The sequence below is a fragment of the Rutilus rutilus genome (assembly GCF_951802725.1).
Source record: "Rutilus rutilus genome assembly, chromosome: 13".
Lineage (NCBI taxonomy): Eukaryota > Metazoa > Chordata > Actinopteri > Cypriniformes > Leuciscidae > Rutilus > Rutilus rutilus.
The window spans coordinates 23,876,983-23,949,071 of NC_140218.1; the positions used below are offsets into that span (position 1 = coordinate 23,876,983).

Sequence of the window (72,089 nt, forward strand, 5' to 3'; positions counted from 1 at the left end):
GGTCGGTCAAAAGTGACAGCAATTGAGGGACTCAGTAGCAAGGATGAAGCAATGTGGTGTGACGTGATATGAGCTGGAAAACTCTTTTTGTAAGAGGACAGGACGAGATAGACTTTGCCTCTTAGGGCTCGTTCACATAGAACACCTTTTTGCTTTGAAAAACGTGAGACGCGAGCAGTGGAATGGGAAATAATGCAAGGTCTCAAGACTTGTTTTTTAAAAGCTGAACTGATTTTAATCTGAGCGTCCCGTTTTTAGAACGCCGTGTCATGAGCGAGACGCTGCAAAAGACGCAAGACCTGAGCGCGTGTTTGCATTGAAAAACAACGGTAAAGTAGTGCAGTGGAATGGAAAAATGCGTTCTGTGTGAACATGATTGCATGATTGGACAAGAGGTGTAGAAGATGTGAGATTCTGCAGTTTCACCCTCAGCATTGTGTTTGGGTAAATGACATGGGACAATTTTTCTTGTCCAGATATATTAATTTATATATTATTACCAAGAATAAACATGAGTACGTGTTTTTTAGGATTCATTGATGAATAAAGTTTGAAAGAACAGCATTTATTTGAAATGGGAAACTTTTATATCATTATAAATGTCTTTACTGCCACTTTTGATCAATTTAATGCATCCTTCCTGAATAAAAGTATTAATTTCTTTAAAAACAAAAATCTTACTAAGCCCTGACTTTTGAAACGTAGTGTATATTTGTTTTGGCATAAAGAAAAAAAAAAAAGAATGAAGAAAAGTAGTTAAGAAAAATAGTCTCATTAAATGAAATGCTTGAAAAGAGAATGCTATTAAGTAGTTTATAATAATCTTTATTGTTATTATTTCTTTAAAACAATTAACCGAACTATGAAATATTTTTGTCGACCAAATCAAAGTACAGAAAACATGCAGAAAAACCATAAAACAGGAAATGATATCATAGAGAGGACCCCCTGCAGACCCCCATTACTGTGTGGCAAGGCCAATAATTCTCTTAGAATACCAGATAATTGTAACTTTTTTATGACAACGGTAGTTCAGATTGTAAATTTTTTATTTTTACAGTCTCTATATTTAAATCTGTCTTGAAAATGTTTTTTTTTTCTTCAAACCATACAAAACCAAAATGAGTTCATTTCTAATAACTAGATTTTTCCTTTTCTTTTTTTTAAAGACACTTTTATTTGTCATTGACCCGATTGTGTAGGATTCATTGTGCTCTATTTCTTCTGTGCAACCACATTCCTATTCATCGCCTGTGGGAACACCAGCAAAGGACAAAATGCAATGCTTTATTAACGGATGGCATGTGCTCACACTTGCTCTCTCTCCTCGATTGAGCAGCAACCAATTAAAGCTGATAGGCTTCTGCGGTTGTATACGCAGGAGCTGTCCACTCAGCAGCGGTGCTGAACGGACTGTGGGAGGCTCCTGCTGTCCGTGGTACTATCCAGTGCTGGCTAAAATGGCCATTGACAATCACTCTAAAAACTCATCCCATCCATCATCCATCACATATTTGCCCTTGGCTTATCACTACTCCTCAAATCTTCATCCCCTCCAGCTCCTTCCATCTTCCTCACTCTTTTCATCAAGTCCCTCTCATCCATTCTCAGACACCACTTGTCAGTGAGATGTGCTATGTGGTAAGATGAGTGTGTCCATGTGTGTGTGTAAGGCCCACAGGGTATCTATCCCTCCATTGAGAGATCAGAGCAGGTGCCAGATGCCTGGAGCTCATAAAAAAGAACATCATGCTTTTCAGCTCACCTTCAGCTCCTCGGTGCCCACACACATCCGGTTAACTCACTTACTGCCGACAACACCTGCACACTACACCACAGTTACAGGATTCTTGTCTCACAAGTCACGTGGCGTGAGCTCTTCTTAGGGCTGCTTTATGTTGTTCATAATGCTGTTTGACAGAGGTCTCGAGTTCATGAACACTGCATTCTTATGCCTCAGAAGGTATAGAATAAACCAGAGCGACTTGAGGACAAGTGACAATTTATCATTTGTCACTGAGTTCAGCAGAGTGGAGCTGAAGAACCGCATTACACTTTTCTCTCCGACAAGATATTAAAACGTGTTAAATTATTTAACCGTGCCCTCCTGACCTAAACACGCTCAGTCAGACACGACGTGCAGATGTGAGATGTTTAATCAGACTTTTCATCACACCCGGCTGGCTTTAGAAACTGGCGTATCAGAAACTCTTACACCATTTGAAATTCACCTGTCGTCCACCGACTTTCCTTAATGAATATAAAAATGCGAATCCATTTAGAGGACTAGATTCAGATGGATGACGTTGACAAGGATGACGAGATACAATGCAAATACCTGGCATACCAACAAAAAAAAAAACTCTCTAATTGAGCGTATTCACAGCAAGGACGTGTGGAGGAAAGAGCAAAGTGATTTTTTTTCCTGCTGTCATTAGTTATCTCTTCAGGGCAGGTAGGAGAAGTCACTGATGGGAGAACCGGCTGAGAGACCGACTGTATTAGAAGCGAGATAGTGTATCTGGCAGGTTCACTGTGAAATGTAACTGTCAGCCATTAGAAAGAATCAGAGGAGAGAGATTTGTGCTCATGAGATAATGAGTTTCAATCTAATTCCATTGCATACAGAAATATTCTCATACGACTGACGTTTAATTCTCCCTCTGGCGGCGGAGGTATTGACATACGCATTTCCTTTGATTTCCCTTTTGTTAAAATCCACATCAATCACACCCCAAAAGGTGTAAATATTTAAAAGTTTCAAGGCGCTCATTATGAAAAGCCTGCTTTATCAGCACTATAGCACATTTCTGTTTCTCTCTCTCTCTCTCTCTCTCTCTCTCTCTCTCTCACACACAATGCCACTAGTTCTCTAGTTTCCTCTGGGATTTGTCTTACATGGTCCCCTGGTTTTGCTGAAATGTCTTTATTTCAGTGTTACCCAAAGAATAACATCTTGATTCTGAATTCCCTTGGCAATATGCTTCATCTCTCTAAACACACCTCATAGATTGAGGGTAACCAGGGAATCAGGAGAGATGCTGATGCTGGACTATTTCACCAGGTTTATCTTCCTAAAATCACTAAAGTGCTTCTCTCAGAATAAAGCTTCATAAAAATATCACGAGCAATTCAAAAGTCCAGAGATTTTAGAACATACAGAAGTTTAGATTTAAAAAAAATATAGTTAGTTATAGTTAGTTCATTCTAATAAAGCTTTTTTGAAATGCAATTTAATCCATATGTTTGGTAAAAGGCACAAAAAGGCAAACATTTTCCTATAATTCCTGATAAACACCTCATACAGCGTTGATGACACAACCCCAAACAAAAACACACACCTTGTGTGTGATATCAAACCGATGCTATAGCACATACACTCACCTAAAGGATTATTAGGAACGCCTGTTCAATTTCTCATTAATGCAATTATCTAATCAACCAATCACATGGCAGTTGCTTCAATGCATTTAGGGGTGTGGTCCTGGTCAAGACAATCTCCTGAACTCCAAACTGAATGTCAGAATGGGAAAGAAAGGTGATTTAAGCAATTTTGAGCGTGGCATGGTTGTTGGTGCCAGACGGGCCGGTCTGAGTATTTCACAATCTGCTCAGTTACTGGGATTTTCACGCACAACCATTTCTAGGGTTTACAAAGAATGGTGTGAAAAGGGAAAAACACCCAGTATGCGGCAGTCCTGTGGGCGAAAATGCCTTGTTGAAGCTAGAGGTCAGAGGAGAATGGGCCGACTGATTCAAGCTGATAGAAGAGCAACTTTGACTGAAATAACCACTCGTTACAACCGAGGTATGCAGCAAAGCATTTGTGAAGCCACAACACGCACAACCTTGAGGCGGATGGGCTACAACAGCAGAAGACCCCACCGGGTACCACTCATCTCCACTACAAATAGGAAAAAGAGGCTACAATTTGCACGAGCTCACCAAAATTGGACAGTTGAAGACTGGAAAAATGTTGCCTGGTCTGATGAGTCTCGATTTCTGTTGAGACATTCAGATGGTAGAGTCAGAATTTGGCGTAAACAGAATGAGAACATGGATCCATCATGCCTTGTTACCACTGTGCAGGCTGGTGGTGGTGGTGTAATGGTGTGGGGGATGTTTTCTTGGCACACTTTAGGCCCCTTAGTGCCAATTGGGCATAGTTTAAATGCCACGGCCTACCTGAGCATTGTTTCTGACCATGTCCATCCCTTTATGACCACCATGTACCCATCCTCTAATGGCTACTTCCAGCAGGATAATGCACCACGTCACAAAGCTCGAATCATTTCAAATTGGTTTCTTGAACATGACAATGAGTTCACTGTACTAAAATGGCCCCCACAGTCACCAGATCTCAACCCAATAGAGCATATTTGGGATGTGGTGGAACGGGAGCTTCGTGCCCTGGATGTGCATCCCACAAATCTCCATCAACTGCAAGATGCTAGAGAATGCTTTCAGCACCTTGTTGAATCAATGCCACGTAGAATTAAGGCAGTTCTGAAGGTGAAAGGGGGTCAAACACAGTATTAGTATGGTGTTCCTAATAATCCTTTAGGTGAGTGTAGATCCATAATGGAATTTTTAGCAAGAGAGCAATTTAGCAATTGCTACATGAGATCCTTAAAAATTCACTTTAAGAAAGTATTCCCTAAAATTCTGCTCAAACCTCCACATACAGGCCAAACTACACACAGATGTGAAAAATGTAAAACACTACTCTCGTGTCTTTTGCTTGTTCGGTGTTCAGAGTGCACAGGAGTTTGTCATAGCACTCACACGTACATGTATGTGCATAAATACACTGTACAGTATGTACACACAAGGCATGTTGCACAATTGATGAACTTTACAGTTATTGAACTGAACTGAATCAACACTGAACAAACTTGACCTGAATAATAATGACAATATTGGCTTTACAGTAGAATTTGAGTTTGTTACTATTGTGAAGCTGCTTTGAAACAATCTGTATTTTATAAAGTGCTACAGAAATAAAGGTGACTTCACTTGTATATTCAGTAGGCTATATATTTAAAATTAGCAAGGCTAAAAATGTAAGTGTGGCATTTAAATGGCAGTGTTTTCTAAATGTAACACAAGAGCTGTTAGTTTTGAATGACATGTCCAACGCAGAAGAGTAAATGAAGAAGAGGTTTCAAAGAAAACCACACAAATATGCTCATGTCCATGAGTTTAGCTTTAAACCAAATAACAGCACTGCAGGCTTAAAAGCTATACTGGAAATGTACACTAAAAATATTGCAAGTTTAAAGGTAAAAGACTGTAAAAATGCTATGATAAAAACATGTTAATTGGTTTTATGGTAACTTTCCTTACTCTATACGGTGAAAAATTGTAATATAGATCTAATGGGACATTTCATGTAATTTTACAATAAAATACTGAATTTACAGTAAATTTCACTGATTTTGACAGATTTTATAGTGTAAGTGAACTGGCTAAATGAATTTGCACCACAAAAAAAGAAAGAAAAGAAAACAAAAGCAGCAGCCTGGTGCAAGTTTTGCCTTCAAAGGCAAATTCTGTACACAAGTGTTAATGTACTTGGTTTAAATGTTTAGTGAGTTAGAGCTGTTTAAAATAATTAAATGTTCCAGGGAATAATGAATTATTCAGATTCTGAAAGGAGTTGAACATTCCTTGGTGGTAACTAAGCACCCAAACTATTTAAGAGACAGCTCTAAAACCCACTTCACAATTACATCTGGTTTGGATGTAGTTGTACAAGGGCTTGAAAGGGAGAGAGTAACATTAAGACTTAGCACAAAATGAGCTTGTACTTGTCCAAAATCCGAACTCAAACTTTACAAGAAAAGCAAAGAAAACTCCAGTTGGCAGAGAGTGGCTGAAGGTCTAAGTTCAGACAGCTTCAGGAGTCCTGGTTTAGCAGATCTACTCCCTAAAGTGAGAGGGTGTATAGAGCTGTTGCTCTTGAGCAGACAAACTCCACTCAGAGAAGCACTGCTTCTTTTTTTGTGTAGATACCTGTTATACAGAAGGACTGCAATAACTAGTGTTTAGTGGGAGGGATATCAGGTTCACAGCAGCCAGCAGGTGGAAGAGAGCCGGCCAGGAAGGGAGTCAGTAGGAAGGCTGAGTGGGATTTCTCCAAGGTAGTGATGGTTTCCAGCAATTTCACAACACATAACCATGGTCTGAAGGTCTGCTTTACAAACATATAAAGGAGCATCAAATCCCATTACAGGCAACCCAAGGTGGTAAAGCTTAAGGTACTGTAAGTAAGTTCTCTTTTAAAGCAACTTGGAGCTTATTCGATCCATAGTTGCTAAAACATCATTTTGATGTAATTTGTTGATTTGTAATTTAACATTTTATTGGCAATATATATAGGCTATATATATGTGCATACATACTGTATAAAATGTATAACATTTTATGTGAAATATAATTACATAGAAATGTATGCAAGTTTTCATAAATACAAAAAAAAATCTTTCAGACACCGTCATGTTTGTCACTGTTACAGGACAAATACCATCCAATTTTGTGCATGCTTTCATATATTTATTAAAGATAATTTAAGATGTCTTTCAAATAAATGAGGCCACATCCAAAACAACTCTTTATTTCTAATCTCAAAGTTCAACTGATTTTGAACATTATTGACAATGAGACTTTTTTTCCACACTAATTTTTGCATTTCATGCTTGACCCTGTAAAAACAACTAAATGACTGTTTTTAGGACATTGTCATTGTCTCTCAAGTCTTTTGTCTGTAGCCTAGTTTGGTAAAAAAAAAAAAAAAAAAGCGGTAAAAGTTTTTGTTGTGCTTAAGCAATTTGTCAGTGACAAGCAAGTGACTCCAGGTCTGTCAAGGTCTCGGGCTCAATTACAAGCTGAGGAAAAGGGCTTAAAAACTGGCGAGTTCCTGAGACCACAACCACAATCTGTTTGCAAGTTGAGCGAAAAATATCGAACCCTCAGCTACTCAAGGGGGATTTATGTTGCTCTAAAAACGTTTCTTAAAAATGTCAGTTCAACATCACTATTGGAACGTTATACTACGATACAAATGCCCGGCATCATTTCCCAGTTTAAGGCGGCTGTTAGATCAAGGCAGGTTTTAGATGAGAGATCACATATAGCTTGAAGCTAGGAGCTCTCGCGTATCTGGAAAAATTATTACGTGCAAAGGAGGGAGAAAGAGAAAGATTGAGCGAGGGACTAAGAGAAAGAGACAGAGAGAAAGTGTGTGAGGGAGAAAGAGATGAAATGGGAGAGTGACACGAGAGAGAGAGAGAGGGAGGGGGGGATGGAGGAAGAGAGAGAGAGAGTACCGCCCTTCAGTTGTGTTTAAATGTGAAGCGGAAAATCATCTCTGTGGCTCAGGGGAGTGAAGAGGCGATTCTAGTGTTAGAGCGGGTTTGCCGTGTTTTAGATCATAGCGCTCTCTCTCTTTCGCTCTTTGTTTGTCCTGCAGTGTCCCTGATTTCAGCTTAAGGCTTCAAAGTGAGAAGAACTGAGAGTTTCTACAAGACAACAATACCTGGACCCGGGAATATCTAGACACCTCGCAATGGATGGATTGAGGACAAAGTATTGAGTTCTCCTATACGGCTGTCCCTGAATGACACAGGTACAGTAGAACAAGCTTTGTTTTGTTTAAGACAAAATAAATATAACATGTTTTTACCTTGATGCATGGAAAAAATTTTTTTTCCTCTCTGTGAAAAAAGAGTGCACTGAAAGATCAGCATGAATACCTTGAGCTGGTCTCGCATTCAGTGATTATTATAGCCTTCTGGAAGCATATGCCGTGAGACTGAATGCCTGGCTCTTTTCATAAGTTCTCCAGACATTTTTATAGTTCTATAGTATGACATTCAATTTCAGTTCATGCTATCTGAAGAAAATGTGACCGCTTAGTCACAACTCCTATTTAATAATATAAATAGACATTTGGAGACATTAGGTTAGAGGCTGTCAGGTAGCGAGGAAAAGAAACCGAGTGGCACTTTCATCTCTAAATGTGGCCTAATAGACACACTTCAGTCAACATGTATATTGGAGCTGTGAGAGATTTCCTCAAGTTCTGTCAGACTCTCTCACGCTCACATAAAAGATAATTATTTAATTATTTTCAGATTTAATTAGAGATTTCAGGTTTGAATGCACCTGCATTCACGGCACTTAGGTAGGAGTGAATGGAAGTGAGAGGAAGAAATCAAGACGTTACTGACCGCTCGCTCGCTCTCTGTCTATCTTCAGAGGAGTGTTGGGATGTCGTGGCTGGTGTGGGTGTGGGTCAGTGTGACAGTCCTGCTGATGTGTGAGGCCACTTTCTACGAGACCATCCAGCAGCACCTGGCCCCTCCTGGAACCAACATACAGATCCTCGGTGAGTCCTTCCTTCCTTCTGTCCAGCTCCTGCTTCATCGTCCACTCTGACTTTTCTTCGTTTAATCTCTGTGGGGGGAAAGGTTCAGGAATGCATTCATCAGGGTGGGCTGCACCATAAAGGATTAAACTAAGTTTTATCAACTACTTCAGATGCATCACACTCAGGGGAGGATCTACCGGGACGGCAACTGCCACCCTAAGAAAAAGCACTGCCACCCCAGAATTATCCCGGTATAAAACAAAAATGTATGCAGTGTTTCTTATATAGCTTTTCAGCAGTGGTGCGTCCATGTCCATAAAGACAATGCACCGCAAAATAAGAGAGGCTGCTCACTGCAGAGCCAATGGGTGGAGCTTGACGTCCAGCTCCCCCTTTCTGGATGCAATGGGTGGAGCTAAAAGGTCCAACCACACCCTAAACATTACTAGGTCAAGCTCCACCCATTAGACCCACAGAGGTGGAGCTGGATGTCATTTGACTCTCCAGTGAGCACCGCTTGAAAAATAATGACAAGAAAACACGTCTTTCCATAAATTGTGCTTTCTTGGTTCTTTATGAGTTCTTGGTTTTTCCATTTGTTTGTCAATCGGAAAATGACTGCTTCTTGGCTAACTCAAAGGTCCTCTGAGAAATGTAATCTCATCTGGATATGAAATGTCCGGGATTCCATATTGTTTGGCGAGTTAATTTTCCGACCGCCCGCTCCACTTTCATTGTGGATTTAGGCCTTTTTGCCATCTAACAATTTTTTTTTTATGAAATCAATAGGAAGATCCTGAACATGGAAACTGATAGCAGAGTTATTAGGTTAGGTAAGAATCTAATCTTAATTAACGAGATTGAAAAGTTTGAAAGATACATTTATGCTGGCTTGTTTTAAAGCTAACTTAAAGTCTTGTTTAAAAAATGTAAAATAATTTGATGTTGGGTCAGAACTGATAGATGTTCTGGGTGCTAAGGTGTTGCTAGGTGGTTGCTAGAATATTCTGGGTGGTTGCTAGGCTCTTGCTATACAGCTGATGGGATGTTGCTACAGTATATTGTTGACCTTCCATAACATCCACATACAGGCATTTCCACAGAAACTCTAACATTGTTTGCAAAACTGATCCAGTCTCAGTGCTTTGATATTTTTTACTCTTAAAGGAAAACGGCAACTTTTTGGGACTCTAACCACCTTTTCCACCCTTTCTAGATCCATCCCCTGATCATACATTAAATCCTTGAAAAATAAACAAGGGTACTTTTATACCATAATGTTCTGCTTGGTTTCAGTTTATCCTTGTCCTTATACTTTAAATATAGCTGCTCTAGTACTTTAAAACTTGCATTTAAATTTTAAAATGGTTTAATGGTTAGTTCACTTAAAAATTTAAATTCTGTTATCAGTTACTCACCCTCATGTTGTTCCAAACAAATAAGACTTTTGTTCAACTTCATAACAAGTGAAGATATGTTTAATATTATCTATACTTTTAATATTATTATATTATTACAATATGATATATAATATTACTATTTTAATATTAATATTCTCTATATTTTTGTCCATCCATTGAAAGTCCACGCAATCAAATATTTCATGCATCAAAAAGAGATTGTAAAAGTAATCCATATGAATCGAGCAGTTTAAGTTACACTTTATTTTAAGGTGACGTAGTTACATTGTACTTACTCAAATAAGTACTGAGTAATATTAAATAACTACATGTACTGACTATAGAGTTATGGTTAGGGTTAGTTACTTGTAAATTAAAAAAAGAAGTTCATAGGTGCTTGCGCGGCACATTAGAAAAAAACTAATTAGTTGCATCTTTCATTTAAAATATTTGATATGCTCTATACAGTATATGTGCGTTGATCAGTATTTATATGTGAATAAAAGCCTCAAATGATGATGATGATTGGAATTTTCATTTTTGGGATTTAAGGATTAACTTTAAACCTACTGGTTTCAATTTCCAAAATTCTAACATGTTACGAAAATAAAAGAGTTCCTATAAGGAGATTGAGGATTAAGGGACCAGTTAATTTCTGTTAAGGAACTGAAGTTACATTTATTTGATTGAATAAAAACATTTATTTGAATGACTATCGAGAGAGAGAGAGAGAGAGAGAGAGAGAGAGAGAGAGAGAGAGAGAGAGAGAGAGAGAGAGAGAGAGAGAGAGAGAGAGAGAGAGAGAGAGAGAGAGAGAGAGATGCATGAGTGAATTACCTGCGTCTGTGCAGCATCTCTCTACTAACAATTAAGCTGTGAGTTTAATTACTTTAAATGGACACATCATGATAATCTGATTTTTTCATTGTTTAAGTAGGCTACTATAACCGGGTCCCCAGTGCATCTACCGACCCAGAAAACATGAAAAGTGACAACCCAGTAACTTTGTTATGGCAAGCCTTTCTCTGCAAGCATGTCAAAAAATAATCAGATCAGATTTCCCTCCCCTTCTGACATAGGAAGGGGATCTTATTATAATATCACCGCCCCTAATCTGCACATTTCCACACGTTTCCACCTGGCGCAGTGTAACCAGTGTAACTACACGGCGCAGTGTAACCAGTTCTAACGCAATGGCAAAAGTACGAGCAAAGCATGCAAATTGCAAACTGTTCTGTATTGGCTGCAAAGACGAGCACAGAACACTATTTGACCAAAAAATGTCACAGCTGTCTTATAAAGACCTCAGGGAACTGTGTCAACTTGTGTAAAATTTAAACATGACGGTACATGCAATGCAAGTCGATGAGATGAATCAATGTAACTCCACAACAACTATACATGTATCCATCCACTAACCATTAAGAAACATCCAGGCAGTCTAAAAGTTGTAACCTCTTCCTGAGTCTCTCCATAAGGCTTCACTCCGCTACTGGTGGTTATTTCTGAGATTTTAGATGAGTGTATCCGAAGCTGGATCGACCGTCTTCTGAACGGAGGCAGGGAAAAGCAGCTCATTTGCATTTAAAGGGAACGCCCAAAAATAGGCAACTTTGACAAGCTATAAATGATCGACACATTCTGGGGACACCAAAGATTTATATTACAAGCTAGTGAAAAGGGGCATAATATTTCACCTTTAAAAACAGTGACGTTATAACATCCTTGCTGAGTAATGTAATGTAGCGATTTAGTAGCGAAGCTAATTTCTTAATAAAAGTTGCGGTGCAGCGTTGATAAGTTTCTGTGCTAATGAATGTTTCTGTGTGCGCGCAGCGTGATCTCTTGACTTTAGTGTGTGTGTGTGCTTCAATGTAAGCTGCGTATTAATATAGAACGTGATTAAACTGACTGGAACTACCTGTGCATGGTACCAGATCATGGTATAAGATAGTATATACACTATTTCAATATTTTTTGTATACAGTAAAATATAATATAATACACTCACCTAAAGGATTATTAGGAACACCTGTTCAATTTCTCATTAATGCAATTATCTAATCAACCAATCACATGGCAGTTGCTTCAATGCATTTAGGGGTGTGGTCCTGGTCAAGACAATCTCCTGAACTCCAAACTGAATGTCAGAATGGGAAAGAAAGGTGATTTAAGCAATTTTGAGCGTGGCATGATTGTTGGTGCCAGACGGGCCGGTCTGAGTATTCCACAATCTGCTCAGTTACTGGGATTTTCACGCACAACCATTTCTAGGGTTTATAAAGAATGGTGTGAAAAGGGAAAAACATCCAGTATGCGGCAGTCCTGTGGGCGAAAATGCCTTGTTGATGCTAGAGGTCAGAGGAGAATGGGCTGACTGATTCAAGCTGATAGAAGAGCAACTTTGACTGAAATAACCACTCATTACAACCGAGGTATGCAGCAAAGCATTTGTGAAGCCACAACACACACAACCTTGAGGCGGATGGGCTACAACAGCAGAAGACCCCACCGGGTACCACTCATCTCCACTACAAATAGGAAAAAGAGGCTACAATTTGCACGAGCTCACCAAAATTGGACAGTTGAAGACTGGAAAAATATTGCCTGGTCTGATGAGTCTCGATTTCTGTTGAGACATTCAGATGGTAGAGTCAGAATTTGGCGTAAACAGAATGAGAACATGGATCCATCATGCCTTGTTACCACTGTGCAGGCTGGTGGTGGTGGTGTAATGGTGTGGGGGATGTTTTCTTGGCACACTTTAGGCCCCTTAGTGCCAATTGGGCATCGTTTAAATGCCACGGCCTACCTGAGCATTGTTTCTGACCATGTCCATCCCTTTATGACCACCATGTACCCATCCTCTGATGGCTACTTCCAGCAGGATAATGCACCATGTCACAAAGCTCGAATCATTTCAAATTGGTTTCTTGAACATGACAATGAGTTCACTGTACTAAAATGGCCCCCACAGTCACCAGATCTCAACCCAATAGAGCATCTTTGGGATGTGGTGGAATGGGAGCTTCGTGCCCTGGATGTGCATCCCACAAATCTCCATCAACTGCAAGATGCTATCCTATCAATATGGGCCAACATTTCTAAAGAATGCTTTCAGCACCTTGTTGAATCAATGCCACGTAGAATTAAGGCAGTTCTGAAGGCGAAAGGGGGTCAAACACAGTATTAGTATGGTGTTCCTAATAATCCTTTAGGTGAGTGTATAATATAATATAATATAATATAATATAATATAATATAATATAATATAATATAATATAATATAATATAATCCTTATGTATTTGACACTCAAAAATGGAAGATTGGTGTCAGAGTATTTGTATTTTAAGTTTTTTTTTTGCTACTGTTTACTTACATAGGTTAATTCACCATGGTGAGCAATCAAAATTAATTGCAGGTGAAGGTTTTAACCACTAGTTTGTTTGGCAGTGTATTATTAAGTGGTGCAAAACAACTTCAGCAAATCCTTTGCTTAATTTAATTCTCATTGGATACAACTAAGATCCAGGAAAGTAGACACAGGGGATGGATTGCTAGCACAGAGCTTCTCGGCATAATGTTGCTGCAGGACCCAGATTTGGGCATTTATCAAGTGGCAACCCAACACAGTACCAGAATTGCTTTGATAGTTTCAAGCTCACGGTAGCCAATAATTCACTGCACACAACACATTGTGGTCAGTATTTAATGAAGTCTGGGTCATTCTTTTTTTAAGTTTGCATAATTTTGTTCATGCTTTTTGAGGGGGGCCATGTCAAGAAACTGCTTCATTTGGCTAGCTTTTACCTACTGTTAATGTAAGATATATTTGCACCAAAATACCGCAGTTTTAAAGGAGACATATTTTGACAACAACAACAAAAGCAGCATTTATTTCATCCCTAAAAGAAAAAGTCTGTCACTGTACTATGTGTGCACTATTATCTGGTTAGTTGTATTTTTTATTTCAATTTGACATTGCCTTTTTAGTATTTTATCCCTGTCAGGACTATTTTGTTGCCAACAATTATTATTTTATTTTTTTAAGTCATGAGTACAAATGAGGTTTTATTTAAAACAAACCATATTTGCATATAAAGGAATGTAGGAACGAACAATAAAGTGCCCATCACAGTAAAAATCACAGTCTCACTTTCACAGATCAGGTCAAGAGGATATGAGACATTTTTATCAGAATGTAAATCTATTACGAAAATCCTGTTGATCTAATATCTTGACGGTCTTGGGTGGTTTAAAGGTTCGCCTCAATTGAAAGCACAAAGGCTTCTTGTAACCTCACACCTTCAAATGCGAGGGCAAAAAGCAATTCGAGATCTTACCACTTACGTTAACTAATCTTGCTAGAGGCACTTTACTGGGATTGGATCCTGAATTGGAATTGATTTTATTGTACAGACTTTAGAACAATTATAGAGGTACATGCTATTCTTGATTCAAAGCAGCACATCAGTGGAGTTTTGCCACCGTTGACAATAAATGCTTTGACTATTTAGATTTGACCGATTTAGCTTCAATGCCATTCAGAGGGTAGATAGAGCAATGTTAGTAAAGCTAGTCTTGACTAAATAATTGAGCTCCAGCTGAGAGTCTTATCAGAGAACAAGTGTATTTCTTAATCACGTTCATCCTAAATGGAGGGCTATATTGTGGCCCACTGAGTGCTCGGGGGATTCCATTACCCCCAAATCTGAGTATCAAAGCAGATCAACAAAATGCACAGATTGGGCTTTTATGAGCTTTGGTGACGTTGCTAGAAATTCACATTTGTTGCTGGATGGAATGAATGGATAGAGATTACGTTTCAGTGTCCATATGTTCTCTCAAAAGATGAAAAATTCTGAGGCATTTAGATGTTTCTTGACTGCAGTATGAAAGCAGTATAGAATAATTCTTATTAAAAGCCCCCAAGAAATGATTATTTCTTCAAAAGATATCATAATTTATGGTTATATTTTCTGCAATACTTGGTTTACAGAGGTTGGAATTTGAGATATCACCGGTTTCCAAAACCACAGCTTCACAGCCATTTTCTTTTATCGCTTCTCTTCTCATTTTCCTGTATGAAAAACACAAACAACCAGCACCAATAGTAGCTCTAGGATGCATTTGCATGTTGTAAAAATGTCAGGCTCAGCAAACATTCTGTCAAACTGTCAATCACGTAAGAAAAACAGTTTAAAGGCCAGCCAAACTGACAACATCTGCTCTACTTTCAAACCTTGTGATTATGTGGAAATTCATTGATGTAATGTGTCCTGTAACCGTAGTGCTTTTTCAAGTAAGGGTGAGATTGTGGCTGTGGAGAGGGTGGGAGTGTGTGCATGTGTGTTGTATTAGAAAGAGATATTTGTATAAGTATCGAGTGCTTTGAGGCTGGTGGATTGTCCTGAGTATCAGGGTTGACAGGTTATGAATTGTTGCGGCACCTTTGCTTTTGCTGAAAACATCAATGTGACTAGAAAGAGACCAAAATGTGGGAAACGGTGTTGTTCTGAAACTGATTAATTGAGTTGCATCCATTACAAAGATGTTTTTTTGTCCTTATTGAGAATTTTAAAGGGATAGTTCACCCAAAAATGAAAATTCTGTCATCATTTACTCACCCTCAAGTTGTTCCAAACCTGTATGAGTTTCTTTGTTCTGCTGAACACAAAGGAAGATATTTGGAAGTATGTTTGTAATCAACGGATCTCGGTCCCCATTGACTTCCATAGTAGGAAAAATATATACTATGGTAGTCAATGGGGACCGAGATCTGTTTGGTTACAAACATTCTTCCAAATATCTTCCTTTGTGTTCAGCAGAACAAAGAAACTCATACAGGTTTGGAACAACTTGAGGGTGAGTAAACAATGACAGAATTTTCATTTTTGGGTGAACTATCCCTTTAAGGTTGTATTTGAATTTCAAAAGGAGGTCGAGGTTTATAAGAGCATACGTTTGATTTATGCAGTATTGATTATTATGCAGTATAAACTGCACATATTAATGTGCCAAGATACTATGGCACATGGCAACTGCAAACAGTCTATAGTTAGAAAAATGAACAAAATTTAAGCAATAAGATTTGAGAAGATATGCAATATTGAAAAAAATCAAATCAAATAAATCATGGTCACAGCTAAAGGACGGACACGGTGCATCCCTACTAACAGGGTCAGAAATCAACTTTTACATGTTTTTGACCTTTTTTAAATGTACCTGTGTTGTCTTTCATGCCAAATACTTATATTGAACTAATTACTTCAATCAACCATGATACTATAGACTGTTAACAAAACATTACCATGAAGCACAGTTTCTTGTGGCTTATTGCTTTAATAAATTGAATGCAACCTTTTAAAGGCTGAATAGAGATGATCTAACAATTATAAAAATTCCACATGAAAAGCATTTCAGCAAAACACCAAGCAGTCTGAATTATTGTAGCTATATGCATTGAAACACCATGCCCATAGTGTTTTAATTTGACTACTTGATGTCTGTACATCAGCTGCTCTGTGGGCTCAAGGGTCCTGACTTACTTGCTGCTGAGATGCAAATCGATGATTATGTGTATTTTAAATATAGAGATGGGTGAGAAGCGAGGGTCGGAGAATGAAAGACAGACAGAGAGACAAACATGAGACAGAGAGGAACATGTAGCGCTTCTCACAGATGTGCTGCCGGCTGTTCTTGCTTGCTCTTAGACAGACAGATGAGGATGGGTGATTCATGAGACCAGGTCTTTAGTCAGCACTGACAGCTGCAACAGCACTAAGCAAATTGTGTTTGTCATGCATGCATAGCTGCCATGTTTTAGTGTTACGAGTCTGAACTCTCCAGATGTAGAAAATAACCCATCTCTAACAAACCGAGACCTGAACCAACCCATTAAACTCCATGCAACCAAATACACACACAGTTTCTCGGGGCCCTGGGAGAACATCACTAAGGCCAAGGACATGTAGGCTATTATAAAAACATTCACACCGGAATCGACCTGGGTAGATCAGAGATTAAAGTGCAAGTGTTAATAGTGGACTGGCGGCTAACTGTATTATTTTGAAAATAACAGCAGTCTAATCTGATAACTGCAGTTCTGCTGCCTCTTTACTTTAACAGCAATACAACTGTGACTTATGAACACCTCGCTGTGGTTTTAGAGGGCAGATATCATATCAATCTTGCTGAGTTTCTGGGAAATATAGATTGTCTGTCAGATTCACTTTACTTGTTAGCTCATTGATCAATGCGTCTCTTGCTGGACATGTGAAAATGCACGACACACGCCTATATGTATCAACATGCACCCGGGCATAGTCATATAAGGAATCAGATGTACCTCACGCCACATCTCCAATCATAAGAGCAAGAACAAATTTCCTTGAAAGGACTGCATGCTTTTACCAATGTTAGGAATGGTTGGATGACTTTTAATTTTAAAATGCATAAGGAGTCGATTTTCAGATGGAAAAGCTTGATCTTAAAAAAGAAAATAGCATGAAGCATGAAGAAGGGAAACATCTGCAGAGCAACAGATGCAAATATGTCATTATATTACAGTAGATCTTTCACCAGAGCCTGATTATTTTTAAGGGGCTTTTAAAATGTAAATGAACATGTATATTTTTTGCTGCTGACTTCCCAGCTCAGGAGGAAGGGTTTAGGACAGTGTGCTGCCATCAGCCAATCAGTGTGATCATGACATAATTTTCCTCTCGGCTCTACAGTCATTAGTCACATGCCTTTTAAGTTGAGTTAATTGGCTCAAATCAACCTGGCAGCAGAGCTGAGCACCCATGAAGATGGCAGCCTCCAGGTCACGTTCTTCCAGACCTGGCCCTACGCCAGCCCAGCAATTGCCACTGAGATGAATGGGAATTCTAACGAATCGCTCTCTCCAGGTATTATATAGACCTCCTCGTTTGCAAACAAACAAATACGCCAAACCCTAACTCATGCTGTTTTAACTTTTAACAGTTTAATGCGCTCATTGCGGGAGATCAGGCAATATTTCCAATCCTGTAGGCTATAAAAAAGACATGCCCGGATCCCTTTGTATCAAAGCGTCATCTGGTTTCTGCTCTTCCATTAGAGTTTCTCTGGAGGAAATTTCCAGGAGGGCTCAATAAAGCTCAATAACAGAGGTGACGTTGGATGCCGGTTCTCCATCTGCAGCTCTAGGCTGCCGAAGCCGCCCGAAGACTTCCTCACAAAGTGCCTCTGACAGAATCAGGGCTCGACTGCGGCACGGCATCCTGCGTGTCCTTCTTTGTATTAAATATATCTCAGCAGCATAAGAGAGAAGACAGTCATCTGTGATAATTCCCCCCACACGCACCGACGGATGCAGGCCATGGACGTAGCTACATTCAAAACAAACATGGAATGTGTTTTTCATCTGCTTCAAAACAAAGGTTATCTTCCTGCATGTACGCCAGCACACACTGACAGTTTAATAGCCTTATATAATGCAGTTCCTAAAGGCACATTATTTTAGCAGAGACGTTCCGTCCATCTCTCCCGCTTCCATCCAATCTTCCTGACAGTGCCAGCTCGCCTGTAGGAACAATGGGAGAGTCGTACAGCTTCAGCCCCTGGGCTGTCCTCCATCTGCTCTCTGTCACACTTCCGCTCACTCTCTCCATCTCTCTCTCTGCTTCAGACAGCGGTTCTATGAATGCCAATCTAACCTCACAATACCTGAAGCCACCAGACACATACAACCACATATTACCTCTGAAATCCTCCCTTGCCAAAGCATGGAAGTCCTATATAAACTTTATTACATCAGTCTTATGAGTTTTACTAGACATGTGACATCTACTGAGGTACCTGAACAAAGAGACAGATTTGTATTTCATTTTCTTTTCTCTTAAATCACAAAACTGTTACCCATTATTGCCTCTCTCATAATTTCAAGTCTTTAAACTTACATTGTCAAATAAAAAAATATATATACTATAAGTGACACTTCATACCAATTCTCAATATCAACAATATGGTGCCAATAAAAAAAACTATTTACCCCCTTGGGAGTGCTCATGTTTTATCATTTAACACTGACACAGACAATTTGGTTTTTGCTAATGACAGAGTGATTCATAGAAAAAAAATTCTGTAATGTCAGTGTAAGTTGTACAAATTGGTCAAAATTAATTAGTTATTGAACACAAAATAAATATTTTTTGTGTTTTTTTTTACAGCACTGAACCACAGAATATTTATTTAGGCTTTTAAGACACTTGAGAAACAGGATTGTTTTTCTTATATGTCAAAGGGAGAATTTCTACAAATCGGTCAGAAATAATCATCTGCAAAAGAAATTCAGTCTTCCAGTCAAGTAATTAGTTAGATCCATCTCTTTCAGCACTTCCAATCTTGATTCTATGTGGATTTGGATCTGGCCACTGCAATTTCCCCTATTGTTCTTTTCACAAGTGTTCAAGTCAGGCTGCATGGAGACTGTGAGTAGAGTCTTATTCAAACCACTCAGAAATTCTCAGTTGGGTTGAGGTCTGGACTCTGACCAATCCAGGACATTTTTGTCATTTTATGATTGGAATAATTATCTTGCTGGAATACAAATATCTAAAACGTGGTGTCTTGCAGATTTGAGTCGGTTGTGAGTGAATTTAGGCATCACAACATTATAATGTGGTGTGCGAAAAAAATAAATACTATTTTTGAGATTTGCTAAATATTACATTTAACAGTGATATAAAGTGTTTTATCTAATATCAACCAAAACCAGTAAAATAAAATAAAAATACCAATGATGAAAATATTTTTTTACATTACTTGGAGATAATTTTTCATTTTATATTAAACGAATCTTATAACACGTATTTTTCTGTTTATCATTGCTAAAAAGGCAAATTAAGTCTATTGTGATTCAGTGCCGTGAAACAATAAAATAAAACATGAAACCAAGTGGTTGATATGGCAATATATGTTAAATCTGTCAAGAAGAGAGCCAAGAATTGACATAATTCAGCTGAAGTGTGAGCATTTCTACTTCATATCTGTATGTTGGGTCGTTACAGACTTTATTCCTGTCATCTTGTTCTAGTTGATGTTTTAATGCTCTCCAGATCTCCCATGATGCAATAAGAGTAAAGTGACATATCGCAGATGTTGTCATGGTGGCTACAAAATACTTATGATATGAAGCTGTTCTCCGTTTGATGATTTGTGGTTTCAAGGCGGGATTTGCTGGGGTAATCAAAGTCTTCACAGCACAGTAAAACACTGATCTGCTCTGTTCATTAATCTCCTCTAATTGATTTCATATCTCGCAAACGGCAGAAGTTTAATAGGCTTGTTTGTGCCATCAGTTTCAAAACAAACAATTTCAAGGGTGCAAGTGAGAAATCTATATTGCAGATGAGCTCAGACTGATGTTCAGATATTCAGCAGGGAGGAACAGAAACTGCACTGGTGATGCATAGCCAAACATTCCTCATATTGTTTTTTGTTGTGGTTTTAAATTTATTCTTACTGTGAAGCAAAATGACAGTTCCTGAATTTGAACAAATATAGACAGAGAAGCAGACTCGAGCGTGGAGGACAGTGTAGTGCTTTCTCGCTTACAATTCAACTTTCATGCCAGGGAAAATTTCTGCATAATTTGTGTACATGGGAACAACCCATCAGTGGTTTGTGAATCATTTTCTGGGAATAGCTGTCGAGATTCAATACCTGAGTCCACCACGGCCTGAAGATGTGAACAGAATATTGCTGTTGCTGCTTTGTGAAACTGGGCTATTGAATGAAGATGAATGATGAATTAGAATTCATCTATATTAATCTAGAATTCGTACAGAATTATTTGTATTCATATATATATATATATACACTCACACAAGGATGTCAGAGATGAAGAGGAGAAATCATTAAAAAATCTAGTGCAAGTGCCAAGTTCTTATAAATGTAATCTTTGTATTTATGCTGGTTTTATTCATTCATCAAACACAATCTTTAACAACAACAACAACAAAAAATCAAGTTAAATGTAATAAAATGTGTTCCTTACATCCTGATCCTGAAAAAAGTTAATTGTACTCAACTCACATTGATCTTAATCATTATTTTCCAAAATGTTCAAACATATTTCATTCAATGTTTTTAAACAAACATACTTGATTCAAAAATCAAGAATATCATCTTGGGGTTACTCCATTTGACCTGAACTAACTTTACCTTTTCATAAAAAAAAAATGTATTTTACTAGAGTGAATTAAATGATCCCTGCGCATGAGAACGAACTAATTCACTAAAAATAAAACAGACTTTCCGATGTTACATGCTAGGAGAGAGGAGAACATTCTGGACCAACCATTTCACGAGAACGAATCAGACTTTAAAACAGTACATATAAAGAGAAATATTAGTTAAAGGGATAGTACTCCTAAAAATGAAAATTTGCTGTTAATTTACTCACCCTCAGGCCATCCAAGATGTAGGTGTCTTTTTTTCTTCAGTAGAAACCGTGGTCCTTGGTGATCCGTAAAATGCAAGTCAAGGGCCACCGACACTTTGAGAGTCCAAAAAACACATACCGGCAAACAAAATTAATACCCATGGCTCCTGACGATACATTGAAGTCTTATGAAGCAAAATGATCAGTCTGTGCAAGAAACTAAACCTTATTTACAACATTATTACCTGTAATCCACAGCCTTGTCAAACTGTCACGGCAGTCTAGAGTTTCCACCACTATAGAAGTTTATCCTACTAGTGTTTCACTTCCACGTTAAAAACTAAATTTGTGAAAAGGGTATAATTTTTTATTATACGTACACATCTCTTTCTCACGTGCATAGCTTATTATGCCACAGAAAGCTCACGACTGTCTACAGTCTACAGTCGTGAACGCGCTCAAGACAGTTTGACGAGGCTGTGGATTATAGGTAATAACCAGTGTTATAAATACTGTACAGTTTCTTGCACAGACCGATCGCTTCGCTTCATAAGCCAGGTTTTGTTTTGCCTGTATGTTTTTTTGACTCTCAATGACAATAGCCGTAGACTTGCATTTTATGAATCATCAAGCACTACGGTTTCAGTTAAAAAATCATCTTTACTGTTCAACTGAAGAAAACAAGTAATAAAAACTCAGTGAGTGTTTTAGCGCAATTTTCTCACGTCATGGGATCACAACACTAAGAGATAGTAAATGAAAGAGAAAATAAGTTGCTCGAGAATATAACTTTCTCTTGAAATTCAAATGAACTTTCTGAAATCAAATCAGCAATGGATAATAAAAAAGGCACAATCACTTGACTAGTTGAACATCATTTTTTTTATTAGCTCATTATTTTTTACATCTTGTGTTCACTCAATATCCTCGATTTTCTCTGTATCAGCTTCCTTTTCTGCTTTGTCCTCTTCAGATTCTTCCTTCTTTTCTGCTTGACTATTGGCTTGTGACTTTGTAAACTCTTCTTCTGCTTTCGAGATATTTGCCAAAACATCCTCTGAAAGTCACGAGTCATCGTAGAAATCAGATACGCCTGATGAGGAAGCCGTTGGTGTGGATGTCGCCATCTTTTGTCGCTTTGCTGAACATTCTTCCATTTATTTTGCAACAACCTCTTGTCGTTTTCTCATATATTCTTGCTCCTTCTCCAAATCTTGATCGATACCTTCATTGATTTCTTGCCGTAATTCAGTGGAATTAATTGTGCTCATGACTCTTGTGAATACCTTCCTTACGTATTTCTGTGGAACAATAGTTTTATAGGTGAAAAGGCAATATTTTTTCTTATTTCCCTTCATATAAAGTTTTAATTAATTTTTAATTAATTTTTGAAGCATAAAGGAAATATTTTTGATCAATTCTTTTTTTCTAATATTATTGTAAATTTTAGAAGCTATCGATTGCAATTTGTTTCAACTCGATATAGCTATTATGGTTGCCGAGAAATTTGCAAAAAACAGAATTTTTTCTGGAATTTCCAGGAAATCCAAAATCTTTTCCTGGATTTTTTTTGTGCGTTCCCGAGATTAGACCTTCCTTAACATAATGCCGAAAACCCGAAGTCTCTAGGTGGTCTGGTTGAGGAGTAGATAGAAGTGCAAGATTGGTGCGCACAGACAGAACAGAACAGAAATCATGAGTTGTTAATCGCAATTTTGTCCGGTGGAAAATTGCGCTAAAAATGACACCTAAATCTTTGATGGCCTGGAGGGTGAACAGCAAATTTTATTTTTTGGGTGTACTATCCCTTTAAGTAGTTAAGTAGCTACTTTCAGATAAATTCTAACACTGACCGCACAAACAGAAAAGCGTCTCCACGTTTTGGAGTCTTCTATAGCAGTTAACCGTTTGAGCCAGAGTCAAAAATCACTTTTGCAGTTGATGAATAATTCAGAGAGTGTATCAAGAATGTGTTTGTGTGTAATTGTTTAAACAGCAAGAGTAATTGAAAGTGTACAGGCGGTGGTTGAGAAAAATGGATTTTCGTCGCCTACAGCTTAATTAATTACACCACACTTTGTCCTTTCATGCCGCTCACAGCCACAAAGACCCAATAAGAAGATCTCCGTGCAATGATAAACATGCCATCGCTCTGTACGTCTCTTTCATTTACTCTTTCTCACTTCCTCTTTTGCACCTACTCTCTCTCACACAATTCCTCCTCCTACCTTGAGCAGCAGAGGTGGCGAGGCAATTTAACTGTTTTGCATGCGAAAGTTGACGCCATCAGCCATGCCGAGAAGTAATCAATCAAAAACCGTCATGCAGGCAGGGAAAATGAAAACCACATTGAGAGGAAGCAAAATCTCTCACAATGAATTTCAAGACGTTCAACATCACTTGTAGCGTAAAGCAGCTCAAGTTTCCAGTGGTCTGAATGTGTTGTTTGCAGTGTTTGTAAGGTATCGCATGAGTACGATCAGTGACTACTATTCTGAAAGATAAAAATGCTTGTTCAAACACCGTGTAGTGCACTTTGATGGAATGCAAAATCATAACACAATCATTGTTTAAAATGTCACGCTATTCACACATTTAACTAAAAAAGAGGGCCCGAAAAGCTCCAATACTTCAATTCGTTTTTTGTGAATCTTTTCATTTACATGGAGCGTTCAAATGAACGGTTCATTAAAATGACTCAAACTTTCGAATGTTACATATGAGAGAGAGGACGGTTCAGGAGGAAACGATGCACTAAAATGAATCAGACTTTTCAATGTTGCATATAAGAGAAAGTAGACCATTCGGGATAAAACTGATTCACTACAATAAATCAAGCTTTCCCATGTTAAATACAAGAAAGAAGACTGCTCAGGACGTACCGATGCAATAAAATGAATGAAACTTTACATATAAGAGAGAAGAGGGTTCAGTACGAAACAATGCACGAAAATCAATCAGACTTTCCAATGTTACATATATGAGAGAAGACTGAACAGGACAAACTGATTCACTAAAATTAATCAAACGTTCAAACACTACACATGACAAAGAAACCTAACATAAACCACTTTAATCTTGACAAAATTTATCATGGTATTTTCCTTCTTTTTGTTTGTCCACGTTCTCACAGTCGTGCAAGAGAAAAGCAGTTGTAGAAATGTCCTTCTTCAGAAATGTAGCATGGAGGACATCCCTCTTAAGCACACATCTGAACACACTGAGGGCCCTTCAGATCAATAGAGAGAGCCGGAGAGAGTGCTTTAGTACTTGTGTGTTTGAGGGCAATTCTGAACTCATTTACAGACATAATGACTCACTTCAGCAAGGACAGGACTTTTCTCCTGTCTGGACCCCACTGAGGTAATTAATTCTACAGCATGGCCAGAACATCCATGTGCCATTAGCATGTTCCAGCTGTGGTATAAAGCATAATTGCATAATGTTTGGAAGGGAGTAAATCGTCCCAACCATAGATAAATGAAGCATTAAACACTACAGGGATTCTGAGGACAAGTCACACAAGTTGATGTTCAACTTTTAATAAATACTCAAAGCGGTAATAGTAGAGTGCAATGTTTCTGACATTAATAAACATGAAATCAATAACTCAAACTGCTTTGTAGCACAACATGTAAATAACAATCAAACTGGAATTCCCATGAAGGTGCCTGCTGTCTACATAAACAAGCACTTAGGAGAACGAGAGTGAAGTAACATCTTATTTAATCGTCTGTAGCTCAGTGTATTTTTGTGCGATGTGTCTCAAACTTTAATATAATATTCTCATAGTTTTCTGCTACAAACTGGTTCAGACACCATGAACTCATCCATAAACTGTATAAATTATGTAAAGTACAAAGAGTGCTGCTCCAGCCTACCACATCTGAAACAAACAATATAATAAAACATGGGACATCATTTTAAATTTTATACATTCATATATCATTGGTATGGAAGATTATTTCTGCCACTGAATAAAAAATAAAAAAGGTAATTGTGACTTTTTATCTCACAATTCTCCCTTTTTTCTCAGAATTACGTGATATAAACTCACAATTGCGATAAATTAAAGTGAATCAGGGTAAGACAAAAACATGTTTTGGAAGAAGGATTGATGAAGTATAGAGTTGTGCAGGGATGACGTCAAAACATTGAAAACTAGTTCGCCACTTGTTCCCTCGAGATTTTCAATGGGGTTTTATAATATGGTCTTTCAATTTGTGAGTAAAATAAAGTCTGTGGTAAACATAACTTGATGATACATTTTGTTCTACAGCGTGAATTACACACACTCACACCCCGAACGTATCTCTAGGTACTTATTGGAAACATACATTTTCTGCATGGGTTTTCTGTAAAATCTGCGTTTTCTGTATTGGTGTGTGTAATATACGCTGTAGAACAAAACGTCAAAGAATCGTCATATGTTTACCACACTTAAAGGTACAATATGCAATCATTTTTTGCCGCTAGAGGGCGCTACATTCCAAACAACAACAACGGCGTAGCTTGATGACGATGTGAAGGAGCGTGGAATGATGGGAACTGTCGTTTTAAACTCCACCGTGGATGTAAATCAGTCAGACGGGAATCGAAAAATCATGTTCATGGATGAGGTTAAGTTTTATTTTTATAATGACATGCTTTTTGTGGCGAGGGGGCGTGGTTCAGCGCGGTCTGTAATGGGAGAGAGAAGAGACGAGCAAGTAGGTCAAGTGCAAATGACGAACACCTGTGTCTTATTGCTGTGATCGGCGTGGAGAGACCGCTTATAAGCTGCGCTGGAACGAGAGAGAGAGAGACTGGAGAGAAAATTGGACGCAGAGAAAGAAAACCGGTGGATCCGAGCTCTCATTTTTGAACTGTTTTGTGCCGTCGCGGTTGCCACGGTGAATGCGCGTTGTGTGCGACTTTTGTTTGTTTTGTTTTATTTTAATAAAGTACGAGTCCCAGTCACGCCGACCCCTGTCTTCTTCCTTCCTGACTCTTGAACCTCATCACACTTTTATTTCATTCAAATGAATTAACCGCAAGAAAAGTAAGGTTTAATACTAAATTGGTTATCATAGATGTTACTGTATGTCGAATTCATTGTTGTGATAACGCTGCGCAGTTTTACGTGTTCTAAACAGTTGTGGTAAAAGTACATTCAAACATCCCCACATCATTTGCCAAAATACTGCTTAATCTTTATGTATAACACATGCTATATTTATTTACATGGCCATAAACACCAGACGTGATAAACAATGTCAATAAACTAAACACAAATCTAAAGCAATAATACTTTCCTTACATAAACATAACTATTACCGAATGCTACATTTGGAAAATATAAAATTAAGCATGCTTTTGTCGACAGAACCAGCAGCAATCGGTAAAGAATTCCATAACGACAGCACGAAACAAGCTAACGTTAGTTGCTTGATAGACGCTACAACTACAACTTCCGCATTTGTCCAGGACTCCACGCAGTACGAGCGGAAACCGAGGGTAACGCGGATATGACGCAATTGACTGGCGACTCCCAGCTCCCCCCTGCTCTAACGCCCCGTTTCCTTGGTTAAAATCGCAATTTTCTCACGATTTAAAAATAGTTGGAAACATTTGGGATATTGTAAGTAATCAATTTAACAAAATATATAACACTGGCCTTGAGATTATGGGATATTTAAATGCAAAATTCTTACATATTGTACCTTTAAAGCAACACTAAGTAGGATTTTTTACCTTCAAATAATGTTTCCAAAATCGTTTCAGTGGTTCATCAAGTCGTGACAGGGTGAAAGGCACTTATGCCACCGCTTTGCGGTCCTTTATCTGGTATATCCACGCTATGTAAGAATGCCAGATCGGGTCGCGTTTCTGTAGTTCTAATGACACATAAGAAAACTACAAATTTGACTTGCTTTATGGCAAGCGTTACAATTGTTGATTCCAAAGCCGGTGCTGGATAAACAGCAGTGGTGTCAACAATAATCGATTCGGCGATGCATCGCAATGCGGGGCATGCACGATTCAGCATCGATGCGGCAAAGTGCCATAATCGATTATGTCACTGTTTTAGGGGTGTAACGGTACGCGTATTCGTATTAAACCGTTCGGTACAAGGCACGCATTTTCAAACCGAACGGTTATTTCAAATGTAAGCGCGTCGCGAGCGCGCTCATAATGTAGACGCTGGCGCGACCACAACATCAAATGGCAAACGCAATGTAAGCGGAACGAAACTGAGCTACTCGTGACAGACTGTTTATCAGTTTGGACCAACGCAGCGCGAGCCGATCTTAAGGCCTCATTATACTTCTGCGTCGGACCTACGCCGGAGCCTATACGCCGTAGGCAACGTGTTGGTTTTAATTTATACTTCTGTGTTGTTGTCCGCGTTGACGCGCACCTAGGGAGCATGTGAAACCCCGAGGGAGGGGTTCTGGCAGACCAATCACAGCGCTGGCGTCCGCGTAGAATTGACGCGTTGTTACATTTTTGGAGAGGTGCACGTCAGGTTACGCCGTAGGGTACGCGCGCTACACACAGCCTAAAGGCCTCATTATACTTCTGCGTCGGACCTACGCCGGAGCCTATACGCCGTAGGCAACGTGTTGGTTTTAATTTATACTTCTGTGTCGTTGTCCGCGTTGACGCGCACCTGGGGAGCATGAAACCCTGAGGGAGGGGTTCTGGCAGACCAATCACAGCGCTTGTGTCCGCGTAGAATTGACGCGTTGTTACATTTTTGGAGAGGTGCACGTCAGGGTACGCCGAAGGGTACGCGCGCTACACACAGCCTACGACGTAGCTACGGCGGCAGTTCGACGCAGAAGTATAAAACAGGCTTACGACGTAGCTACGGCGGCAGTTCGACGCAGAAGTATAAAACAGGCTTACGACGTAGCTACGGCGGCAGTTCGACGCAGAAGTATAAATAGGCCTTTAGGCTGATTTATACTTCTGCGTCGGACCTACGCCGGAGCCTCTACGCTGTAGGCAACGTGTTGGTTTTCATTTATACTTCTGCGTCGTTGTCCGCGTTCACGCGCGCAGAGGGAGCATGTGAAACCCGAGGGAGCGGTCCTAGCAGACCAATCACAGCGCTTGCGTCCGCGTAGAGTTGACGTGTTGTTACATTTTTGGAGAGGTGCACGTCAGGGTACGCCGAAGGGTACGCGCGCTACACACACCCTACGACGTAGCTACGGCGTAAGTTCGACGCAGAAGTATAAATTGGGCTTACTACACAGCGCTAAGAGATCCAGTAAAGAAAGCATTTGAACTCGCCACTAAAGTAATAACATCGCTGCGAGATCTAGTGAGAAACATTCACATTTCTCCGTTATTAACGGATCAAACAGCGCTGACGTGGAAACCAGGAAGAAACATTGTGACATGAATGAACTATCCAGTGTCCACAGATCTGCAATATTCACCATGGATTTACTGTAGTAACACTAACTGCAACTTTGGAAGTTTGGCAGGAATAGTAGGCTATAATGCTTTCAAGTAACGTTATGTTGGATTTATTTCGACATTATGAATAACATTGCTGCCCTCAAATGTTAATCTGAACTAAAATAAACATTTGTTTATAAGCACAAAATATTACATTTAATTTTTTCCAAGGAGCTGTTTTGTTTTATATGCTCCTAAGAAGAGTCAATTATAGCTCCATCATTGCTCAAAGAAAAAAATGTCATACTTTATGATGTTAGTTCTAATAAAAAAAGAATAATAAAAAAAAAAAAATCAAGGAAATTTCTCTGGCATTTCTTTCTTTTTGCTGTATCGAAAACGTACCGAACCGTGACACAAGTGTATCGTATTGAACCGAACCATGAATTTTGTGAACCGTTACACCCTACACTGTTTATTTTCTGGCCTTGAGTTGGACAATAAGGTTGAAATTTAATTTCAAATGGTTCTCAAGCAGAGAGAAGAGAAACATTTCTCATTCAAAGCACTGAAAGCAGTGATTTATGCTTTCTTTTTCAGGTTTGAAAATGCCATATCCAATACCCTGTACCATTCAATTTTATTTTATTTAATGACATTTATGTCAAAGATACAGGAGAGTGATAATACACACATAGCAGCCAATAAAATCTGTTGTTCAATATCTGACTGCTTGTATTGCCTCATGACTGATGAAAATTTTGCCTTGTTGTGTGCAGTAGAATTTTGATGCATCGCAATGCATTGTAGAATCTAATTGAATCGAATCGTTACTTGGTGAATCGTAATCGAATCGAATCGTGAGGGCAGTGCCAATGCACACCCCTAATAAACAGTGAGCGTGCGCGTGCGACAGTAGGATGCGGTAGGCTAAATGATTTACGACAGCGGTAACTGACAATTCCGCTTCCAACCTGTAGGGCGACCGCAGAGGAAAAGTTCCTTGGTGTTGCTTTAATAAAACAAATTTTATAAAAAAAAGAAACAGTGTATCTTTAATCAAAATTTACTTTTACATTGTTACAAAAATACTGGTTTCAAATAAATGCTGATGTGTGATTCATTTGCAAAGGAATAATTTGCAAAGAATTGGAACATATTTCCACAGTGAGGGGAAAAACTCATCACACCAGGAAATGACCAAGAAATTCAAGTCAATTCCCCTCTAAATGTGCACTATGCAAAGAGCAAGAGATAATGGGAATTAAGCAGTAGTGAAATTAGTGCATTTGAATTAACACATCAGTTCAGTGTTCTTCCCCCAGGCCATGTGGATATTTGTAATGAGAGTTTAAAAGGCCCACTGAGAGTTGAATTTTGTATGCCCTGCAAGCAAAATGTTGAGATTAGCACTACCTAAATCACAGCCAGAAGAACGCAGTTAGTGTTTCTCTGATCCACAAATTTTAGCTTGTTAATAATACATGGAAATTATGGTTTACGGCCAAAAAGCATGATCTCTTTTGTGGAGTAATTAAACCGGACAGGCGAACACTCTCACAAATAAAAACCCCTGTGTCCATATTCACAGTGCAAATGTTTAGACTCTCTTTCATATTATTTTTATTCTTTTAATCCTTTTCATTTGTGCCTACAGCAGTATAGCACTCATTAGAGCTGAATATCATGGGATTTTAAGACAAAATGTGTGGTAAACAGTGTCATACCCATAAATAATCACTTCAGTTGAGATATGCATTATGTTTTGTTGAGATATGCTTTTATGTTCTGTTATTTTCCATTCAAGTCCACTGGGAAACTGCAGATAAATTTCAATGAGACGCATTTCCACTGAATCCGCATTCTTGCAATAAGACTTCTTCAAGAATGCACTGCAAAATTAATTACCATTATTTCATTTATATTTAATTACCTTATTATTTCCAAAGAAAACATCTTGAGCTTGAAATTGAGCCCAAAAGGGAGGGAAACTTCATAAATTAGCAAGATAATGAGCAACCCAATCTGGGGCTTGGTACGTGATTAGCGCCGCTGGTCTTTATTCAATACCTCGTGTGCTATAGCACCCACACATTCTCACACTCACCTTCGTGAAGTTATGAGGCCATTATTGCAGCCCGAGCTCATTTCCCTCATTATGAGAGGATGAAGGGATTAGACAGAGGTTGTTTGAGGTGTGAATGGTATAAGGAGGCAAAGCAGAGCGAGTGTGTTTGCTACTGTTAACATTGGACAATTTGAGCCCGTCGCATTTATACGGCGCGGGTAGGCCGCTTTGATCAGTGTGGCAGTCCTGAAAACAGATTGCTCTTTCCATGAAGACAGGTATTCAGCAGGGTTCAGTGGCTGTGTATTTTTAGAAGAAGAGTAGATAATACTTATGTGCTTGAATGCATCCAGAACAGCATAACCGAGAGCGGTTAATTTGGTTCTACCGGTTCAAGCTCTCATCTCCTGGTTATTCATGCATGTGGGCAGACAATCTCGTCGCGTAATTGTGTTTGTCTGAAACACTTCTTCGCGACATTTACGGCAAAATTACTCAGGCCACAAGGCTGTCTGTCTAGGTCTGTCATGCCGACGCCTATAGCGCTGGTGCTGCAAACCAGCCAGGTCAGAATGTTTCACACACACCCCAGCCTCTTCTGGAGACGAGATGAGCTCTGTTGTGAAGACTGGAGGACGGTGGAGAGGAAGAGATTAGAAAGAGGACAGGGAATCGCTCACACACTGATCACACACTGATCAACAAGATAGACGTGACTATTTCTGCTGCACCTATTACAGACAGACGCAATCTCTCTAGACAGAGATTTACAAGACCCCAGAAGCTTGGTGAACTTCATCATGGTGAGGTCCATAAGAAATGGTTTACAGAGACCAGTGTGTGAAAGGACCTGACTGTTCTGCACAGACCTGAACCCCGCCAAACACCTTTGAGATGAATTTGAAGCACTTGACCTCACTTATGCTCCTGTCTGAAAGGGAGCAAATCCACACAGCCTTGATCTAGTGGAAAGCTTAGCTAGAAGAGTGGAAGCTGTTAAAGCAGTAAAGGGAGGATTGAATCTCTATTAACGCTCGTGGTTTTGAAATTAAAATGTTCAACAAGCACACAAGTGTCATGCGCTTCAAACCTGAGGGGGCACAAAAATAATACAAATTATTCACATTCATATTCACAACTACTGTAGGTAAAAAAAAAATGCTGTGGCAGAAATCGTGCATCCACAGACTGTAAGGCCAGTCGACTCACGCCTTGTGCACATCTTTAAAACATCTTCATCCACCCACACTCATGCCAGTACAACAAACAACATTTATTTTAATTTTTTTGTGGAGGACAACAAGGGAGATGTAGGGCTGTCAATTTGGTTGGATTTATAAAAATTCAACTTTTAAAATGTAATTTTAAAGTTTTGTAAACCGTGTACACTACTGTTCAAAAGTTTGGGGTCAGTGGGTCATTTTTTTTAAAGAAATTAATATTTTTTTGAATCAGTGTTTTTTTATTTAATTTTGTTCAGATTTTTAAAGGATGCATTCAAAGTGAGCGTAAAGATTTCTGTTTTAAATAAATGCTGTTCTTTTGAACAGTAGTGTGTGTATATATAATATTATATATTATACATTTTAAACCTAAAAATATATTTTATGAATATTCATTAAAATATTAATTCAAAATATTAAAATAAATCAATATTTTACAATATATACAGTGCTATGCATAAGTTTAGACACCCATACTAAAGTTGACTAAAAAGAGGAATAAAAAATCATCTTTTGGAAACTGAACTTAATGCCTTAATTTAAAAAATTAGGAAAAATCCAACCTTTAAGGACACCAATTTTCTTTGTGAATGAATAATGTATCGTAAATAAATAAATGTTCTTCCTTAAAATACAGGGTGCATAAGTTTGGACACCCCTATGTTAAATTCCCATAGAGGCAGGCAGATTTTAATTTTTAAAGGCCAGTTACTTCATGGATCCAGGATACTATGCATCCTGATAAAGTTCCCTTGGCCTTTGGAATTAAAATAGCCCCACATCATCACATAGCCGTCACCATACCTAGAGATTGGCATGGTTTTATTTCAGTTAGCCTAATAGCTAGTTTGATTTGCATTGAGAGATGATCTTATGGAAAGTACTCCATGCCATCTCTAGGTATGGTGAAGGCTATGTGATGATGTGGGGCTATTTTAATTCCAAAGGCCAAGGGAACTTTATCAGGATGCATAGTATCCTAATTATTTATTTATTTTAAATACTTAAAAATAAAAATCTGCCTGCCTCTATGGGAATTTAACATAGGGGTGTCCAAACTTATGCACCCTGTATTTTAAGGAAGAACATTTATTTATTTACGATACATTATTCATTCACAAAGAAAATTGGTGTCCTTAAAGGTTGGATTTTTCCTAATTTTTTAAATTAAGGCATTAAGTTCAATTTCCAAAAGATGAATTTTTATTCCTCTTTTTAGTCAACTTTAGCATGGGTGTCTAAACTTATGCATAGCACTGTAAATATATATTCTTTTTTATGAATATTAAAGGTAGTATCAGCGATTGTGGGTGACGTCACTTCTGTTTGTGTTTGAAGCGAGATCCCAAACAAACCCAGTTAGCTCGCCCCTCCCTCCCGTTTCGTGCATCATGAAAAAAACGATTGATTCTGTTCAGCATAATGTCGCCTACGTTAGCTAGAGCTACCCAAGTTTAGTCGAGCTTCGCTCATATTTTTTCAAGAAGGATATTTTCACACACAGTTCACATCCAAACAAGTCAGCACTAGCTACTCACCTGTCCAGAAGAAACAATGCAACCTCGGCGTCCGATTTAATTTTTTTTTGTTATTTAACCTCTCTTCACCTTTCCATAGCCTTCCCGATAACTATTCGTGTCGTTGAATAAACACGATGGTATTCCCTCCAACAAATCCTCCTTGTCCTCCTCTTTGGGATTGACTCAGCCATGTCTTATGTCCACTGATAGATGCTGTTGATTCACGTGCTGCCGTGCACGAGCGCAAAACCTCACAACACCCACCCCTGTCGGTGATTGGTTGGAACACTGTTTATTTTGGTTTTGAGTGTTTGGCTAACCCATTTGTTTTTGTGTGCAGATCTCAGAGCCTAGGCTGCCTACAGAGACGCGTTTTTTTGACAGCCTGCTTATGGGGCGGGCAGCTATCGGATCGTTAGAAAAGATTAGATGAATTTGAACATTTATTTTTGGGCCTGAAATCGCTGATACCACCTTTAATCGAAATATGAATATGAACTACAAACCTATAGACTATAGACCTCAACTACAGTCAGGGTAGATTTTGTTAAAAAGAAAGAAGGATATATTGTGTTTTAAAAAATGTATTTATCTATTTTCATATAAACTAGGCAAGCATCTTGACTAGGCACCAAGCAAAACAGCAGTTTTACCCCTAACAAAAACATTGTGCATATGGGTATGCTGTTCATATGTCTACATTATACAATAGTGTAACTTTCTCGCTCTCACTCTATCAACAGCCATGACTCTCAGACGTGTTTCTTATGCTTGAGTCTGGCCTAAAATTGCTAGTGTAAAATCACTGCTGAATCAAGTGCACAAACAGAGCACCCACAATTCTTTTTTTCTTCTTTTGGACGACCAGCATATCTTAAGGTCCTTTAGGAGAGTCAGAATATGATTTCATGCCCCAGATCGGTTCCAGTGTCTGAAGCTTCAGCCCCCTCTGCATGTGACAGCCCGCTGACGGCCTTTGAGGAAACGCATACTGATGTGGATAGATTCTCTCTCTCTCTTCCCTTCTCCTTCTCCTCCCTCTCTCTTCTTCAGTCCCTTCTCTCTTTACCCCTTTCATGTCATTCTTATTCATCTAAAAACAACACCAGCTCTCCCCTTTTGTAGTTGCACGGCATTTTAATAAAACATTGGCAGTTTTATACAGGCCTCCCTTGGCAGGTTGTTTTTCACTCTGCGCTTGGATAGTGGTGCTCGGAGGCATGTGTAGTTTTATAAACCACCAGCTTTCATTTGTCTTCAGTGGCTCGTGCTTTCAGTCCCGCTATTGATATTTGCTTCACCCATGTGTAAAATACACGTGTTGTAAAAATCCTATTGTGAAAAAAAAAACTACCCGCCATTTGAAAGGGCATTGTTTCGGAAAAATGAATCTACGACAGAGATAATAAATGGAACATGTGCTCATTCACAGTTTCTGCATAATTTTAGCAGTGATATATAACCATGCCCATCGGCCACTGGAATCAAAAAACAAACTGTATCACACGTGAGTTGCTTACAGAGATATGGCAAAAATGCATTAGCTGCTAGTCAGCGCAAATGTTTTATTCTTTAGTGGTCAGGGTCAGTTGCTCTGCCTCGCCACTGAACTATACACTCAGGGCAGAGGTGAAGAGATGCTCGAGCAGAATCTCGGATTTGTTTACTGGAGAGCAAAATATTTGTTCAGAGCACCTTTCAAACACAGTGCTGTTTATTTAAAGGGGTGTGCGCTGATGGGGCGTCTCTCTGTTTGCCCTTCATATGAAATCTCTCATTGTGAATCAGCTTCATCTCAAAGCTCTGAACAGCATGACTCCATCAGACTGACATCATGCCAGCAGCAGCAGAGAGATTGAACATTTAAAAGTGTTTTTTTTTTTTTTTTTAAAGAAAAAGTGCTGGCATTTTAAGGAAGTGTGTATTGTTTTTACATTTTTACATAACTTTTTTTAACATTCTGACTTTGCAGCAACACGTCAACTAATTCTCATTTGAGTATCAGTATACTGTCAAATGGTGCTCTTCGGTCATTTCTAAGTTTTGAATTTCTAAAAGAAAAATCACAGCTTCATCGGAATGGTACGAAACTTGGTGACTTTTATGGCATTTGGAATGTGAACACAAAAAAATTGTGTTTGTAAAAACATTTTCACACTTGTGCTCTTCGGTCAAAAATGACCGACCATAGGAAATGAATGGGAAATCGACAAAAACACTAAAATTCTCTACAAATCGGCCACGATGCAGAAAAAAAAGTGCTCAGCAATGAAGGGGTGAAACTCTGAAAAATTGTGAAAAACAGACTCACCCACTCACTCACACACACACATACACAATTATAAACACAGATGAACTGGTAGGGCTATTACCGAGTCAGAAGACTGAAATAAGAGGTTGAAATGAGATCAGATCCAGATGGATTAAGCTGTGATAAAACATTCCTGTTTATTTTTGTAAATTTTTTAATGAATTTTAATGTTACGTGTAATAAAATGCTTTCTCTGTATTCAGGTTTGACTGTAGCAATAATAATGCAAAAACGTTTATTTATTTTTTATAAACCTTGACAAAAAGTATTATTTGAGAATTTCGAAAAAATACATTCAAATCCACATCTTAAAAGTAAGTAATTTAAAAGTAGCCTCGCCATAGAGAGCTTTACAGGCATTTAGTGGTAACACTATGAAATTACATGTTTTATTTTACTTTCTCTCAACAGATGGCGCTAACCTGACTTCAAAAAATGGATTTAAAAGGCCTAGTCTCTATATTAATCTGAAATACTGCATTAATTATAATAGAAACTTCAAAAGAAAGAAATCTTTTCTACCATTATAAATGTCTTAACTGTTACTTTTAAACAAATTAATGCATCCTGCTCCCTGAAGCATTGATTTATTTCAAAGGTTTCAATTTAAAGTTTTGAACAGTAGTGTGCTCCCAGTTCCCAGCCTTGACTTTATATCTCACAATGTATATATTTTAACTGTGATTTAAATTTTTTATCACACAGTATGACTGTAAACTAAACTATTTTAAACTTTAGCTCACAATTATTTAGGTAAAACTCTCAACACAAACACAAAGATCACTATAAAAGTGGTTGTTAAAGCGGTTCCACAAATGGGTCACAAATCTGTTCTGATCGGGTCACAGACAGCAAGAAAAAAGCAATGCTAAATGAAAATAAAATAAAATGCAACTAACCATATAATCATGGATAGATTCCATAATGGCTGAGCGTACAATAAATCTCAATTATGTTTTAGTGTCAATTCATCTGTGACTATAGGTAAAAAGAGGTCGCATGCATTCCCTCGTCCTCAAAAACAAGGTAAAAGAAAATATGATGCGGAGCACATTAAATATGGGTTGAACTATGTTAAATATGTTATATACATGGGTGGAGCTGATTTGTACAGTACTGACTCATTTTTCAATTACTTTTTTCTGAGAAAACACTTTGGGCTCTCTGTTGGGTTGCTAATTGATATCCAATGTAAACTCCTGAACCACAACTAGCTGCACTATAATGGAAAAATAGCTATTATATTAATTAAGCCATTTTAAAATAAATTAAAAAGAAAATAATTTAGTATACCCACCTTTAACTTTTATAAGAGTTAATTACCCTTTGCCAAGATACACAATGACTTGACAGGAATCCATTTGAGTGTGTTTGAAGTTGTACGGGTATATTGTATTTCCAAAGAAACGCCAGAGAACACTAAAAGTAATTATGAGACGAGTTTCTTGAAAAATACCAGCCAACTCAAGGCAATCTAAAGAACTGAATGTACCTCTGAGTACTGAGCAGAGAGACAGCCATCATTAAAATGGTTTGGACATGAGGAACAACTACGAATTGGTCCAGAACTGGCTGTTCTCCAGTACGGAGTGTGTGTCTGGGTGAGAGGAGCAACAGAAGCAAGAGGTCATTAAGAGAAACACTAACACAGCAACACTAACAGAGTTACAGTCCTCTGCGAGACGTGTGTGAGACAACAATAGCGAGCACAGTTCAGAAATCTGCCTGGTGCAGATGGGTGAGCAACCAAAACAACTTTGCTGAGTGGGAAAAAACACACACATCACATCTCAGCAGGAGTTTTGCCGAAAGGCGTGTGGGAGAGACTCAGAATTTGGAAGAGAATTCTGTAGTTAGACCAGATTCCAACTTTCATGCCCTAATACAAAGTGCTATATTGGAACAAACCAAACACAGCACATCACAATGAGCACAGCATCCCTACTGTGAAGCAGCATCACGCGCTTGAGGCACGGTTCTTTGCGGCACGGACCGGAAAACTCATAAAAAGCGAAAGGAAAATGGATAAGGAACTAAATCGAAAGCAAGTAGAGAAATCCTGATGGTGCAGCAAGGAGATCTGGGACGTGGAAGATGATTCATCTTCCTACAGGAAAACACAAAACCTACAACAAAAATCTACGGAGAGACTTAAAACCGAAGTGTGTAATGTCCTGGAGCCGCTCAGCAGAGCATCTGACAGTAGAATGACTTGAACATTTGAATAATTTTCAAATAAATTTATGGAACAAGGTATTTGCAGTTAAATCTGTTTATTGTTGCTGCAAAAATTCACATACTTGCATAAGACAAAAATACTGACTATCCAGCCTGGTCTCATTGTTATTATGTAGGTATCAATATACGTAGCATTTTCAGGTGCATGCAAAACATGCATTTTTGTACATTGTAAAAGTACAATATGGACGTACTGTACTGACGTTTTAAAAAGTAAACATTATTACGTACTGAAGAAACATAAAATAATAAAAAATCTTTTATAATCACAAAGATATTTGTATAATTTCCCTTTTATAATTTTATAGCCTGGATTCATTTTAGATTTTAGATCCAGTCCTTTCTGGCCGTGTAAAATAGTTTTGCACGAGGTACAGAGCAGAATTTAAGTTATTAGGCTAATTGCTGTGAATCTTATCCCGATCCACTCTTTGAGACGGTCATGTGTCATTCAAACGCACATCAACCGAGACACGGCATGTCGCAATCTGTGAAGAAGCAGGTGAGAGCCACCAAATCCACTTGAAGGCAAGCCTGCAACCTTAGCAGAAAAAAGTGTAATGCAAGCTATCCGGTGCGCAGGGAAGACAAGGGGCCATTTTTTTTAAATGGATGTCAATGGAGGAGAGGATTCACTACGCTGAATAAACCGCTTTTGTGAGGAAATAGCTTTTCATTTAATGAATCAACAGCCCATTGGCTTATCGTCAACATGTTTGCTCTTAAACATTTGTTTTGGATTGATCTATTTTAGAGTTTTCACCGAAAAAAAAAAAAATGCTGTTTTTATAAGAGAAATCACGGACAGTTGTGTGACAGGTATGATTCAGTTTACGGCACTTCTTGTTCATTTCTATGGTATCCGCAAAGACTCACTGAAATCGCACTCAACTCTGAATGAAATTTAATTACATCAAGGCTGTAATGTGATTGGTTATCAAGGGACACGTGATCCAAGTTAGCCGTTACTCTTTCTCCAATGGTAGAGCCACGAACCCTCGTATCTCCCAATAATAAGACCATCTCTGGAGCGTTTGATATCACTGCCATAAAACATAAGGTAAAACTTCCTGGGGCGGCAATTTTTGAATTTGTAATTCGACGTTTGCAGTCTCTGCTGAGAATGGAGATGAAGATAGCAGAATATTGAATTTTGGTCTGTTCCTTGCAAACATATGGATTCTAAAGAAGTGAATTACAGTGCACAAATAAAATGTATTACTTTTGTGAAGTATTTGGTGTATTTTATGGTTCTTTTGTCAGTCATAGCATAGGTTCTAAACAAATTTTTGGTCACGACTCACGCCCCCCTTTAACCTTTAACCAAAAATTCTTTAAAAAAAGCTTAAAAATTCAGCTTTGCCATCACAGGATATGAATGCCACACATTCAATATTACAGATTTTACAGTAGCCTATACTTTTTTTTTTTTATCTAACTTTTGAACGGTAGTGAAGATACTGATTGAAAAAAGATGTTTTGCAGTATATGCTTTCCCTCACTGGGTAATAATTCTGCTCTATAGCTAGATGTTTTTCTGCAGCAGTGAAAATACACTGCTAGGGATGCGTTTCATGTGCACTGGAATAGATAACCTCTGCTTGTTGCCTCAGAGTTCATTCTTTGCCTCGGTGGAAGCAGCTTGGTTGTAAGAAACAGGTTTTTTTTCCCCCGTCAGTGACAAATTTGTTTTGAGGGTTGCGAGGATAAAGCAATTCATCAGTGAGCGGTACTCACCAATTTCAGCTTTTTCCAGAAGAATGACAGCATTCTGTGATGTAACACCCAAAGGAATAAACACCCCTGGCCAGTGTGTAATAGCGGTGGAGGTTGTGATTTTTGTCCGTGTCTCTCTCATCAACCGCTGTTGACAGCACTGTCAGAGTGTAGGGCTAAAACCTGTCTTCTGACAAGGTCACCTTAATGAAACCTTCTGGTTTTGGGCTTTAAAACATTCTTGTTTCCTGGCTGTTTCCTTCTTGTTTCCTTTCTGATTTAAATAGACCTGCGGCCAGTTGCATAAACATACTAGTATGACCAACTATCGATTAGTCAAGGGGCAATCAGTCTTACTTTTTGGTATCAAATTAGACAATCTACGTTATGTAACTGACTATGAAGAGTCTTAAAGAAAAAAATGTGACTACCTTGTAAGACTTGTCTTATCAGGCTGTATGGGTTGAATAATAATAATAAAGTAATGACAGAAAATAACTTGCATGCTTAATGTTACTACTCTGTGGGTGATGGGTTGGATAGATGACTTTATAAAGAAAAATCATTAAGATCATTAAGGAATATACAAACAAATAAAGGCCCTTATTGACTGAAATTTTTTTTCATTGAAAAAGTCTAGTAGGTTAAGCAAGCTGAATTAACTGCAAAAAAGCATCAAAAACTACATCCACTGTCCTTCACGCCACTGCTTCTGTTACTGGATGGGTTTCTTTTGCAATTTTGTCTTGCTCAACAAGACAATGGTGGGCGGAATTAGTGTAAATTGACAGACTATTTGCACTTAGTGTAAATAGATATTACAAAAACAATTACTTAATGTCTTCGAACAGGTTTTTCGGAGAAATTGCAACTGGTCAGCCCTTTGGCTCGGTTTATCATTTTTCGAGCTAACGGTTAGTCGGTGTTGGGTAGATTACTTACAAATTGTAGTCCGCTACTGATTCCAAATGGCATGACAAATATCGTAGTTAATAACGTAATCCACTACATTACACATTTTAGGTCATATAATCGGACTACTTTTTGATTACTATTAAGATTACTTTTGACCTAACTCATTTATCACATTGAATTGAATAGGATAATATTATACCGTATTGTTATAAAAAATAGTACAAAGAGAAAGAAAATATATTTTAAAAATTGCTATCAACAACATGAAGTGCATTAAATATTACATTACGTCAGGGTTTCTTGAAGGAACTGCACAGGGTTTGTGAGTTTAATGAAAAGTAAATAAATCATACAATTAAAATAAATTATTTTAAAATAATAAAAATTATTACAAAAATGTGTTTAAAAAGACAAAAGCCTTCCAAAGACATAGCAATACAAGGTTAAATGACTTACTGAGTAATAATTGAAATAATAGGCTAATTAATATGTTCGTCAGGAGTTGATTCGATATGCAAACACTGCTTAAAAGTGAAATGATTTCTGTAAATCCAGTGATCATATTCTTTGTGGCCTCTCAATTATTTATGCCATCATGAATATCATCTCAATTAGTCACCTGACTAGTGGCTGGTTTGTGTGCAATTTCACAAAATTTGAAAACTTTCTGAATGTATAAGCGATATGCTTGTTTAAAAAGGAATATTTAAAACATGAAAAAGAAGTGGGAGAATCAATACATTATGAATGGTTTACTGCCAGTGTGAATAATATGTAATCAATAAAAAACTAACTGTAGTCTGATTATGAGTATTTTAAAATGTAATATAATCTAATTACAAGTACTTAATTTTTGGAAGCTGATTACGCAATCCAGATTACATGTAATCAGTGCCTACCCAGCACTGCAGTTAGTCCAGCCCCAAACTCACACCATTGGTCAAGCCAAAGGTTGACATGTTGAATCATTCACATATAGTGCCACAGAGTCACAGTGTTTACACTCTTGTAAGAAAGATGATTCAATCATAGATTATAAATGACACACCTGTAATGGACTACTAAAAGGAATGGATCTGCTTTCAGTGTGCAGCTTTTCTGTGTCCTCACCCAGACTAGCTCCTCTTTTCGTCAACCCGTTTCCCTTCTAGCTGTTTTGCAGTGCATGTGACTGAAATGTTTCCTGTCCAGGCTCATGTGTTCATAGGCAGAGGCCCATTGTGCCTGCTCATCTGTCACTGTTTGTTTGTCCTCTGAAAGTGTGTTTGTTTGCTGTTGAGAGGTTGTGATATAACCTGCCTGTCAGGGAAAACCCTCACACAGATGGTTGCGGATGAATGGAACAATTGAGGCCGAATGCACACACTACGCCATCTCCAGACAGACAGACATGACACACACACACACACACACACACACTCCAGCTGGCTAATTAGACAGCAGAAGAGTCAAAGTTATAGCCCGTGTGTAATACGCTGTCTATTTTTTTCTCTCCGCACCCCGGTTGCTACAGGAAAATGAGCCTAAATTGGTCCCCGATGGCCTGGTCTCATATCCATTAAACTGAATAAGTGCCTGAAATAGCCCTTGTAGTAAGCAGTATGATGCAGGATTCCCTACCACAGCAGCTATCAATGCATCCGCTAGATCAATCAGCGGTGTAGCCCACACTCCCTCAGGGTGACCTTATGCTATGTCTTTTAAAAATATGAAACTCAGCACCATTCAACGATACTCTGTAGGTTTTCTAAGTTTGCTTAGTCATTAACATTTAACGGAATTATACGCAAGACTTTTAAATTGAATTTTCGGGATGTTTTTGAGTCGTTCCTGCAGAGGTTATTGAACATTACAGCAGCAAAGTGCTAGACTGCTTTTGGCTTCTTCTGTTCAAATGGATACCTGATCTTATTTCAGATATAAATTTGATGAAAAACTAGAAAAGAGATCCAAAAATGCTAAAAATGGTATACGGTTTAAAAAAAGAAAGAAATTGGATTCTAAAGAAATTGGAGAAAGTATTGTAGTCTGGTTGACGGTATACAGTAGAGTCCAAAAGTCTGAGCCTAAGGGAATCTAATTCAAATCTGATAATAAACCATTCTAGGACAAATAAACATTATGATAGGTTGCACAATTAATAAAAAAAAAAATGAAATAACGATTTGGCTTAGTGCGATTATTAAATCGCAAAGGCTGTGATTTCATTAAATATATGCATGGCATCTTTCAGAGTGAAGAATGGCAGCGTGTTCTTATACATGCGAAGACATCATGATCTGGTGTTTTCGATGTCTCAGAGTGGCTCAGTTCACAGTAAATGCTGAGTTTGGGTCACTTTCACGCAATGCAACATGCATTAACTATCTTCCCAAAATTGTAATGAGAAGTGCTTATAGTTTTTTTGTTTGTTTGAAAATGAATTTTAAAAAACATGAATATTATTGTAGTGCAGCCCTATGTTATGACCTTTTTACAGTCTGTTATGACATAAAATGAATAAGGCATATTTGATTAGGGACCTAGAAGTAATGCACTATCTTAAATAAGTAAACACACGACTTTGTACAGACAGTCAGTTATTCTTCCACTGAAGCTTAAGATACTCTTTGGAGTCATTCTCAAATCATCCCGGAGCAAAAGACGAACAAACCAAGTACTATGACAAATTCATGTCCTTTTTCAATTCATCTTTCCACTTGAATTGAATGAAAAAGTGCATTTTCACTATTGGTCTCAGACTTTTGGACCCCAGTGTACTGTGTATGTACACAACCCACACCCCCACACACACACATACAAGGTCTGTTTAATGAAAGCTGCTTGACAGTGCTTTACCAGAGCTTTTAAAGTCCTCTGACCCTCTGTTTGATATGTTGAGCAGGAAGGAGCCACACGGAGGCCTATACGAGATAACGTTAAGCCCCTGAGGTTCAGCAATCAATTTCTAGTGAGTCGCACGAAGTGACAGAATACTAAAAGCAATCACGTCCCTGCATGGATCTGAGCTGTCCACGGTCACCTGCTTAAATATTCAGAAGAGCTCGAAAATATTCTGATGTGCTGTTAACAGTCGACAGCCAGCGCTCTGTTCCTGTCTTTCTTTCTCTGTCTTTCCCCTCCTGCTTTGACTAACTTCAATCTAGAGGTAATGAGAGCCTAAGAAGCTGGAGACAGAGAAGCTATTTACATTTTTATTGATTTTTGAAAGTGCATTTAACTTTTTTCTTCTCCCCTTTCCTCCACTCTTTTCTAATCCCCAAACGAGAGTCCCACTGCTCTGTTTACGCTCATTGAGGAGTCGAGATATTTTAGTCAGGAGCTCCAGCATTTTCTCCTTCTCTTGATAGATCAAAGAGGAAACTGGGTCTGTCTTGTGTAATTAAGACTAGGCATTACAGAAAACAAACCCCTATGAATTCTGACTGAAGCACCACTGGGGAATGGAGTATTTTTCATAATTATAGAAGCACAAACAAGGCCTACTCAACAATCCACAACAGTTCTCAGTAGTGTAGCTTTATTGTTTCCTGATTTCCACAATGCTATTTGCCTGTTTAACTCATTGAAGCCAAACCTTTAGTAATTGCCATGACTGGAACTTTTGTTAGCAGCAGGTCAGGTATAACGAATGCCATTTTTTACCCATTTGAAGACTAGACTGGAAACTTTTTTTTTTTTCTTTTTTTTTTATAGTGTCAAATGGCACACTTCGGCCTTGTGGACCTCCTTCGAGTTCACACTTGGTGACGTAAGGAAGTGCAGACCTAATGGGCGCCGGGCCTCGAGTCCACGAGGGCACGCAAAAGTGTATTTTGGGACAGGCTTGATGACATGATGGTTAATTTTCAAATTCTCAATTTTGTATAATTACGTAGTGTAATATGAAAGACCGTGCTATATTTTGAAGACGCGCAGTGGGGTAACGTTAACGTTAGCCATTACAATATCAGCTTGCTAGTTTGCTAGAGCTAAAAATAAAATATTAGTTCACTTTACTAGCCAAAAATTAAAATTATCATAACTCACCACAATGTTGTTCCCAACACACGTCATGTGACTTCCTTTCTTCTATTAAACACCAACGGAAAAACTTCCATGATGTTCATGGTTTTCCATGCAATAAAAACAACGCAAAGCACCATGAAAGTGATCTATATTAATATTGGGCTATATTCCAGCTCATCTGAAGACATACGATATACTTTGTGCAGATTAATATGCAACTTGCCGATGTTATTTTCTGCTCCCGGATCTTTGCGAGTGAATTTTGCGACCGAATCAGTGAATTAATCATTTAGACTGGCTTTGTGAACTGATTCAACTGAATCAACTGATTCAATGAACGATTCACTCACGAATCAGACAACATTGCTTGCTTGTCTCATGAATGTATACTACGGGGAGATAAACATTCAGTGAATAGCTACTTAAATTTCAGTCTGTTCCACACACAGGCCTAAATGTATGGTTTGATTTCATAAGATTTGGAGTAGGCTATGATGCACAAGTCATATGAACTAGGCTACTTTCTTGATAATTCAAAAAGAGAGCAGGATAATAATAATAAAAAAAATCACTTTGTTTTTCCACGGATGAATGAAGGCAAATGGGTTTGTAACAAAATGAGAGTGAGTTTAATAATAATTACAGAATTTTCCATTTTAGATTAATTATATAGGGCTTCCTTAATATTTGGCCTCTGTGGGTGTTGTGTGGCTACTGATATAAACAGTAGGCTTACTTGAACTGATGTGGTCTTGTGAGAAAAAGTTATTTGATTCACCTGGTTCACACAAATCTGTTTCTGAGTCATTACTTTGCTATTTACTGAATATCTTTGCGAATTCAAGGTTACCTGAATAGATTGCTATTTTAACAGATCACTACAGAATAGTGCTCAGTATTCAGAGAAGAATATGTCCAATGAACTGAAGATTTATAATCTTTATCTGAGATTTCTATCTCTAAAGGCTAGATTTGTTTGGTATGATCTCAATTTAAGTAAAGGAACTTACAGGTTGTCGTCCTAAAAGGACTTTGCTTCATTCCAGATCACTTATTGTTAAAGTACTCTTATACAAATTGCAGCAGCCACCAAGACCCTTGAACCTACAGAAGCAATTCTCATCTCTCAGCAGAGTCAGCAAAGCTTTATTGGGATGACTGTTGAGCGTACTGCTTGGAAAAAAAGACAATGCAGACAATAAATAAGGTGAAATAAAGAAATACAGAAAATAAAAGAAAGGTACAATTAATTAATAAAAAATAAAGAGAATGTTATGTGAATCAAGAAATATAGGCATTGAATGGAAAATTAAAAAAGGGACAAGGACAAAATAAAGTAAATAAAGCAATATTAGATTTGAACAGGACCATGAAAGGGAAAATAAACTGACTGGGAGTAAAAAGGAATGGGACAAGGAGTAAATAAAAACAAAAGATAATTAAATGAAGTTAATATAGGATAGATATAAGGGAAAATAAATAAAATAAAAAGGAATTATGTTATGTGAATAAGGAAATGAAGTGGAAAATGAAAAGGGGACAAGAAAAAATAATAAAAAGGAATATATGGGAACATAAAGGAAAAATAAAATAAAGGGACATGGGAAAAATAACAATAAAAAGTAAATAAAGTTAATATAGGAAAAATATAGGGTGAAAAAGAAATATAGGGAAAAAAATAATTTAAATAAAATATATAATTTAGATCTAAAATGTACCTGTAAAATAATTTGTCTCATCTCTCATATATCTCCCTCTTTCTCTTCTCCTCTGCTTCTAAAGCAGTGCCTCATCCTCTCTTAGGAGTGTCTGCGGTGTCTAAATTGAAATGCATGATGAATTATGTGGCAGTTTAAGGGGACCATGAAAGATGACATGCATGAGATAATGATTGTAAATGTAGATCTACGTGGCGAGTCAGGAGTTTTTGTTTGTTTACTAATGGCTTTGTCTTTCGACAGAAGGAGGGACATGCGAGGTGATTGCGGCCCACAGGTGCTGTAACAAAAACAAGATAGAAGAGAGATCTCAGACCGTGAAGTGCTCCTGTTTACCAGGGAAAGTAGCAGGAACCACCAGGAATAAACCCTCCTGTGTTGACGGTAGGTGAAGAGACATAAGTCACCTTTCATCTTAGGTGCGTATAGCTTCCTTTATGTTGATGTAACAGATGCTGACTGCTGATTTAAACCATCCTAGTGCAGCTGTGCAGTGGATGAACAGGCTTGCACAGTGCAGCTGCTTAAACACACGCTGTGCAGCTGTGTAAAGCAGCAAGGTGCTCCAAAAGACTGTACAGCTTTTTTTAAGGTTTGGTATGTTGGAAGAAACTCTGTTCAGGGTCGCTCTTGCAGTGTCCCTGCCCTAGAAAAGCTCAGATCCTCAGGGCTTTTCATTATTAATGCTCTGTCCTTATGACAAACGAGCTGCTGTAAACTAACACTTCTGGGAGAACATCTCACTCGCAACGCACCCAGAGATAATCAAAGCACATTAACTTTGACTGCATCTCGCGGAGGAGCATCCGACCTTTTCCCTAAGTAAAGCTCATTAGGATATTCTTTTCTTAAGGATGACGTCTGTCGTTTATTTATTTATTTAAAAACACTTATATGCCTTAGCTTAAGGGATAATTCACTCAAAAATAACATTTCTGTTATCATTTACTCATCCTTGTGTCGTTCCAAACCCCTGTGACTTTTTTTCTTCCATGGAAAGATGTTAGGCAAAATGACAGGCTCCATTCACTGTCATTGTATGGAAAATGAATCGAAAGTGAAAGGTTGGTGACTGAGGCTGCCATTGTTAGAGGCTGATTTCTTTAAAGGCACAATATGTAACTTTTTTGCTTTAAAAATAGCAAAAATCACTATATCTATGTTATTTTTTTATATATATAACATACATTATCCCGACTGTTTCCAACGACTTTCAAACCAGGAGAAATTTGTAATTTAATTCGAAGACACGTCCCATTTCTTTATTTCCGTTTTGTCGCCGTCAATGGCGTCATATCCGCGTTCTCCCTGGTTTCCGCTCGTACTGCCATAGCAACCAGAGCCCTCTGATAGTAACCAAGGCGACTGACGTGGACAACTGTGTAGTTCGCAATGTCTATTTGCACGCTGTTGTTGTTTCGTTCAAACATTATGGACCATGGCAAGCAGACTTTGGATAAAAAAGGAGAACTAAAACGAGAATCAATATCAGCGCGGTGTTTTCGAGATGCCTAGAGCTCCCATAGACAGTATATAAACGAGAGCTCCACGTCCGAGACTTCGACCGCTCCTACATGTACTTTATTAAACAGGTGAGCACATTTACATAAAACTAGTCAATGTTATATAGTTCAACAATGATAAAATGTTAGAATATGATCTGTATGTTATTCTAATGTTGATCTAGCTTACTGCTAGTCTCATACAGACAAACTAACACATAGCCTACATTTCAACACATTCAAATGCAGTTTAGTGTGCTAGTGTAATGTTAGACCAAAAATGCGTTACCTCACAAGTTTAATTTGTCTAATAAACTGACCTGTGAGTAGTATATCTGCACTTGCGTGTAGTTCGATAGAATGAAATGTCCTTCCTTTTATATCCGCGGGACTCGCGTCGCGTGTGGAGCTGATAGCTGTCTCTTAGCAATCCCGACCTGCTTCAAATCACAGTCATGATAAAAACATCGATGTATTCACTCATCCATAAACATTATTAGATCGGTCGGCTTTACGTTGACGACAAGATCCATAATTCTTAGCAAATGTTGCGCCATCAAACTACGCCTTTGTTATTGTAAGAGGTTAGCGACCCCTAGCGGCGAAAATTTCCATACTGTACGTTTAAATGGCAAGGACTAAATCAACGTTAGCATCATTATTTAATACAAAATCTTTTGCAAACATGTCAAGACATTTATATAAATATACATTCTATAAATATTGAATAAATTAATTCAACATGAACACACTCACCGGACACTTTTTAGGTACCGGGTTGGACTCCCTTTTACATTCAGAACTGCCTTAATTCTTCATGGCACAGATTCTACAAGGTGCTGGAGACCTTCCTCAGAGACTTTGGTCCATATTGACATGATAGCATCATGCAATTTCTGCACATCCATTGTTAAGTCCACATCAATGATGTGAATCTCCTGTTCCACCACATCCCAAAGGTGATTTATTGGATTGAGATCTGGTGACTGTGGAGGCCATTTGAGTATAGAGAACTCAGTGAAACCAGTTTGAGTTGATTTGAGCTTTGTGACATGTGTTATCTGTGGTCATAAAGGGATGGACATGGTTAGTAACAATACTCAGGTAGGCTGTGGTGTTTAAATGATGCTCAATTGGTACTAAGGGGCCCAAAGTGTGGCAATAAAATACTACCAGAACTACTGCTGGTGGCAGAACTACTGCTCACTGGATATTTTCTCTTTTTTGGACCATTCTCTAGTCTAAACCTTAGAGGTGGGTGTGTGAAAATCCCAGCAGATCAACAGTTAATGAAATACATTCAAAGGTGCACCTAATAAAGTGGCAGATAAGTGCATATATTTACAACATATTTAGCCTAATCTTCATCTGAAACTATAGCTGTTGTGTTTAGGATTCTGTATTAAATATTTTTTAATAAATAGTGTCTGGGTGGGGAAAGACAAACGCATGAAAGTTGACAACACAACAGAATTTGCCCACAAGACAGCAGCATCATTAAAACAAAGGCAGTTACCTGTTAAGGCTGCAATGTGTTGTCTATTCTGTAGAGGACTAGTAAAGTCCAGAGGCAGTCCACAGGCCGTGTGTTTGGAAGTTACTTCTTTTTTTTTTCAGGTATTGGTGCATGTTGTTTCTGTATTGTTATTTTACCAAAATACACAAGGATGGTCTGCACTCTGAAAAAAAAAAAAAACTTTATTTATCTAAAGCAACAGGGGAAAAATACAGATGTTTGGTCCAAAACCATCTTCAGTTACTTGGAACTTCATGTTGTTGCTGTTTTACCTATACAGTTTTTGACAAGAAAGTAAATAAAAGACAATGACAGAAAGATTCTGGAAGCGTGCACCACCAAAATCCCATATTAATTTATTTTGGTCTTGCAGCACTATGGACTGATGTAACTATAATATTTTATATAAATGTGTTGAAATAATATTTTTTATTTATATTTGGGTCTTGCAGCACTATGAACTGATATAACTATAATATTTTATATGAATGTGTTGAAATAATATTTTTTATTTATATTTAGGTCTATTTACATTAATTTACTAAATATTTGTACTTATTATGGTCTTGCAGCAGTAACATTTATTGAAGTAGAATATTTTAACGGTAATTTTAAATGTTACATTTTGTAGGATACATCTGTTGCATTTTATGGTTACCAGTTAAACTGAGATGACACATTTACTGAGATAGTGGCCATTAAAACTGGTCCATTCATATTGATATTCTAGGATATGAGGCTGAAGGCTATCTTTTTGTCAAAGGAGTACATGACATTGAAGGCTACATGTTGTGTATGAGATGTTTTGTTTACTTTATGGAGGATAAGAGACCTAGTAAAGTGAATTTTAATGCAGAGCCCTTGCCTGAGGTTGTTTTCCATTGATTGTATTGCTTTGTAGCCAGAACAGTGTTAGATTTGTCTCATCCATGCAGTGCTGTGACTATTGTACATGTGAGCAAAGTCTATAAAGCTTGAACGGTCATTCACTCTTTTAAAATATCCTTTGAGAAAGTGTTGAGCATGGTCAAATTAAAATTTAAAGGCCTATACGCACAAAGAGACATGCGACTATTGGTTGAGTGCTTTTGGGTTTTGCAATTTTAATGAATGTGACTTAAGTTCAGTGCCGTTATCACGGAAATGGAGTAAGTCACAAACTTTGAGTACTTGTCAGAATATTAATAACATAAAAGTGCCTAAAAGTACAGTATTTTCAGGTATTAGTAACTCTCCCGAAACGTTTGGTGTTCAATGCAAGGTGACAGCATTACAAGTGATGCATTAATGTATCATATTTTAATATAATCATAGTGATGCCAATATAAGATGTTCTCAACCTCCTGAGCACCTGCTTTCTTAATGGTCCCTACTTGGTCTCCATTTGGTAATTATAATAAATTTGGCAAAGTGGGAAAAATTGATAGTTTTACAAGAACGCTTTTCTCTCAAGCAACTGAAATGACGTCAAACTTTCCATTGCAATGTCAGTAGATTGACCTTCATTATATGCATAGAATATGGACCATATATATTTTTCAGAATATTTCCTAAGACTACAAGGTGATTTAAGTGAACAATTCGGCATAGGATTTCATTTCAGAATAATACCTTTCATAAAATGCCACTCTGTGAAATGGCTCTGCTCCTACTGACCGCAGACATCCACTGAGGCTATTCAAGCACATTAGAGTCAAGTCAATTTTATTTGTATAGCGCCTTTCACAACATATCGTTTCACAGCAGTTTTATAGAAAATTGTACCTTAAAGCCCCAATGAACAAGCCAAAGGCGACTGTGGCAAGAACAAAAAGTGCATAAAATGTTCAAGATGGACAAACGCTTCTTTGAGAGGAACCATACTCTGCTGGAGGAAGTTATCCTTTCTTATGACAAAATGCATATTACAATAAATATGAATACATAAATACATATGTGTAACACTGTGTGCTATAAAATGTTTATTGATTTTTTTTTTTTTTTTTTTTATGTATACAATCCTAAGAAAAGGATCTATATGGAACATATGGTTCTGTCAGGTGCTTCATATAGAAAATTTTAGGGGTTCAAATGGGATAAAAAAAAAATTCTTTCTTTAATTACATTATTATTATTTATTTATTAAACAGCTCATAAACATACCTTAAATGTATAACCCGTTAAACATGAAAGTATTATGCAATCATTTAAGACATTTCTCCTTATATAAAACTTTATGGCCTAAAAGGGTTCTTTAAAATCAAGTCAAGAACCTAGGGTTCTATATAGAACCATATTTAACTTTTTTCCTAAGAGTGTACATTCATTTATCTATTTATCCATCCATCTGTCCATTTTTCTTTCTTTGCCAAAACACAAAAAGTTATATATGTTGAAAAATGCTGGTAACCAAACCATTTTGAACACTATTGACTTCCATTGCGTGGAAGAACTCAAAATATCATCTTTTATGTTCCACAAAAAAAAAGAAAATCATACAGGTTTGGAACAACATGAGGGTGAGAATGCGATGACAGAATTTTCATTTTTGGATGAAATATTAATTTAATTTAATTTAATTCAGACCATGCATAAATTGCTTAAAGTCTAAATACTTCAAATCTATCCTAAACCATATGGAGTGGTGCAGTCAGAAAAGCATTCTTAGACATGTAAACATGTACATTTTATTTGTCAGATGGTCAAGGAGCAGTCGAGGATGGAGACTGGAACCTTACCCTGTTTTAAGTCAGATGCGAGTAAGAGTCTAACTCAATTATGATCTGCTTGCAGCCTCCATAGTGATTGGGAAGTGGTGGTGTGAGATGGAGCCGTGTCTGGAGGGAGAGGAATGCAAGACTCTACCAGATAACTCCGGCTGGATGTGCTACTCTGGAAACAAGATCAAAACCACCAGGGTGAGATTTAGACACCTGAAAGCATTCCTCGTTACTTTACGTACATTACTCAAGCTACTGAACAATTCATGACTCTTAGTGGTGCGGTGTATGATTGCATGATGTGATTCGACTGTGTATCTGTGTTGTGCTATTGTTTTTTGCTTATTTCACTGAAATATTTGGTTAATAAAGAACAGAACACAGAACAATAAATAAACAACCCTCATACACCTGAATGGTTGCAGTGTGTTGGACACTGAACGTATTATAAAAATAGAAGCCCTGCACACTGCTGTAGCTCACAAGAAGAAATCCAATATTTATTAAAATAACAGTGATTTGGTCATGTAACTTGACATGTAACTGGCAAAAAAATCATAGCCAATCAGAGAGTTTCTTCAGGTAGCCAATAACAATATGGTCGATGATCATTTTTATTTAAGTTTTATTGCCATTTAGAATGATTAATAACAGGAACACTCAGGCCCTGTTTAGGGCTTGTCGACACTGAAACGTTTTCATTTGAAAACGCATCTTTATCTCTGGTTTGGACTTTCGTCCACATAGAGATGGAATTTTTGTCAACGAAGACGGAGCTTTTTGAAAACGCTCTCCCAAGTGGATAAATTTGAAAACATTGTTTCCGCGCTGTAGTGTGCACTGTGAAAACGGAGGAATGTGAAACCGATGACGCATGTTTAGTCGTGACACATATTGTACCCATAGATTAGATTAGAAAACTTTATTAATCCATGTAAGGGGAAACTCATTTGCCACCATTGCAAATTACAAACACAGCAGCGTGTCGTGTATGTATTGGCAGTAGCAAGTCCCGTACTTGCTCTACCCCAGCAGCAGCAATAAAAGCAGCAGATCTATTCCGCCAAGACCAAACATACAACATTGTCAAACCCATTACCATGTCAATCACTCCGAGAGTTGTCATGACAGAACTTTATTTCTCTGTATATCTTGTGAACTTTTAGTACGTTTTACGCATGCGTAGTAAGGGGCTTTAAGCATTTTCAGATGTTTCAATGTGGATGAGCAACTTTTGGAAAACGCTTGAAAACGCTAGTGTGGACAAGGAATGTTTTAAAATGAAAACGCCGTTTTCAAATGTATCCAGATTATTGTAGACGTAACCCTACACTAGTTTGTTTTCATTTTAAAACGTATAACTTTTGCTACGGTTGCGCCTGGTGTCCACACTACTCCGTAGGTTTCGACCCTCGAAAACTGAGACTTTTGGAAACGCTGCAGGCCCTGTTTTAGTTTGAAAACTCCGGGGTTGCGTTTCATTGTAGACGGAGCAAAACTGAGACTTTTGAAAACGAAGGCGTGGTTGCCCACATTTGTTACCTAATTGGGTCTTTTGGATCATTACATATCCTTTCCTGATTTGACAAGCCCCTATCATATAACCATTTGGTACCATTAAAACATTTGCTAACTAAACAGAATTTTATTAAGTTTAGTGAAAACATTTTACAATGTTTACATGATACAATGACTGGTAGGCTACAGTTTTTATTATTGCTTGACAAACGATTTCAATTCAATTTCATTCTTTTGATTTGATTCCAATCTTGATTCATTTGGATAAATATTAGGTACATTCATTTTTCTCAAGAAAAAAAAAACTCACCTAATGCTGTAAACATACAGAGATCCCTGTCAGCTGGTATTATAATTGAAGGTTAAAAATAACAACTTAAATGAAATATAATGCAAATATAATATAATTGATAATAAATATGTAATACAGTGCACATATTTAGCAAAATACTCCTCTCTATAGCTAATTTTTCTATCCAACTAACGTGCTATGGTCTTTAAAATGGCTTTCCTGATCCTGAGGTAAATGTAAACGTTATGTGACATTGTTCTCCAGCTGTTTCATTGACCTTTATTGAAAAATGCTGATTGCTCGATATTAAGTATGAGGCATATACATTTTGGTAAGTTTAACTGGATCTTTCAACATATTGTTGATTCATGTTTATTTACTATTCACTAGTTGTAAAGAGTAAGATATGATCACTTCACATGGCGCTTGAACTGAGGCGCTACAGAATCTGTCACGTCACATTTACAAGTGCCAAAGCGGTTTGAATTTGTTTGAATTTCGTAATAAAATTGACAGTCTGAGAGCTGAGAATTTGCTTCTTATCAAAAGTAACCTGCTCTGTCTTGTCTGTCGGTGTCAGTGTCCTCTTTTCTATGCGTGAGAAAATGGATGTGTGGCGTGAGAGCGTGTGAAAAAGGTCAGTTGCGTGATTCTCATTTGAGAGTTGGCAGCCCTGACAATAACAATGAGATGGAACGGCAAGCTTTGCTGACTTTGTTTTCTTCTTTAGCATCCATTGTGCAGTTAAACTCTGCATTTTATAATACTGCAGCTGCCTACCTGTGCAAGAGGCAAGCTATTATTAGAGCAATTGGCAACTGTTTACACTTGTACTCGCATGCCCAGTGTGCATGAACAGTCATGTGACATGCGTTTTTGGTCGTGTAGTGTGGATGGAGATCTTTTCTGAAACGCAATGGAAACGCCAGTGCAACTGTCATAGGCCAGTAAGAGCTGTGCGAGTAAACCTCACTCCCCTGATCTCAAGAGGCGCCCTAGTGACTGATGCTAGAAGCTGTGGTCTTTAGCCTCCTTGTTAGAGCACCCGCCGACCACGCTGGAGACTATGGTTCGAATCCCGCTTGAAGCAGGTTGAGTAGGACCGGTTACATTTGGTGCCATGACCTGGATGGGAGTGAGGTTTAGGGGGGTGAGAGTAACTGTCGTAGGGCAGTAAGAGCTGTGCGAGTAAACCTCACTCCCCTGATCTCAAGATGCGCTCTAGCAATTGATGCTAGAAGCTGCGGTCTTTAGCCTCCTTGTTAGAGTGCCCGCCGACCACACTGGAGACTATGGTTCGAATCCTGCTTGAAGCAGGTTGAGTAGGACCAGTTACATTTGGTGCCATGACCTGGATGGGAGTGAGGTTTAGGGGGGTGAGAGTAACTGTCGTAGGGCAGTAAGACCTGTGCGAGTAAACCTCACTCCCCTGATCTCAAGATGCGCTCTAGCAATTGATGCTAGAAGCTGCGGTCTTTAGCCTCCTTGTTAGAGTGCCCGCCGACCACACTGGAGACCACGGTTCAAATCCCACTCAGATCAAATTGAGTAGAATCGGTTACACCAGTATGGACAAGGATCATTTTCATTTTAAAACGCCATGTTAAAACAAAAACGCAATAGTGTGGACAGCCTCAGTATGATTTTCCCCCCTTATTTTCTTTTTCTTTCTCCAGAATACCCACCCATACACATCCTTGTAGCAGATATAGAGTCACTGGAAAGCTCATAACGGAGAAACTTAACGAAGGTTTTTGATTTTATTCCTCCTTTTTGCCTGTTCAACATGGTGATTCAGTGAAGACATAAAATGATCAATAGAAAACAAATTATGGATTTCAAAGGTGTGGGAACTATGGTAAATGTGTGAAAAAATTGTTCCAATCACATTTGGTTGTTATTACAAATAATCTCTGCATGATATGTTGTTGCTAATTATTTGACCATGAAAATCATTCTCAGATTGTTTTCATATTACTCATCCAACTTTTATTTACTTTACTTTTTCAGGGCAATATCCAAGACGACAAGCTGAATTAAGTTTTCCCAACTCGAAACCAACAGACGTGTCCAATGACTTCACATGGAGCCCTTTTCTCATAAATCCATCTGTCTCTAACACGGACACCGACTTTCTAAGATAATCTTTGTGGGCGTGGAACTGCTGGTTCTTTCATTGTTTTGTTTGACAATTGTCAAATATTTGTTTCCTCTCAGTGAGTCCTGGATAATTAAACTCGTATCCCTTTGTGTGTGGAGTGCACTCAAACCAGCTACACCTTGCCTGAAATAATCTTCAACTGTAAAATTCTTGGATGTTCCTATGTCTCCGGAAGAACATGTTAATTCTCCTACTGTATGTAGTGAAACTGGCTTCCTGTTCATGTGGATTTTCAGAAGGGGATCGTCTTCAAGCAACTTTAATAAAGACACTTTGTGCATCGACTATGAACAAAATGCAGAGGAGCATGTCTACATGGAATGACTGATCCCATCCTATCCGGCCGGAGATGTTCCTCCATTTCTTGGAACATTATATCAGATTAAGAATTCTGAATGAATTATGGTGTGATACTAAAACCAAATAAGTCCTTAGCATGATTTTATGGGAAGTTGTAAATATAGGTGAAAAATGTTTTTCATAAATAAAATGAATTCAAAAAAATGGTGAGAATTATGTTACAACTATATTTAATTTGCAATAAACAATAGCTTAAATGTGAAAATAATGGGTGAGAAGGTGCAAAGGAACAGCCATGATGTTTAAGTGTTCTTGTTTACTGTTCTATTGATTGGTTAAAGATGCTATTTTTATTTTTGGGCTTCAGTAATATTTTGACAAATTGAGTCATCAAGGCTTAACTGAAGTGTTCTCAAAATGTACATGTTTAATGAAAAACTAATAGACCATCACTTTGGCTACAGCAATATATAAAAGCTGTGGATTTATTACTGAAGTTAATGAAGCCTGATTGAAATATGCTGGTGCATGCACATATAAAATACCATGACATTTAAATATTCTGAATCAATTTCATTTCCCATTGTTCAAATATACCTTTATTAAATGGTACAAGACCTACTAAGACCATTCTGTATATTAAGGGTTCTGGTCATTTGAATGGACTGGAGAAAAGAGGGTTGAGAGGGTATTTGAATGTGTAGGCAGGTAGTGTGCACTGAAGGACACTGTGAAAATTCTGACACCCGCTGGGACATTTACCTGTCGTTTACATTCAGAAATAGTCCTCTCCGCTCGGAGCAGCTGAGGGCCAGAGCACGCACTCACTCTGAATATGTAGCTATAGCATTTTAAGCAGGGAGCTGGGAACATAAGAGCCTCGGTGTTGCTGTCGGCATGCAGAAAGGAGGCTCTAACCACAGGCTGAGTGAATACAGATCACTACATTTACAGTCCTCCACATGGGACAGAAGAGGATGAACTTTAGCCCTCACCTTCAGTGGAGCTTTGGTGGAATTTCAAACAGTTGACTCCAGAATATCAGAGTGGAAAAATTAATAGGCTACACGGAAATCTTAAGCAAATACCAGCATTTTCTCTTGCAGGCTGAGCTTTTGTTGGAGAGGTCTTCAAATCATGTTTTTTGCCAAATGGAAAAAGTTCCTTTGTGTTGTAGAAAAGATTTACAATACAAAGAGGAATCATAGTATTACCATTAAGATACATAAATGAAAGGAAATGAGCTCATCTACAAATATCATTATACAATAGTTTTAGTTCTAAAATTTGATTGGCTAGTGCTTGTGGTAACGTACTATAAAGTTTCAGGAGTGACAAGTGCATTTAAATACGGGAGCTGAATCCCCTAACATATCGTTCCGTGTGTATGGGTCTATGGGTGGGTAAATGTAGGGGGCGGTTCTAACTAATGGACTAAATAAGCTCATGCTATTTACATAAACGTAGCTGCGTGTTAGAAATCAGGAATGAGAGAACATTGTGTTTGGTAGGTTTTTCGTCTTGAAACCAAACTTGGGTCTCCAGCCGACAACGTTTAAATCCCGTCTGGCTAGCGCGCTTCCCATTATGTTTGCGCATTAAAGGTGCTCTAAGCGATGTCACACGTTTTTTAGGCCAAAACATTTTTTGTCACATACAGCAAACATCTCCTCACTATCCGCTAGCTGCATGTCCCCTGAACACACTGTAAAAAAAAACACAGTCTCTATAGACAGCCCAGGCTCCACAAACGGCAACAAAAACAAACTGGCCCGGCCTGGACCACGAAACATAACAAACAGTGTTCCAGCCAATAACCGACAAGAATGGTTTGGGAGTGAGGTTTGGGGGGTTAGTGCGCGTGCACATGAAGGGGGGTGTGGGGAGTGGAGGAGAGAGAAGCATGAAGAGGGAAGTTAGCTAGAGGAGAGATGTCCTAACAACGACTATCGTTAAAATTGTATATTCTTGAGAATTTTGATATGGCCAACACACAACCAAAGAGACGACGTACCGATGAACAAATAACAAAGAATAGGAAAAAGGAATTCGAAGTCCCAAATTGTCACAGAAAAGCGTTCAAAAGGTGGCGAGAACTCCGCCGGCAGAAGGGCTTCCAATCCGACATTCAGGTGGCTCTGTTTTTGACATTTTAGACCGTTTTTGACTTTTTAGACCGTTTACATCTGTTTTTAGAATCGTCCATTTGTGATCCGATCAACCAAAACGTATCTTATTAGGCTACCAGGTGTAAACAGGGTCATAAAGTGATCTAGTTTACGGAGTGAATAAAGTAGGCAGGTGTGGGTCACAATATTTTGGTCATGTTTTCAATATTAACCATTTGGATTTATCTGGGTTTACTATGGGCTTGTTCTTGCTTGCTGTTTTATTTCTAGCAAGATCTGGCAAAACGAAAGTCAACGCTCATACCACTTGCCCTGTGGTTTTCTTGCTCGTCACACACGGCTACATCTCCGATGCACATTTAAATATGTCATTAACAACTAGTTGTTCAGTTCAGTTCCGTACACACGTGCATCTGCAACCACAGAACTCATATGAATATCTATATCTGCAATAGACTTTTTGTTAAACTAACACAATACAACAAGATGAAGGCATCAGCTGACATGACATTAAAATGTTAAAATGTAATGCGTTATATAAAAACACAAACCAACATATTCTCACCTGTGAAAGGTTATCACATTTTTATGGAATTCAAATCTCTGCTGTTTTACAACCAGAAAGTATGCAATGATTCTCATTGTGAATGACGACACACTGGCAGTTCCAATATAGCTGGCGGACGCGATGATGTGTCTGATGTGGCATACATATCTATGGTCACTGCCTGCATTTTTCAGGAGTTAATTCGGTACTAGAATGTGGTTGTCAATCCCGTAAATCACTGAACTGTGTGTGTAGCCTACTGAACAGATCAAGCACAAAAAAATGAACTAAGAACCAAATTTATGCAGTGTGTAAGTGGCCACATGTTTGTATCGAGCCGCTTGTGTTTGTGCGCTCTGGACAAACTGTCACTCTGTGCAATTAGTGGTGGGTTTTTACAGTGTTTCTTTCCGCAGTGTACATCTTTGCTAGAGATGGGTGAGTCACTGAATGATTCAATACATTTTTCAAAAAAACTGATTGTTTTTTAATGACTGTTTTTATGAGTGAATGATTGGATAGTTATTTCAACAAATTCATTCAAAAGACTGATTAATTTTGAAAATAAACAAGTTCCTGCCTTTATGAGTGAGTGATTGAATCATTTTACTTAACCACTTGATTCAAAAACACAGATTCATTCAGAAATTAAACAAGTGAGTGGCTGTGTCTGAAACCAAATACTCTCATAGTACAATACTTCTTTTCCAGTATGTTCTATATAGTATAAATGTGTGTTGCACGAATGTAATCCGGATGCATTACATGTGTCATGCTGTCATGCGACCTACTGTGACCACTACTCCTCTCCCGTGGCATCATAGCATATTAAAGTGTCCATTGAATGCTCAACTCAGAATCTTGAAGTAATAGGTAGTTTTTGCCTCCTGTTTTATGAACATACTACTCTTTTCACATACTGAGTCACAGAATCATTTACTCAATTGATTCCTTCAATAATACTGAGACATTAATGTACACCATTGTGGAAAGACAAAATTATTCTGATTTGACTGAGTAAAACAGAAAAAGTAACTTGTGTCTAAAAAGCAACTTATTCAGGACCGTGCAGAGACCTTTGGACCCCAGGTGCTCAAAGTATAAAAGGGGACACATGGAACAAGGCTTTAAATAGGCTGTGCTCAAAATATCAATCCAGCAATATATCAATAAGGATGATTCTGTATCGATACGGCAGCAAATGCTGTGATGCAGTTTTGAAAAAGAAACAGAACAGAAAAGACAATTTTAAGTTTAAAAGTTAAAAAATAATTTATGTGCACCTATTAAAGGTCCCATGGCATGAAAATTTCCCTTTTTGAGGCTTTTTAACATTAACATGAGTTCCCCTAACCTGCCTATGGTCCCCCAGTGGCTAGAAATGGCGATAGGTGTAAACCAAGTCCTGGGTATCCTGCTCCGCCTTTGAGAAAATGAAAGCTCAGATGGGCCAATCTGGAATCTTCCCTATATGTTGTCATACAGGGAAAGGTTACTTCCCCTTTCTTTGCTTTGCCCATCCAGAGAATTTAGCGGCCCATGAGAAAATGAGCTACGACCGTGCAAGCGCGATATTGCTTTTTCCTCAAGAGACATCATGGCTTGCAAACGGGCGAAGCATGGCAGTTGCTCAATGTTTGGATGTACAAATGAACACAAAAGTCTTTTTTTAGTTCCTTCATGTAATAATGGCAGAGGTCTGACTAATATAGTGGCACTGGTTAGTGTCTATAGCTGATATTTTATATATATATGAATGACAGAGTGGACAGCAGGTGTTGAGTAGAGGTAAATCTTCAGGAGTAAATCATGGGTTATGTGTAACATGACTTCAATATATGTGAACATGGAGAACTTTGTCATTAAAAAATGAGCCAGAGTACAGTCTTCTCTAAACTACAAAGATTACTGATATAGATGCTAGTACAGCTTTAGAATGATAGCAAATCAGAGCAACATGAAAATCCAACAACGTAGGCTAGCGTTAGCTACATGATAATATCTGTAACAGCATACATAAACCAACTAAAGTACCGTATCCAGACACAATATTTTAAACTAACCATTCAGAGACGTCCTGTTCAGCCGCTGAGTTGCAACTTCTTCAGGTGCTTCTGTATGAGACATATAACATATATGAGATATATTAGCTGATTAAACAATTGTTATATGACCATGAAAAGATGTAAAGATTGCTGACAGTGTTTGGAACTGGCTCACTAGCTCACTGACCTGCTGTAAAGCTGCAGCTTCTGCCCAGGCTGACTGCTACAAGAAAATAAGAGGGAGATGCTCACAGAAGCTGCTGCACACCAAGAGCTGCAGGTGGAAAAAATAAGATACTGGTAAGCCTTACCAGTGTTGTGATAATTATTTTTAAGGCACTCTACGTTTTTTAAATAAATACTGTAGTAATAATAATAATAGTTCAAAGTATGAATAGTTTTTAGTCAAATAACATAAAAAGATCAGACCCCTCGACGCCCGTGAAACTTTTCTCCCTCAAACAGCAAGCTAACGTTACTTCTACAGGCTAAGCAATATAAACAACATCTCTGCATGCTCTCTTCACGTCGTTCTTGTAAAATGATAATAATAAGTAAACAAACATCAGAATCACTTCGCTGTGAATGAAACACCAGCAAGCAGCGGTGTTGAAGATATCCTCTGGTAGTGCGCGCAAAATTAAAAAAAATGCGCGAGCGGCGTGAGGAATCGTCCCGGATGAGTTCGTCAGGTGAAAGGTCATCATGTGGATAATTGTATTTACTGCTAAATTATAATTCATTCATTTTACTAATAGTTAGATTGGGCAGGCATCCACAAAAGGGCCTTTAATTACCAAAAAGCGAGAAGAAATTTTGCCTTGACAAAAGGGCACTTTGGGCACCAAGGGGCAAAGGGGCAGGGTCTTGTATAAAAGCAATATATCCAACTGTGGCCTCATATGGATGTCGCAGTACTTCTGCCCGTGAGATAGACAATTTCTTATTATAAATAGCCTAAAAAAAATACAGATCACATCAGACATCAGATCAAAATCACATCTAAGTGACATTTTGTCACATACTAACCCCTCAATTTTTCTCCACCTTTTTGCTTCCATTACTTCCAAGTTAAATGGTGAGATACATTTTTGAAATATTCTGTTGCCTCTCAATTAATATGAGCTCACAAAAACAGCATGCATAATAATTATAACAGAATAAAAACAAGCTGTTAAAAACAGTTGGAGAGTGTTGCATGTCACACCACAGGACATCAACTTTCCCGTAGTGTTTCACATAAACTAATACACATATTTTTCAAGTTTTCCATCATGTTCTTTTACCACTTCCGACCTCCAGTGTTATTTGGAAGGGCAAAGATATTCAAATGCAAAGTTAATTCTTCAGCAAAAGTGTTGTAAAAACATATCACACATGCTGATGGTTGCTTGTTAAGCTCTTTGAGGTTCAGTAAATGAGGCTATTAATGATTCAAAGCAGTTTCTGATACAATGAAGCCACTGGAGCTTTGAAGGATAAAAGCAGCGATGTCCTCATCACTGAAACGGCGTTGACTGCGCTGATATTTGCTCAGAGAGACAATTCTAGGTCTGGGAAGTCTGAAAATGCTCCTGTGAGGCTCTCTGTCTGCTCTGAAAGTCTCCCAATGTCATTACAAAAAGTAATTTATACAACACTTTAAAAGGATGGCGAATGAGCGTGCAAATTGGATCCCTTTGAAAACAACTTGCTGGTATTTTTTTCCTCTCTCAGACAGATTCAAAAGAAATACGGATGAATAAAAATTAAGTTTCGATCTTAGATTAAAAAAATGATCAAAGTCAACAGAATAACAATGGCTGCTCTCTTGTTCCGTTTAACTTCAGCATGAGCACTGATCACAACATGAGCTCCCCTGTCGTTTTCTTGGTGAAGCACTTCTTTTTGACTCTAATTTAACCTGACATCAGGAGCTTCTTACACAGCCCTGCTCTCAATCACAATTATTAATGACCAGCACAGAGTCAGGGAGCTGTCAACATGTGTGCTGTTTGGCAATGTGCACTAAAACATCTCCAGTACCACTACCTCTTAGTCTTATTAGCCAGAAACAGCACTGAATAATTCAAAGAAAAGCAGAGGTAAGCACTGTTTCCAAATCTGAAACACATTTAAAGGAACACGCCGACTTTTTGGGACTTTAGCTTATTCACCGTATCCCCCAGAATTAGATAAGTCCATACATACCATTTTCATCTCCGTGCGTGCTGTAACTCTGTCTGACGCACCCACCGCTAGCCTAGCTTAGCACAAAGACTGGAGATAAACGGCTCCAGTTAGCATACTGCTTAGAGCCCTGCACGGGGCAAAACATCCAGCCCTAACCGAGACCTGGCCCATGGTATTCAAGCCCTAATCCAGCCCCAGCCCGAAAACGTCTGCAATTTTTCAGCCCGAACCCGACCCGAGACCAACATCAATATCACTTTGAGCTCTCTCTGACGCGCTCTCTGATGCGCGCTGTCTCTGCTAGACGCACACACATACACACACATGCTACTAGGTAAAATTTTATTATAGGCCTCAAACATAACAACCACCACCGACAATTATGCCCACAAATATTAATACAGACTGTCCATTACAGAGAAGTATAAGCATGCAGTAGAGAATATTATATAGCCAAATGTGATCCAGCAGTAAATAAAGATTTACGGCCTACCTTTTTTTGATGTCAAGTAACTTTACTGAAGAACAACGTTTCAAAGAACTCTTCGCCAACTGGCTAACGTTAAATAATAATCGGCTGAACTGAGTAGGCTCATTCACTGTTTATTCGTGAGTGTTGTGAAGAAAAAGAATAGCATCACTGTTGAAGGCTTCAGGCTCGGTAATCAAATCAAAACTCTTTCAAAATGCAGCTTTTCCTGAAGTATTGGGAACTTTTAATAACTCCCCACGCTCCAACTTCTCCCTGATGCTCTGCATGGGCATCTGTCACCTATTGCATTGCACACGCGTCGTGTTACTCGCGTAATCGCATATTGCGTTGCATATTTATAATATTATCAATATAACAATATTTCATACAGTAGCCTGCGCTCTGCACATACACTCACCTAAAGGATTATTAGGAACACCTACTAATACTGTGTTTGACCCCCTTTCGCCTTCAGAACTGCCTTAATTCTACGTGGCATTGATTCAACAAGGTGCTGAAAGCATTCTTTAGAAATGTTGGCCCATATTGATAGGATAGCATCTTGCAGTTGATGGAGATTTGTGGGATGCACATCCAGGGCACGAAGCTCCCGTTCCACCACATCCCAAAGATGCTCTATTGGGTTGAGATCTGGTGACTGTGGGGGCCATTTTAGTACAGTGAACTCATTGTCATGTTCAAGAAACCAATTTGAAATGATTCGAGCTTTGTGACATGGTGCATTATCCTGCTGGAAGTAGCCATCAGAGGATGGGTACATGGTGGTCATAAAGGGATGGACATGGTCAGAAACAATGCTCAGGTAGGCCGTGGCATTTAAACGATGCACTAAGGGGCCTAAAGTGTGCCAAGAAAACATCCCCCACACCATTACACCACCACCACCAGCCTGCACAGTGGTAACAAGGCATGATGGATCCATGTTCTCATTCTGTTTACGCCAAATTCTGACTCTACCATCTGAATGTCTCAACAGAAATCGAGACTCATCAGACCAGGCAACATTTTTCCAGTCTTCAAATATCCAATTTTGGTGAGCTCGTGCAAATTGTAGCCTCTTTTTCCTATTTGTAGTGGAGATGAGTGGTACCCGGTGGGGTCTTCTGCTGTTGTAGCCCATCCGCCTCAAGGTTGTGCGTGTTGTGGCTTCACAAATGCTTTGCTGCATACCTCGGTTGTAACGAGTGGTTATTTCAGTCAAAGTTGCTCTTCTATCAGCTTGAATCAGTCAGCCCATTCTCCTCTGACCTCTAGCATCAACAAGGCATTTTCGCCCACAGGACTGCCGCATACTGGATGTTTTTCCCTTTTCACACCATTCTTTGTAAACCCTAGAAATGGTTATGCGTGAAAATCCCAGTAACTGAGCAGATTGTGAAATACTCAGACCGGCCCGTCTGGCACCAGCAACCATGCCACGCTCAAAATTGCTTAAATCACCTTTCTGACATTCAGTTTGGAGTTCAGGAGATTGTCTTGACCAGGACCACACCCCTAAATGCATTGAAGCAACTGCCATGTGATTGGTTGATTAGATAATTGCATTAATGAGAAATTGAACAGGTGTTCCTAATAATCCTTTAGGTGAGTGTATATTATGGGCACGATGAAAGGAGAGAAGCTAAATGAGCCCGAGTCCGACCCGAGCCCGATCTGTAAAAAAAAGAAAATGACCCGACTGCTTCCAATAAGTGACAAAATAACGCCAACATTTTCCTATTTACATGTTGTGATTTGTATAGTCACAGCGTGTACGAATAACAAGGTCATATGAGACACAGCATCCAAATCACAACATGTAAATAGGAAAATGTTGCCGTTATTTTGTCACTTATTGGGAGCAGTATGCTAGCTGGAGCCGTTTATCTCCAGTCTTTGTGCTAAGCTAGGCTAGCGGTGGCGGTGCGTCAGACAGAGTTACAGCACGCACGGGGATGAAAAAGGTATGTATGGACTTATCTAACTCTGGGGGATACGGTGAATAAGCTAAAGTCCCAAAAAGTCGGCGTGTTCCTTTAAGGAACAAGACAAGCAAGAAAGCAAAACCAACCCATTCAAATCTCACAGCTGTTTAAAAAAAAAAAAATGCCAGCCACACATTATTCCTTTTTAAACCAGTGTACCTGAAAATCAGAAAAGCACAGGCTGTGGTGATAGACTATATGCAAACTCAAGACTTGTTTTCACCTTTCATTTTCACCTTCTCAAGTCACTTAATTCACAGCCTCCTCTCACACCCACATACACAAACAAGACAGGTATCTCTCAACTATCATACACACACCATAACACTTGATCATGACAAGCAGACACAAAAAATAATAAGCTGTCCTTGACTGAGTAGTTTTCATGAGACTAGTTAAAGCATGCACAATTTTAAGGTGACAGTAAATTAAAAATCAAACATGTCTAATGAGGTTACTATCACACAAGCCTATCACCTTTGATGAAACAAAGGTGAAACAAAAATCACCTTTGGCTCTCCTTAATTAAGTATATTTTACTTATCATTTCTTGTGTGATGTGTAGTTGTTGTTTTTGTGGTAACCAATTGTGCAATTGTAATCATATTTAGTTAATAAAAATCATCATTAATCATTAATTAGGTTTATCAATAAATGTGGCACATTTAGAGGCATTCTCGAGTCCTTTTCAAGGCTTAGATCAGTCAAGCCTACTGTACAACAACTTCCCATCCCAGCAGATGTGAAGTTTTCCCAATTATACAAAAGACAGTGTGATGATAACAATTCACCAGTTTTGCCTGTGTTGCTCTATACCATATGCAAGATTAATGTGCAAGCAAAAATATACTACATAGTATGCATTTCTGGGCATCGATTTGATCCCTGCAGGTACGGAAGTTCATACATCTTTCTAATTCATATACATACAGACAAATCCCAAAACAAATGGTGCACATCATTGCTCACTTACAGTACTTATGCCAAGTACCTGTACAGTTATGATAACACTGTCATTCACTGATTGCACAATTTTTAACCTAGAACTCTGTTAGCATGTCTCTAAACCAAATAAACACTTTTGAAGTATAGTATGCTTAGATTAAGCAGTATGTTTCATACACACTTAACCACTTTTAAAAACTGCACTTTATAATAGCGTCAAATGAAAAGTTTTACTTTAAAGTACATTTTGAAATCATTATGTTTTAATAATATTTTTGTGCTTTAAAAAAGTATACTTATTTGATGTATTCACTAACATACTAAACCACATGTAAAGTACTTAATTATAATTTAAACTGTAGTGTGTCATTTGTTAAGTTTATATATTCTAAATAAACAAAATTACGTTATCTTTACAAGTGTAAATATATTTAAATACATGACATACCAGTTTCAATAGAAATTACATTAAAGTATATTTCAGTTCCCCATAAATGAATATCAGTACATTCAACAGTACCATATTTCAAAGACAAATGAAGTAATTATGAACTTATAGATGTACTTAAGTGGGTCTAAAAACTGTCTTAGGTTCAACTAATTGCATTTAATATAAATTTAAACTAATAATACTGAAGGGTGTGGATTTTGGAATAAACTGCTGCTTCAATGTATATGTAATAGGCTAAGTAATTATAATCAAGGTATTCCTCAATATTTTTCCTCTAAATGTCACATGAATGACTTCTCTAGGCTTGTGAGATTTTACTTTGTTATAGAAGTTGCAGTGTGATTACTGAAATGTTCTTTTCATGTATTCTCTAATGTCTGTATTTGATATGAATGCAGTAACAGTGCTTGCTCGGCTTCCAGAAATGAAATATGTAAAGATGTTTTGTTTTGTTAAGAAAGGTCTTCAACATGTGTCAATACATACACCTGTTTTTCTACGGTACCCTGACGACTATAAGTCACAGGAGTCATTGAAGTCTATAGTTTATAAGGGAACCTTTCTCAGTTAAAACCTTACTTTCCAGTTAGACTAAAGTGTAGCTCTCCTTGAGAGAAAGAAAGCATTATCTTGATGTTTTGAGATGACTCTCCTGTTTATAGTTAGAGCCTGGCCAAATCCGACCTTGGAAAAGCTGTGTGTCAGTGTGTGTGTAAGTGTGCGTCTTTTTGGTTGCAGGATTGACCGAGTTGTTGTTCTGGACATGTTGGCGCCCAGCAATCTAAATCTGAAAACTGGAAGGTCACGACGTGCCTAACTTCAGGGTCCGAGTGTCCGCTGCATAATCGATGAAGATATGCTTCAGTCTATCTGTACATGTGTGGAAAATTACTATGCTTATCTATTTCTTAGCCAATCAGAATCAGTCAACCTGAAGCAAGGACGTACCTTGGTGAAGGGTATAATTGCTGTGATCTTTGTAACTGTAAGCGGGGCGGCCTAACTCCCGTGTGAGTTTTGAAGCTGACTTCTGCTGATGAAACTGCATCTTCAGTAAATCTTTTCTTTAATTTATTATAATTCTGACTCTGGGTCTTCATTCATCATATCTGGTTCTGGGTCTCTGACTGTAAAACAAAATTTTCATTTGATTGCAATTAGGCTAAGTGTCCAAAAAACTTTGCATTCAGTTCGCAACTAAGTATTAGTATACTTAAGTATATTATTTCCACAATAAGCTCACTTTTAAACGTATGCCTGAAGTGTACTTTTTCACAATGAAAAGGATACTTTAAAAGGGATAGTCCACCCAAAAATATCTGTCGTCATTTGCTCAGGTGAGTCTGAGAGCACTTTCAATGGATGGAAAAGAGCAGCTTAAATCTCCTTTTCTGTTTGATGGAACAAAGAAAGTCATATAAATTAGGAACTAAATGAGGATGAACGGTGATAGAATCTAACTTATGTTTAGCTTACAGGACAGCAATGTACTAAAAACTGAAAAGTCAAAACAATCTCCTTTCACACGGATCCGCAAAAACGACTAATGGTGTGCACACACCAAAACGCTGCTTCATTTCAACAAACTGACCACTACATTGAAAAGAAATTAGGCTACAACAATTTTTTCTAAACTAGGAATAACGGTTAATTTTATACTGGTTACTTTTCTGAAATAGGATATCCTTTATGACGACCAATGCGACCTCCGAAAGACTCAGCCTTTGAAACGAGACACGGGCGCTAATACGCATGCGCAAGTTGTCACGGTTTCCACAGAATCACGTTTTTGTACTTTACTCGAAGACGACGCTAACTGTCCCAATAGCACACAGATATCACAGGACGTGCTCCTCTCGCCTCCTTTTCTCTGCCCCACTGTGAGTATGATGTAGGAGGGTTTGGGTAATTATGTGACCAATGAACACACATTTTGGAAAAGATACTGAATCTAAGAGGGCTGCCCTCACAACCATTCCTGCAAATTTTCTCCTCTAAAAAGATTGATCCGCCAGAGCCTGGTAATGGTAGATTGCTGGTCTAAAATAGTTCATAATTAGAATTTTTTATTTCCCACAGAGCCCAACAATTTTCTCTGTCTTCCTCCGCTCACTGCTGGATGTAATAAGATGCTGGCATACTGTGTTGGCATGGGTTCCACATTTCCTTTAAAGTATGCGAACAATGGCATATCGAGTTATTCGCCGGCACTCTTATTAACAACAATGCAATGCAAACCAGAAGAGAGAGAATGTGAAACTCAAGCACCCCGTCATTAAGTTCATTATGGATGCCAACATCATTTAAATTCAAGCAGGTATACTTACATCCGTTGTCCTCGGTTCCTCTAGTCTAAAGCACTACAGGAGCGCGCTGGCCCTCCCCAGGGGACTGATGCCAGGTACGGCATGCATAAGTAATACCCTGTGTTATGAATCTTCACACAGAACAATTACTCTTTCCAGGAGAGTTCTGTGTCATTAAAACTGAAATGTGTGTGTTTATTGTAAATACATTCAAATTCATCTTGCCTCTTGCCACTCAAACTGTCAGGTATAATTGTATGGTTGCTGCAGAGCAAAAAGGTGAAAAAATACCAACATTCTTCATAGTTAAATGGCACCTCAATAATTAATATTAATTCATTAACATAAAAAACAGTTTGAGTTTTACATTTGGAACCACCGAATTAATTCAGTGAATTGTCATCAGTCTTAATGAGCCTTATGATAAATCATTCAAAACAGTCAAGGTGACCCTGGTGTGAATTAATAACAGACTGGAACCTGTAGTGAACCCCTACATGTGTATGTGGAAACTAATACATATTTCACTGTTGTTACAGTCATAATTAGAAGCTAACCACCCTACTTCCCCAACCCCAAATTTTAATAAACTCTTAATATGATAATAACCTACAACTCAGGAGCACATGGGCTCCAGCATAGTCTGGTTCTCCATCTGTCTTTCTCACACATCCAGATAAACACACACACACACACTCACACTCCTCTGTTCTATTTCCATATCAAACAGGGCTTGTTTTGCTCCAAACTTCCATGTTTACTTGCCTCCACTTGCAGGTGGTGTGTCAAGTCAGTCAGATGAAAATGAAGAGACGAGCAGTGTGTTTGAGTACATGTGCGCAGGTAGGGGCTTTATCTTAATATTCAGAAGTTTTGCTGTGCAAAAACAACATCAGAGTTAACTTGGTTACAACTCGGAGAACATGGATTAATCAAGATGGAAAGAAAAAAAACAAAACATATGTACCTATGATTTCCAAAAACATTTAAAGGGATAGTACAGCGAATTTTTTTTATTTTGTCAACAATTTATCACCCTCATCCACACCTGTATTACTTTTTTTGTGAATAACAAAAAAAAAAAAGTACATTGGAAATGATCTGTTAAATGTACTAGCCTTTGGGGTCTGTAAGAAGTCTCTTATGCTCAGTTGCTCACCCAGGCTGAATTTATTTGATCAAAAACACAGTAAAATACTGTAGGCTAATATTGTAAAATAAATTATTACATTTTAAAATAGCTGTTTTCTATTTTAATGTATTTAGGGGTTCATGCACGTAGCGCTGAGGTTCAGCAAGGATCACTTTGAGGGCTGGTAGTACTCACACCGTCTACAACGTCACCATGGCTCGCCCTGATCGGCCTGACGGGGGCGCTACAGCGGTGAAAGTGCAAAATCGGTCGTAACTCTTATTGTCAATATTATCAAAAAAAATTAAGTTTCGATTCATGGTCTCTAAGGCGCACCAAAACAATTGAAGTGGGAGGAGCCACTTTTACAAAAATGGCTATAACTCATGAAAGAAATTAGATATTAGATACCCATGTAAGAGCTCATTCTGTGGTCGTGTGAAAAAGCACACGGTGTGAACATGAAAAAAAACACATGAAAATAGCTATAACCACCCAACCGTTAGTCCGATTGACTTGAAAATTGGCTTGCAGTGTCTTTGTCCAAGGGCGATTTCAGATTCAGCCATTGTTAATAATTAAAAATATATATAATTTGACCCTTTGAGTAGATATAACAGGGTCATTTAGAAAATGGGCGTAGCAAAATATACTCAAAAGCCAATAAATCCTAAACGAAAACTCAAAACTTGAAACCATGCAACATATGATTCTAAAAAAGCATGCAGACTTTTATGGAGATCGGATGGCAAACCTGAATTTTCAGCATCATTACATGCTGCTCAAGAAACATAACTGATCAATATTTTTGTGGAAACTGGGATAATTTTTTCATAAATCTTTGATGAATAGAAAGTTCAAAAGATAATTTATTTGAAATAGAAGTATTTGTGTTGTCGACCCAATGCCTTGCATCATCTGAACTCTTCTCACAGTCATAGTTCACAGTTCGCATGTTTCTGCTCGAGCGTTTCTGTTGACATTTGCAGATCTGATTTTAAAATACACTCCTGCGAAATTATGAGTTGTCATCACATGTCCACAGAAGTGCTGCTTTACCGTGTGACCTAAAGGGGGAAGAAGGGCCAAGAAGCACTTTAGAAGATATTTCATGATAGAATTACCAATGAATAACTAGAAAACCGATGCATACAGTCCAAACAAACATGCTGGGACATTCAGCCCAAAACATCTGGTGATGAAGCTCTGATGTGTGTGTGGTGGTAGTCAAACTGCTGACTATATTTCTAGGTAACATTGGACTCTCTCCAAAGACCAGGCCTTACAACTCACCTTGGTAGTTTTGATTTTGTTCCCGGAACTGCAGGACCAGCCGGTGAGGTCAGGCAATACTTTACACTCTTCACCATTTAAGCATGGCTCCATTTGACACCACCACTTCATCCGCACGATTGATGCTGAGAGGGAATTAAAAGAAAAGTGGGTGAAATGCAGGAGCAACATCCAGTACCACCAAGAAATTGATGATTTTTAAAAAATATATATATACAGTAGCCTACAGTTAAAAAGTTTAAGATCGGTACGTTTTTTTGTTTTTGAAAGAAGTATCTTATGCTCACAAAGGCTGCATTTATTTGATTTAAAATA

At 38.2% G+C, this 72,089-nt stretch overlaps 2 protein-coding genes across 4 annotated transcripts in view; one reads left to right on the forward strand and one right to left on the reverse strand.

Moving 5' to 3' along the window:
- Positions 1 to 7,336: 7,336 nt before the first annotated feature.
- Positions 7,337 to 59,557, forward strand: tafa1a (TAFA chemokine like family member 1a). Of its 3 annotated transcripts, XM_084428383.1 has the most exons (6): positions 7,372 to 7,627; positions 8,260 to 8,389; positions 46,553 to 46,693; positions 52,100 to 52,224; positions 55,513 to 55,586; positions 55,847 to 56,852. In XM_084428383.1, exons 1-5 carry the CDS (start codon positions 7,619 to 7,621, stop codon positions 55,537 to 55,539), a joined length of 432 nt encoding a protein of 143 aa, XP_084284509.1. In that variant the 5' UTR covers positions 7,372 to 7,618; the 3' UTR covers positions 55,540 to 55,586; positions 55,847 to 56,852. The 3 variants fall into 3 exon arrangements, with proteins under 3 accessions (XP_084284508.1, XP_084284509.1, XP_084284510.1); XM_084428382.1 differs by lacking the exon at positions 55,513 to 55,586 and having other exon boundaries at positions 7,337 to 7,627; positions 55,847 to 59,557; XM_084428384.1 differs by lacking the exon at positions 55,513 to 55,586 and having other exon boundaries at positions 7,374 to 7,627; positions 46,556 to 46,693; positions 55,847 to 56,784.
- An 11,775-nt stretch (positions 59,558 to 71,332) lies between these two features.
- Positions 71,333 to 72,089, reverse strand: part of LOC311302191 (chemokine-like protein TAFA-4) — a gene marked incomplete at its 5' end in the record, with an annotated part of 6,286 nt that continues 5,529 nt past the window's right edge. The window contains 2 exons of the mRNA XM_084427867.1: positions 71,333 to 71,548; positions 71,775 to 71,899. Coding sequence (XP_084283993.1) covers positions 71,537 to 71,548; positions 71,775 to 71,899 — 137 coding nt within the window. The 3' untranslated portion in view covers positions 71,333 to 71,536. The remainder of the gene's footprint in view (positions 71,549 to 71,774; positions 71,900 to 72,089) is intronic.

What these genes read in the sequence shown, in the direction of transcription:
- tafa1a (XM_084428382.1), top strand. An exon ending in AACCAACATACAGATCCTCG is followed by an intron (nt 8,390 to 46,552) that starts GTGAGTCCTTCC and finishes GTCTTTCGACAG; the next exon opens with AAGGAGGGACATGCGAGGTG. An exon ending in ACAAGATCAAAACCACCAGG is followed by an intron (nt 52,225 to 55,846) that starts GTGAGATTTAGA and finishes TTACTTTTTCAG; the next exon opens with GGCAATATCCAAGACGACAA.